We start from the raw sequence: 72,089 nt of genomic DNA, 5'->3' as shown, positions 1-72,089 counted from the left end.
TTACGGGTTTACCTTGTCGGTTTTCGATGAATTTTGCTAGTTTAAACGATTCTCCGGGTCTCGGGTTGCAAACTCAGTATATCTACATATCATATAACATCAAACCAAGCATAAATCATCCATGTAGCAGCCTTGATAATTAGGGTTTCGGTTTTGGGTTCAAACCGAACTTTCTAACCGTAAAAACGTTGTATTCATGTTCTAATCCGCGTTTTTGACCAAAAAAGTATATGTTCCTGGTTTGTAAACATGTTTAACATCAAAACATAATTTTGGATGATTTTTGAGAGTTTTACACCGTTAACTTTGATTTTTACTAGCCAAGACATGTTTTTATGCTATTAAACGAGTATAAACGAATCAAAATCGAGCTTTTATGAGATCATACCTAGGGTTTGCTTGAAGTTCTGTATTGAAGAAGGAAGGATCCAGATTTTTTTGTGTTGTAAATATCTCCTATCTTGTTTATATAAAAAAAATAAACATGGAGGCCTTTGTTCAATTTTGGCGGCCGCAACTTCTAGGGGCCCATTGGGCCTCTTTTTGGCCCAATGGTGCCTCGGTTTTCGTGCCACACGTAAAAGTCAGTCCAAAATTTAGTTCGGGTTCGGTTTTTCGCAAGAAAATTAATTCGGGTGTGAGAAATAGCGCAAAAACGAGTGTTTTTCAGCTTATTTTTGTAAAATAAGAAAAACGTACTGACTCGTTGTAAAATTCCAAAATATTTTCACGGATTGCTTAAAACATGTCATATAAGTGTTTTATAAGTCTTTTTCGGCTTAACGGATGCTACAATGCTTGTTTTGATATTAACGATTGCGTTTAAGCTTATAGCGTATCGATAAACGAAACCTTTTTCGTTTAAAGAGTTTTAAACGTACTAAGGCCTAAATATCGATATGTTAGCCTCTATAACATATATATAACTCGTATATGACCCCTCGGTATGTATACGGGTCATAATTAGTATCGGTCGGTTACTCGTTTAAACACTACGAATTAACCGATCTATCGTTTACTTGTTACGAAATGAATATAGTGTACCTCGTTTTGTTTGCTATCGAACTAAGGCCATATTACTAATATTTTAGCTTGCATAGATTATATATCACTTATGGATGGCACCCTGGGATATCCGGACCATAACCAGACCCGTTTGGTTATTTGTTTGTTCGTTACGCAATAAGCGGTTAAACGCTTATTCGAGTTTGTAAGTACTAAGGTGTACTTGGTTTTGCCACGGACGTCACATTCTCCCCCTGTTAAAAAATTTCGTCCCCGAAATTCAATATGCCATATATGCTCTTTTTGGGGAAAATTTTATAATCATTTGTTTTGGAATTCGTTTTTCTGTTTCCGAACACGTTTGATTCCCCATTGTGGATTCCACTGGATTTTATTCAATAAGATTTTATTGTGTCACAACTGTTTGATTTTCCCCACTCAGCATTTCCATGAGTCTCTTTATAGAATTTAGCTGTATAAAAATTTTCAAATAGTACTAATCCCGCCATGTCAGTAAGGCACTCATTTTGATTCGATATATATATATATATATATATATATAATGGGAATGAGATAATTTTGTTTAATACGTTACGGTTCGAGCTAAGGTATTTTAGAATCAGCCCATCGTTTTCCTCAACCCAACTAACAACTTTCAAAATTTGATAACTTCTCGTATTTCTCAGTATAGCCCTCTTGTTAGCCTTAGGCGGCCTTCGGTTTGTTATTAATATCACGAGTTTTATTTATGGTTATCGAAATCGAATCGGATTTTATTTTGGATGTCGCCAATTTTTCAATTTCAATAAGATGGCGAATTACATTCTTGCTCGTATAATATAGTATATAGGCGTTTACATAATATTACGATGATTGTTAATGTACGAGGATTGACATTACCGGTCTTACTCTCCTCTAAGGTTTGAATAGTTTATTTGATTTGATTGTTTTATAGAGGATTATAGATTGAGCTTAGGCCAATTAGGGATCTAAAATTTCATACCCAGTTCACCAAGAGTAAGGTTTTGTTAAGGCTTTTTCAGTTGGATAGTTGTTACCATTCGGAAGAAAGTATTCGGAGTGGATTAGTCAAGAAACTATCATTTAACTGGCATTGCTTTCTCAGGATGTTTTAGGAATATGTGTTAAGAGATCCATTGTAGTTTGTTTCCCACTTCTAATGGGGTATCTCGAATTGTTGTAGCATCTCCGAGGATCTTTTGTATTCCCCATTAACTTATAATAGTGCACACTTTACAACATATGTGCCTATGATTCCTTCATATCTTTCGCTTGCATCTATATATTATTACTCAGTTTATCCGCACATCTGGCCTGGCTTTTCCTTGTTCATCACTCAGTTTGCTATAAAAGTTTAAAGTTCAAGTTTCGGTTACGGATAGTGTAGATTTCCTCATCCGTGTTTCGTCATTGGGGTACTAGGTTTTGTTCCGTGTACCGGGTCACTTCTTTATCTAGAAGAGGTAGTATAACAGTTTTATTTCTATATATAACCTTCATTTGAACTCAATTAACTAGTCCATACTGACTATTACACAATGACTCCTCACTTTCACCGGGAGTGCATTGATAGGGAATAGCTAGTTATTTAGGTTAAGAGGGTAGTTTTTCGAGTAATATGGTTAGTATTTATAGTCTTACTTTTGGTGGTTTCTATAGTATACAGAATTGTTATTTTACTAGACAGTATATTTTCCAAGGTAATAACTTGTAGGAACGAAACGTCTATCAGTGTCCATAATCAATAAACTAAAGTATATTAGGCATTACTAAGAACGTACCTGTTACTACATTTGTTCTATCCGGTTTATTCACAATACTTGTCCCCTAGTCGAGTTGGACGTCGATGTCGGTCCTTGCCTTTGTCTTTCCATCGCAATTGGGTTCAATCTAGGGCAGTCTTTCTTGATGTGCTCCATACTACCACACTCATAACAGGCATTACGGTTTATTATGGGTTGGTTTTGGTAGACTGGTTGTTGTCGTGTTGGTTGCGGTTGGGGTAGTTGTGAGTCCTGGAGTTGGGTTGATGGATTTATAGTATTCATAACGGTTCTACAATTTCGGGCATAGTGTCCCACCTTCCCACATTTGTGACACACATTGGTCCGACATTCACCAACATGATGATAACCACATTTTCCACATCTAGGCAAAAGTCCGTTATACTTATTTTGCTTCACATCGGAACTGATCATAGCGTAATTTTGTATTGCAAGGCGCGCGCATTTATTCCGTTGTCTTTCTTGTATTCCCGCTCCATAATTGGTTCGTTTTGTACCAGATGATTCCCCGGGCATTCTTAATGAACCACTTCTAATCAAATCAGAAGTTACAATGCCGGCTTGTAACACGGCATTTTCGAAAGTTACAGGGCCAGTTGAATTAACCAAACTCCTGACTTTGGGGCTAAACCCCAAATGTAGCGTTCAGTACGTTTAGATTCTGGGGTAACTAACCATGGGACTAGACGAGCCAGTTCGTTAAAGCGATGGGTATACTCCAAGTGATCTGCACCCTTCATTTCCAGATTCCAGAGTTCTTGCTCTAATTTCTGAATTTCGTTTATCGGACAAAAGCGTGTTATCATAAGATTTTTAAGTTCGGTCCAAGACATACGATTGGTTGCCTCTTGTCCTTGAATTTGCACAACAGTATTCCACCACATTAGCGCGTGGTCTACAAATGTAGAAGTAGCAAATTTGACAATACAAGCTGGTGGACGGTTAGTGATATTAATGATAGATTCAGTCTTTTCGATCCACTTTACCAGTCCATTTGGTCCTTCAGTACCACTAAATTCCATAGGTTTACATAGCATGAAGTTTTTAAGTTGATATCCGTGTTGCGGGGGATTTTGATTGTTATAACTATTGTTCAAGTTCGGTAGGAGATTATCATTATTGAAAGTAATATTGGTATTCAACGGGGGAGTATTAGTTGCGATAGTATCAGTATTTTTCGGGGGAGCATTTGTGGTTGTATTAGTATTTGTCGAGGGATTAGTATTTACAGCCGCGTTAGCGTTCGGCACTTGATTTGTATTCATAGTTGTATGGATACCAGCAGCGAATTGTGCTGCTATTGTCGGAAGTACTGTTTGTAGTTGTCGAGCGATCATTTCGGCTATATCTGCCTCAGACAACATGTTTACTTTCTTCGGGGCCATTCTAATATAAAAACCAGTTATCTCACGATTAACACAATTCACATACGCTAATAATCACAAAAAGGACTTACAATAACAAGTAATCAGGTATTTCAATTAACACGTATGTATCACACAGGTTTGTTCTCGAGTCTGAATACTAAGGATTGTATATAAAATTAGCCTAGCAAACACCAAAGTTTGCATATATATTAAAAGTTGTCATCTCATGACAAGAAATTTTAACCCAATAGGGGTCAATGTTTGTATTAAAAATGCCCAAATCGTCCTCCATATTAGTATAGCGCACCACCATATGCTTGTATGGAGTATCAGAAACTATACACGACAATACCGTACTATCCTTATCTATCAAAGTACGCGTTATAACAATTATAAATAATTCACAACTTGTACGACAATTGTTCCGATATGATCCCATTATTGGGAAGCTGTTTTTGTTCGGTCTCTCCCGTAGGTAGATATTTGCTCGCTACGAGTTTAATCAGTATGTTATAGTGGGAATGCACGTGTATATTTCACCTGACTTCTAAATGTTGTTAACTAATATTGTAACATATATTCTTTCGTCAGGTCATTCTGTATTCGTAGGCATGTCGTACTTAATAAAAGTAGTAGTTTGCTGGTTGGAGGTAATTAGGTTTCATTCCAGTCGGGGCACGTCATCATTTCGTGAGCATGAGGTTTCTCTCCTACAGTAACCAATTGGAATAGGAAAGATATAGGAGAGGTTGGATATTCTTATTCGTAGATGGTTCAAAGAGTTTGCTAGTTAAGGAGGTTCATCAGAGTTAGTTGTACTGGTAAATTGTAAAGGAAATTATTATTAATATTTCTTTTTGAAATATCATTAGTATATTATATGTACTGGTAGTCACGGTCTGTTTATAGAATTGGGGAATCAATAAAGTAGTTATTATATTTATAATTCAATAAGTTGGATTCATCACTAAGTATTTCCCCCGGGATGGTGTTTGTTTTTCAAACAACAGAATCGAAGGATGACCAGAAAATAGTTTAATTTAGTGTCAAAGAAACGAGTACATGAAATAAAGGTTAGACCCAGGCTGAGAGGTATTATATGTGTATATATATATATTCTTGAAATCATTATCTGTAGGACACGCCTCTCGTGATTCATTCCCGGGCCTTGTATATTAGGTTCCTTAGTGGTTTCGTCATATCACCAGATTTAGTTTGAGGTCGGTTAAGCGTTCTCGTATTCTCGTTTACAGGAAACACCGGTTCCTTAGTTGTCATAAGGCTACCCGATCTCGACATCTTTCGGTGCAATCGTTAATCAGAAGAAAACGTTTTTCGGTAGCTTAGATCATCGTAAAGGATATTATTAATTAATACCGAAGTTAAATATTTTATTTGTTACGAACAGGTATAATATAAATTTTGATACGATATAATTTTAATCATAATATAAATTAATATTAATTATGACCGAATATAATATTCGTTACAATAAGATTCAATATCATCGGTAGTATCGTACGCACACGTATCCCTATATCTCATCTCAGATAAGCACGTATGCACATTTCATATATACTTCACGTCACCTTTATGCACGTATGTTGCCATTTTTACCTATTAATATGTTCCGCGACTTCACCCCGAATTCCCTCGTACAAGCAAGTCTGTTATTACGTTCCGGACCATAATAACTCACTTGCCCTACGAGTTCATCCCGGCATTCATCAATATCTATCGTTACTCATTAATAAGTTTCCCAGTGATAATCGAGCCTACGGTTATATTATAGGTATCCTAAGGGATAACCTAATCCTTTATAACCAATGGCTCTGATACCAACTTCTGTCACACCCCGTTAAGCGTATTGCGGAAGCGTAAAACGGAAATGCAACAGATACAACTGGTATCAAATACATTGTTCATAAAGAAACATTACTAACTAGTTTACAATATATTATATTGTTCTAACATCTTTTACAAACTAGGTGATACTATCAAACCGGTTCTTCAATTACTTTACTTCTAACTCAAATGCCCATGACAGCAACCACCAATCAGACACGTAACGCACAGAAAATTACTTCTCATATCTGATTACCTGAAAAGCATGTTAAAATAGGTCAACTACGAATAGTTGGTGAGTTTCATAAGTTTAACGAAATCAGTTCTGCGTACCACACAGTCATAGTTTGTATGTACGCGCGTATGTAAAAATATGGGTTTACGTTTGTATAAATATGTACAGCCATATCCTTGTGTGTGCATATGCACACTTGTAAGTTTATAATATAAATTTGAAATTTCGGTAAAATCGTGGTTGTTTGTTCGTACTACCTGTTTCCAATTTCCGTGTTTAACCAACCACTGTGGCCCCCTTTCCGCCCACAACGGTTCCGTGTTAACATCGACCACTGTGGTCCCCCTTCCACCCACAATGATTCCACGTAAACTCAAACATTATATAGTGTACACGCAAATAATTAGTATATTCTACACATAATATTTCCTACGGCTAATCACGTAGCATGTATATAGACACATATACACATATAGTATTTATCACGTATCACCAAATACGGTAGCTCCCCATCCGCCCACAATACGCATAATCACATTATTCTCTTAACATTCATGTCATAATCAAGTTAGTTCGTTTAATAAGTTGCAGCAGAACTTGGCTCATAGGCCATACTCAACTTTAGTTTATAAGTTGCAGCAGAACTTGGCTCATAGGCCATACTCAACTTTAGTTTAGTAAGTTGCAGCAGAACTTGGCTCAGAGGCCATACTCAACTTTAGTTTATAAGTTGCAGCAGAACTTGGCTCAGAGGCCATACTCAACTTTAGTTTATAAGTTGCAGCAGAACTTGGCTCATAAGCCATACTCAACTTTAGTTTATAAGTTGCAGCAGAACTTGGCTCATAAGCCATACTCAACTTTAGTTTGTTACTATTGTGGCCACCCTTCCGCCCACAATAGCCCCATAAATATCATAGACCACGTTATCCCCATGGCCATTACAGACCATGTTGTTTCCCAAATTAGTTATGTTTAACATTATACAATGTGTTTGTATAAACATGTTGTCACGTGTAATTTCATTATGTTTTGCAATTCGTATTATCTCCACTCAATATACCAGTCAATGATAATAATCATCTTTCATCAGCACGTAGTCAATCATTATGTTTGTAGGGACTTTTCATATATAATTGTTCAGATATTTATTATGTCCCGAATCGTTTTCAGATCGATAACGTGTATAAACATGCTTTCCACCCCAAAAGTTCGTAAAACAGTTTAGAAAGTGGGGGTCGTGAAACTCACCTTATCGTAGTTCGCACAGAAATCACGTGTCAATAAGTCAGATGCCTCGTTTATAGCCTGATTCCTATAAACGGTACCGTATCGTTAATACTAGGACAGTGTTCAAGCTAAGTCGGGTTGTATAGATAATCTGGGTATAGCTGTTTGGTCCAGAACATGACCATAGTCTTAGATTGTGACGTTGTATACTATGAAATGTTTAAAACTGGATTTGGCTCAGTTTCACCGTTTTCCGAGCCTAGCTCAGTTGATCGTTTATACGTTTCGGGATTAGGTAAGATCACATAAACTTAAGTAAATATATTGATTGATAAAATGATTTGATTTATGAAAGAATTTTAAGGTTTCGGTGTCTGGTTTGATCGCAGGGTTCGTTTCCGTTTTCACACGGTTTTAATTATACAAAACGCGCCCAATCCACCCGATTTGTCCGGAATTTTCGTAACAAGTTCGTTTTTATCAATATCATTCAAAAATATGATATTTGACCACTTTTGACATTTTGACATACCAGTCAGTCCGTTAAACACAAAACTGCCGGTTTCGTTAAAACAATTATAATTTAAATCTTTGATTAATCATAACTAAATATGTACTTATATATAAATTATGCAAATTTTTGTAAAAATACATTAAGACATGGAGAATTTTATAAAAATATTTCCAGAAATTTTATGATTAATTATTTATTTATAAAAATTCATTTAATAGGTTATAATCATGTAATAAATGGCCCGTTTATATCAAACGACCTCCGAAAAATCTAATAATTTTTACCAATGGCCTTAATGTTCTTACATAGCCCCTGCAAAATTTCCAGAACCTAACTCTTTTGAAAAAATGCCTTTTTGTGCGTTTTTCGGCTGTTAAAATTCGGTTAAACGATGATTGCACAAACCATACTTAGGCATTTCCAATGATTCCCAAACTTTACCAGTGATCTTACCATCCCATATCAAACTCCAAAACCAAGTTTCAGAATTTTTCAACATGTTTAGCTATTTTTCCCAAATAAACGTTCATAAACGGAAATAAATTCACTAAATATTCTCCGTTTATCGAAAAATTACCAAATTTGAACAGGGACTCATTTATATGATCCCTAATGTCCCTGCAAGTTTTCACAAGCTAAAAACAAGCACGTCACAACCTAATACTAAACAGCCCCTAAGCGAGTGTTACGGGTTTACCTTGTCGGTTTTCGATGAATTTTGCTAGTTTAAACGATTCTCCGGGTCTCGGGTTGCAAACTCAGTATATCTACATATCATATAACATCAAACCAAGCATAAATCATCCATGTAGCAGCCTTGATAATTAGGGTTTCGGTTTTGGGTTCAAACCGAACTTTCTAACCGTAAAAACGTTGTATTCATGTTCTAATCCGCGTTTTTGACCAAAAAAGTATATGTTCCTGGTTTGTAAACATGTTTAACATCAAAACATAATTTTGGATGATTTTTGAGAGTTTTACACCGTTAACTTTGATTTTTACTAGCCAAGACATGTTTTTATGCTATTAAACGAGTATAAACGAATCAAAATCGAGCTTTTATGAGATCATACCTAGGGTTTGCTTGAAGTTCTGTATTGAAGAAGGAAGGATCCAGATTTTTTTGTGTTGTAAATATCTCCTATCTTGTTTATATAAAAAAAATAAACATGGAGGCCTTTGTTCAATTTTGGCGGCCGCAACTTCTAGGGGCCCATTGGGCCTCTTTTTGGCCCAATGGTGCCTCGGTTTTCGTGCCACACGTAAAAGTCAGTCCAAAATTTAGTTCGGGTTCGGTTTTTCGCAAGAAAATTAATTCGGGTGTGAGAAATAGCGCAAAAACGAGTGTTTTTCAGCTTATTTTTGTAAAATAAGAAAAACGTACTGACTCGTTGTAAAATTCCAAAATATTTTCACGGATTGCTTAAAACATGTCATATAAGTGTTTTATAAGTCTTTTTCGGCTTAACGGATGCTACAATGCTTGTTTTGATATTAACGATTGCGTTTAAGCTTATAGCGTATCGATAAACGAAACCTTTTTCGTTTAAAGAGTTTTAAACGTACTAAGGCCTAAATATCGATATGTTAGCCTCTATAACATATATATAACTCGTATATGACCCCTCGGTATGTATACGGGTCATAATTAGTATCGGTCGGTTACTCGTTTAAACACTACGAATTAACCGATCTATCGTTTACTTGTTACGAAATGAATATAGTGTACCTCGTTTTGTTTGCTATCGAACTAAGGCCATATTACTAATATTTTAGCTTGCATAGATTATATATCACTTATGGATGGCACCCTGGGATATCCGGACCATAACCAGACCCGTTTGGTTATTTGTTTGTTCGTTACGCAATAAGCGGTTAAACGCTTATTCGAGTTTGTAAGTACTAAGGTGTACTTGGTTTTGCCACGGACGTCACATTCTCCCCCTGTTAAAAAATTTCGTCCCCGAAATTCAATATGCCATATATGCTCTTTTTGGGGAAAATTTTATAATCATTTGTTTTGGAATTCGTTTTTCTGTTTCCGAACACGTTTGATTCCCCATTGTGGATTCCACTGGATTTTATTCAATAAGATTTTATTGTGTCACAACTGTTTGATTTTCCCCACTCAGCATTTCCATGAGTCTCTTTATAGAATTTAGCTGTATAAAAGTTTTCAAATAGTACTAATCCCGCCATGTCAGTAAGGCACTCATTTTGATTCGATATATATATATATATATATATATAATGGGAATGAGATAATTTTGTTTAATACGTTACGGTTCGAGCTAAGGTATTTTAGAATCAGCCCATCGTTTTCCTCAACCCAACTAACAACTTTCAAAATTTGATAACTTCTCGTATTTCTCAGTATAGCCCTCTTGTTAGCCTTAGGCGGCCTTCGGTTTGTTATTAATATCACGAGTTTTATTTATGGTTATCGAAATCGAATCGGATTTTATTTTGGATGTCGCCAATTTTTCAATTTCAATAAGATGGCGAATTACATTCTTGCTCGTATAATATAGTATATAGGCGTTTACATAATATTACGATGATTGTTAATGTACGAGGATTGACATTACCGGTCTTACTCTCCTCTAAGGTTTGAATAGTTTATTTGATTTGATTGTTTTATAGAGGATTATAGATTGAGCTTAGGCCAATTAGGGATCTAAAATTTCATACCCAGTTCACCAAGAGTAAGGTTTTGTTAAGGCTTTTTCAGTTGGATAGTTGTTACCATTCGGAAGAAAGTATTCGGAGTGGATTAGTCAAGAAACTATCATTTAACTGGCATTGCTTTCTCAGGATGTTTTAGGAATATGTGTTAAGAGATCCATTGTAGTTTGTTTCCCACTTCTAATGGGGTATCTCGAATTGTTGTAGCATCTCCGAGGATCTTTTGTATTCCCCATTAACTTATAATAGTGCACACTTTACAACATATGTGCCTATGATTCCTTCATATCTTTCGCTTGCATCTATATATTATTACTCAGTTTATCCGCACATCTGGCCTGGCTTTTCCTTGTTCATCACTCAGTTTGCTATAAAAGTTTAAAGTTCAAGTTTCGGTTACGGATAGTGTAGATTTCCTCATCCGTGTTTCGTCATTGGGGTACTAGGTTTTGTTCCGTGTACCGGGTCACTTCTTTATCTAGAAGAGGTAGTATAACAGTTTTATTTCTATATATAACCTTCATTTGAACTCAATTAACTAGTCCATACTGACTATTACACAATGACTCCTCACTTTCACCGGGAGTGCATTGATAGGGAATAGCTAGTTATTTAGGTTAAGAGGGTAGTTTTTCGAGTAATATGGTTAGTATTTATAGTCTTACTTTTGGTGGTTTCTATAGTATACAGAATTGTTATTTTACTAGACAGTATATTTTCCAAGGTAATAACTTGTAGGAACGAAACGTCTATCAGTGTCCATAATCAATAAACTAAAGTATATTAGGCATTACTAAGAACGTACCTGTTACTACATTTGTTCTATCCGGTTTATTCACAATACTTGTCCCCTAGTCGAGTTGGACGTCGATGTCGGTCCTTGCCTTTGTCTTTCCATCGCAATTGGGTTCAATCTAGGGCAGTCTTTCTTGATGTGCTCCATACTACCACACTCATAACAGGCATTACGGTTTATTATGGGTTGGTTTTGGTAGACTGGTTGTTGTCGTGTTGGTTGCGGTTGGGGTAGTTGTGAGTCCTGGAGTTGGGTTGATGGATTTATAGTATTCATAACGGTTCTACAATTTCGGGCATAGTGTCCCACCTTCCCACATTTGTGACACACATTGGTCCGACATTCACCAACATGATGATAACCACATTTTCCACATCTAGGCAAAAGTCCGTTATACTTATTTTGCTTCACATCGGAACTGATCATAGCGTAATTTTGTATTGCAAGGCGCGCGCATTTATTCCGTTGTCTTTCTTGTATTCCCGCTCCATAATTGGTTCGTTTTGTACCAGATGATTCCCCGGGCATTCTTAATGAACCACTTCTAATCAAATCAGAAGTTACAATGCCGGCTTGTAACACGGCATTTTCGAAAGTTACAGGGCCAGTTGAATTAACCAAACTCCTGACTTTGGGGCTAAACCCCAAATGTAGCGTTCAGTACGTTTAGATTCTGGGGTAACTAACCATGGGACTAGACGAGCCAGTTCGTTAAAGCGATGGGTATACTCCAAGTGATCTGCACCCTTCATTTCCAGATTCCAGAGTTCTTGCTCTAATTTCTGAATTTCGTTTATCGGACAAAAGCGTGTTATCATAAGATTTTTAAGTTCGGTCCAAGACATACGATTGGTTGCCTCTTGTCCTTGAATTTGCACAACAGTATTCCACCACATTAGCGCGTGGTCTACAAATGTAGAAGTAGCAAATTTGACAATACAAGCTGGTGGACGGTTAGTGATATTAATGATAGATTCAGTCTTTTCGATCCACTTTACCAGTCCATTTGGTCCTTCAGTACCACTAAATTCCATAGGTTTACATAGCATGAAGTTTTTAAGTTGATATCCGTGTTGCGGGGGATTTTGATTGTTATAACTATTGTTCAAGTTCGGTAGGAGATTATCATTATTGAAAGTAATATTGGTATTCAACGGGGGAGTATTAGTTGCGATAGTATCAGTATTTTTCGGGGGAGCATTTGTGGTTGTATTAGTATTTGTCGAGGGATTAGTATTTACAGCCGCGTTAGCGTTCGGCACTTGATTTGTATTCATAGTTGTATGGATACCAGCAGCGAATTGTGCTGCTATTGTCGGAAGTACTGTTTGTAGTTGTCGAGCGATCATTTCGGCTATATCTGCCTCAGACAACATGTTTACTTTCTTCGGGGCCATTCTAATATAAAAACCAGTTATCTCACGATTAACACAATTCACATACGCTAATAATCACAAAAAGGACTTACAATAACAAGTAATCAGGTATTTCAATTAACACGTATGTATCACACAGGTTTGTTCTCGAGTCTGAATACTAAGGATTGTATATAAAATTAGCCTAGCAAACACCAAAGTTTGCATATATATTAAAAGTTGTCATCTCATGACAAGAAATTTTAACCCAATAGGGGTCAATGTTTGTATTAAAAATGCCCAAATCGTCCTCCATATTAGTATAGCGCACCACCATATGCTTGTATGGAGTATCAGAAACTATACACGACAATACCGTACTATCCTTATCTATCAAAGTACGCGTTATAACAATTATAAATAATTCACAACTTGTACGACAATTGTTCCGATATGATCCCATTATTGGGAAGCTGTTTTTGTTCGGTCTCTCCCGTAGGTAGATATTTGCTCGCTACGAGTTTAATCAGTATGTTATAGTGGGAATGCACGTGTATATTTCACCTGACTTCTAAATGTTGTTAACTAATATTGTAACATATATTCTTTCGTCAGGTCATTCTGTATTCGTAGGCATGTCGTACTTAATAAAAGTAGTAGTTTGCTGGTTGGAGGTAATTAGGTTTCATTCCAGTCGGGGCACGTCATCATTTCGTGAGCATGAGGTTTCTCTCCTACAGTAACCAATTGGAATAGGAAAGATATAGGAGAGGTTGGATATTCTTATTCGTAGATGGTTCAAAGAGTTTGCTAGTTAAGGAGGTTCATCAGAGTTAGTTGTACTGGTAAATTGTAAAGGAAATTATTATTAATATTTCTTTTTGAAATATCATTAGTATATTATATGTACTGGTAGTCACGGTCTGTTTATAGAATTGGGGAATCAATAAAGTAGTTATTATATTTATAATTCAATAAGTTGGATTCATCACTAAGTATTTCCCCCGGGATGGTGTTTGTTTTTCAAACAACAGAATCGAAGGATGACCAGAAAATAGTTTAATTTAGTGTCAAAGAAACGAGTACATGAAATAAAGGTTAGACCCAGGCTGAGAGGTATTATATGTGTATATATATATATTCTTGAAATCATTATCTGTAGGACACGCCTCTCGTGATTCATTCCCGGGCCTTGTATATTAGGTTCCTTAGTGGTTTCGTCATATCACCAGATTTAGTTTGAGGTCGGTTAAGCGTTCTCGTATTCTCGTTTACAGGAAACACCGGTTCCTTAGTTGTCATAAGGCTACCCGATCTCGACATCTTTCGGTGCAATCGTTAATCAGAAGAAAACGTTTTTCGGTAGCTTAGATCATCGTAAAGGATATTATTAATTAATACCGAAGTTAAATATTTTATTTGTTACGAACAGGTATAATATAAATTTTGAAACGATATAATTTTAATCATAATATAAATTAATATTAATTATGACCGAATATAATATTCGTTACAATAAGATTCAATATCATCGGTAGTATCGTACGCACACGTATCCCTATATCTCATCTCAGATAAGCACGTATGCACATTTCATATATACTTCACGTCACCTTTATGCACGTATGTTGCCATTTTTACCTATTAATATGTTCCGCGACTTCACCCCGAATTCCCTCGTACAAGCAAGTCTGTTATTACGTTCCGGACCATAATAACTCACTTGCCCTACGAGTTCATCCCGGCATTCATCAATATCTATCGTTACTCATTAATAAGTTTCCCAGTGATAATCGAGCCTACGGTTATATTATAGGTATCCTAAGGGATAACCTAATCCTTTATAACCAATGGCTCTGATACCAACTTCTGTCACACCCCGTTAAGCGTATTGCGGAAGCGTAAAACGGAAATGCAACAGATACAACTGGTATCAAATACATTGTTCATAAAGAAACATTACTAACTAGTTTACAATATATTATATTGTTCTAACATCTTTTACAAACTAGGTGATACTATCAAACCGGTTCTTCAATTACTTTACTTCTAACTCAAATGCCCATGACAGCAACCACCAATCAGACACGTAACGCACAGAAAATTACTTCTCATATCTGATTACCTGAAAAGCATGTTAAAATAGGTCAACTACGAATAGTTGGTGAGTTTCATAAGTTTAACGAAATCAGTTCTGCGTACCACACAGTCATAGTTTGTATGTACGCGCGTATGTAAAAATATGGGTTTACGTTTGTATAAATATGTACAGCCATATCCTTGTGTGTGCATATGCACACTTGTAAGTTTATAATATAAATTTGAAATTTCGGTAAAATCGTGGTTGTTTGTTCGTACTACCTGTTTCCAATTTCCGTGTTTAACCAACCACTGTGGCCCCCTTTCCGCCCACAACGGTTCCGTGTTAACATCGACCACTGTGGTCCCCCTTCCACCCACAATGATTCCACGTAAACTCAAACATTATATAGTGTACACGCAAATAATTAGTATATTCTACACATAATATTTCCTACGGCTAATCACGTAGCATGTATATAGACACATATACACATATAGTATTTATCACGTATCACCAAATACGGTAGCTCCCCATCCGCCCACAATACGCATAATCACATTATTCTCTTAACATTCATGTCATAATCAAGTTAGTTCGTTTAATAAGTTGCAGCAGAACTTGGCTCATAGGCCATACTCAACTTTAGTTTATAAGTTGCAGCAGAACTTGGCTCATAGGCCATACTCAACTTTAGTTTAGTAAGTTGCAGCAGAACTTGGCTCAGAGGCCATACTCAACTTTAGTTTATAAGTTGCAGCAGAACTTGGCTCAGAGGCCATACTCAACTTTAGTTTATAAGTTGCAGCAGAACTTGGCTCATAAGCCATACTCAACTTTAGTTTATAAGTTGCAGCAGAACTTGGCTCATAAGCCATACTCAACTTTAGTTTGTTACTATTGTGGCCACCCTTCCGCCCACAATAGCCCCATAAATATCATAGACCACGTTATCCCCATGGCCATTACAGACCATGTTGTTTCCCAAATTAGTTATGTTTAACATTATACAATGTGTTTGTATAAACATGTTGTCACGTGTAATTTCATTATGTTTTGCAATTCGTATTATCTCCACTCAATATACCAGTCAATGATAATAATCATCTTTCATCAGCACGTAGTCAATCATTATGTTTGTAGGGACTTTTCATATATAATTGTTCAGATATTTATTATGTCCCGAATCGTTTTCAGATCGATAACGTGTATAAACATGCTTTCCACCCCAAAAGTTCGTAAAACAGTTTAGAAAGTGGGGGTCGTGAAACTCACCTTATCGTAGTTCGCACAGAAATCACGTGTCAATAAGTCAGATGCCTCGTTTATAGCCTGATTCCTATAAACGGTACCGTATCGTTAATACTAGGACAGTGTTCAAGCTAAGTCGGGTTGTATAGATAATCTGGGTATAGCTGTTTGGTCCAGAACATGACCATAGTCTTAGATTGTGACGTTGTATACTATGAAATGTTTAAAACTGGATTTGGCTCAGTTTCACCGTTTTCCGAGCCTAGCTCAGTTGATCGTTTATACGTTTCGGGATTAGGTAAGATCACATAAACTTAAGTAAATATATTGATTGATAAAATGATTTGATTTATGAAAGAATTTTAAGGTTTCGGTGTCTGGTTTGATCGCAGGGTTCGTTTCCGTTTTCACACGGTTTTAATTATACAAAACGCGCCCAATCCACCCGATTTGTCCGGAATTTTCGTAACAAGTTCGTTTTTATCAATATCATTCAAAAATATGATATTTGACCACTTTTGACATTTTGACATACCAGTCAGTCCGTTAAACACAAAACTGCCGGTTTCGTTAAAACAATTATAATTTAAATCTTTGATTAATCATAACTAAATATGTACTTATATATAAATTATGCAAATTTTTGTAAAAATACATTAAGACATGGAGAATTTTATAAAAATATTTCCAGAAATTTTATGATTAATTATTTATTTATAAAAATTCATTTAATAGGTTATAATCATGTAATAAATGGCCCGTTTATATCAAACGACCTCCGAAAAATCTAATAATTTTTACCAATGGTTTCCATACGGTTTACTCTCGGATCAATCGAACGAGGAGTAGCGGTGTCTCGGACGCGGACGTCAAGGAAAACGCGTTGACAGAGTATCAACATAAGGTCTCGGGGGCCTTCAACTTCTTTGGCATTTGGAAAGACCTGTTGAGGTTTCACCCAAAATGGGGCCAGGTTTTGGATGCCGAAGCCGAAGTTGGTCCGCGTAAAAAAAAGTCTAAAACATCGTCTTCGGTTGATCCAGACACGCCCCGTTCCGACGCTCGAAACTTCAACTTAAGTGATAATGATGCCGTGAATACTACCGAGATGCCTCGGCCAGGAGGTAGAAGAACCAGGGGCAAGGGAAAGGTGAAAGGGGTCGCTTCGTCGTCGAATCCCGAAATGGATAGTCAATTCAATGAAATGAACACTCGACTCCGAGATTTACACGAACTTGGAACCGAACGACTTAAAGTAAATTTGGACGCCGTCGAACTTCTTAGAAGAAATCAAATGGACAAAGACATCGAGATTTTATCAAGTGAGCTAACCGAAGCCGACCCGAGAGTCCAATCTCTAAAAGTTGCTCGACAAGCGAAAATTTTAGAAAAATATAACATGTAGTTTTATTAGTATTTTTTTTAATTTGATGTATTTTTTTTAGTTTTTATTTGGAAGTTTAATGTATCTTTTAATTTTAAGTTTATTTATTTAAATGATTTATTATTTAAATGATTAGGCGCCACGTGGCGCATAACGTCTGGGGTTGGAGAGTTATGACTACACTCTGTTTTGGTAAAAATCATAACTCTGACTGGGCGCCACGTGACGCATAACGCCTGGGGGTGGAGAGTTATGACCAATGTTTTCAGACCCGGCCCGGACGTCGGCCCGAACGCCTTACCGGGTCAAAGGTCGGACCGACCCGGGAGGGCGGACCGGTGTTTGACCCGGATGACATCATAAATAATATAAATAACATATATTTATATATCTCATAAAAGTGATTAGCCATGTAAAATTTCTAATGCACTAATATGTAAAAGTCTAAGGTTATTTTGCTAATACTATAATATTGAGGATGAATAATGTAATTTGTAGTAAACAAAAGGTGAAAAGGAAAAAAATTAATTTCTTTCCGGTATCTTTCATAAATCGATATATCTCAATATATCTCATATAGGGTTAGTTTGCTTTAAACACGGCCGCCTCCTTCATCTCCCATCTCCTTCATCTTCTTCATCTCTTCATCTTCTTCATTACTTACCTTATGTGATTTGGGACGAGACGACGAAGTTTGTGTGTTTGGTGATTTGGAGCGGCGATGGTGGGTTATGGAGCGGCGGTGGTGGGTCATGAAGTGATTATAGGGTTTAGTTTGTTAGGAGCGGCTGTGTTTGGTGATTATTTTCACATATTCAGAACTGATTAAACAAAAAAAGGAAATTAACAAACCTGCCGGTCCAATCGTCGGGTCACCGGGTCCGGCCCAACCGGCGCCCGCGAGACCCGGCCGGTTCATTAGAAAACGGGTTGTATACTACGACCCGAACCGGTTTTACTCCCGGGTTCCGGTCGGGCCGGTCCGACCGGCCAGGCCGAGTTTCAAAACATTGGTTATGACTACTCATGGTCTTAGTTTGGCTTGGCTTGTTTACAAACCAATCCAAACACGAGCTAAAACTGTCTCAGCATGTGAACGGCCTAACCTTTGCCCGTTTGTGATTCGTTTAATTATCTTTTTAAACACATTTATAAATCGATTATTACCTATCAACTTATTTGATACCTTTAATAAACAGATTAAATAAGTCTTGTTTGAGTTATACTTTTTTAAATATATAGGGGTTAACGTTGATGTTTTTGTTAAAGAAAATATTGGTTATATTTGGGTTGAACAACATACCTGACACGATTTATATTCTCAATCCTAGATAACTATTGTCTTATTGTAGTATTACGTAAGATAGTAACACAAGCAAAGTTCTCGGTCATTATATTTGTTATTTGAAGTCATTTAATAGCATTATTATGTAAGATATCACATATAATTGTCGGCTATATATAGGCCAAGAGGTAATTAAGTAATTTACAATTTCCTATTCCAAAATTTAATGCTCTACAAATATGTAACGAATATTTAGAACTTGTTAGACGTATCTGATTTCAGAATCGAAAAAGCAAGGTAATGCACGTAGAAGTTACTTGTCAAATTCGATTACATTAGCATAAAGTGAGTTTTTAATATGAATTATGTTTATTAATACCAATTATTTTTAGAAAATATTGGTTACGTACTAGTGAGATTGCGAAACTAGGGGTGTCAACCATTCGTTAGCTATTCACGATCGACTTGTTAGAAGTTGAACCGAGTTGAGAAGTGAGCTCAAGTTCGAGTATGAGCCTAACGATAAGTTTGCCTAATAAATGAGTACGAGTTTAAACATCATTCCTCGAGTTTGAGTAGACTTGAGAGCCTGCCATTTATAATTTGTTCCTATATTGTATCGTCGCTGCCATACCAGTTATCTGCTTCTTTCAAAACTACTCATGTGTCCGTCCACCTGCTAACAACATGGTAAGCTCAGTCTTCTTTATTTTCTTTTAAGTGTTTGCTTTCTCAGAGAAAATGACGGAGAATTTCAAAAATATCGAATGTTTTTCTAATCACATTCGTGTTAATTCGTTTCGTTTGTTTGTTCCTTGTTTTTTTTCAATTAGGTTGGATGATTTGGAAGTTCTTCGAGTATTAAAGGAAATTACAAATTTTTGTATTGTTTGAAAAAAGCATAACATAAGGTAATTTTGCTTCCAAATGTTGTGTATGTGGTTTAAATTTATTTATAATTAATTTATTGTATGTAGTCAATTCACACTTATGCTGTATTAGAGATCTCTGATGGGGCAATTTTAATTTAAATAAAATTGTTAGTTGATTTGTTTGGAAACAAATTAAATTGTTTTTTTTAACTTCACCATAGGAGAAATTAACTTTTCTAAAATTCTCTCCTCTACTCATATAAGAACTTATTACTGTAAATTATTTGTTTACATAAAACCGAAATTTGAATATGAATATTAATCTATATCATGGTGTTAATTTGGTGATGTTTCTAATCTTTTTAAAGTAGAAATTTAAGGATTGTGACTCGAAATAGTGTTTTGATGAGTTTGGGCTCAAATCTTATTTCCACTTTTAATGTGGAGATATGTTGTAATGAAAATTATGTAATTGAATTTTGATAGATAATTGAACTGATTGTTATAAGCTTCCAAATTTCAACATATTATGCATTGTGCAGGTTATAACAAGAACAAACCATGGTTAGAGTGTGAGGATCAGTGGGCTTTGTAGGTGCAACCTTTGTTAGAGGCCACTTTTATCCGGTGAGCTTTGTTATTGTTCGAAATTTACACCACACGTCATCATGCTATTCTGATAATATTATTTAATCAGATTTTCAATGTCACTTTTTTTTTCTATTGCAGATTAGGGGTGCATACCCTTGCAGTGCTCTTTGTACAATGTGAATGTTTATTTCTAAAGAGTTTCTGGTGGCCCTAATGGGTATGTTTTTGTTTTATACTTTATCTTCAACTAATTTTGGATAGTTAAAAAAAATGATGAATGCACAATTTGGGATGATTTAACTCGTGCAAAAGTCTTTTTTTTTTTAAGTTGAGCAAGGTATGGTGAGGTTCGATTATCTTGTCCATTTGTCATGTTTTTCAATATTTTGTGCCTATCTTTTTTAAATCTGACTATGTTCGATTACAAATTGCAAACAGATTTATGTGGTATTAATACGTTTTTAAAGGGTATATTTGGAAAAAAAAATAATTTTTTTTATTTAGTTTTGTAAAATTGTTTTAAAACAAGTCCAACTTGGTAATACATGCACTATACACAATTAAAAATTGGTGATCATTTAATATAAAGATATTTATCTATAGTTAAGACTTGAGAGTTAATTAACCCTAAAAGTAAACGGTTAAAGTGTAGTTTGTTGCAAGTATTAGCTATTGTTATGTGTGGGATGTGTTAGTTGATAATAATGAATAATAATTTTAATAATGTCATTTAATATTTGGTTTACTATAGTTTTGTCGAATTAGTTGAAAACAAATGATTCATGCTAGAGCTGACCCGAACAAGGGCTACATTAGATGTTGGATGCGGTGTAGCAAGTTTTGGTGCTTATTTGTTTTCACGAAACGTGCTCATGATATTGGGTCACTAAAATATGTACATAAGAGGAATAGATTATATAAATATTTACGATTATATTAACGTAATAAGAATAGCTGACTGAATTCTTAATTTCATATTTGGTAAGGGTATGTTTTCTCTTATATGAGACAGATAGGCAATGGTCGAAATGTGCTCAGGTTGAGTAACATGTTCAGGCTGAGTAACTGGTTATAACAGTTCAAGTTGAGTAATGGATCAAAACGAGTTGCGTTCAAGTTGAAACGGTTTTATGGCTGATCTGCAAAAACTTTTTGTACATTTTATAAAGTTAATTATGATTTGAAAACAGTATCGTGTATTCATGTTGTCTTTGTTGGAGCATTAGAGGTGAGTTTTGGACTCATGGTATTGATGTTCATGTTGGCTTGATTTGTATGTCTTAATTATGTGTTACTTGATTTGGCCCTTTAATTCTTATCTTGATTTGTAGTGTAACTGATATACTGGAGCAATAAAGAGAGTTAAATATTTCTTATGAAAAAAATATTTTTGTTGTTTTTATAATATTTGAGTGAAAGGCAAATATGTTTATTTCTTCGTTAAGTCCGCTGATTTGGTTAGTTGTTCCCTTTGGTTAATTATGTCGTGGTTCGGTTAAATAAGTGAAGAAACACCAGTCGAACCCCGACAGATTACGAGTAACCTGAGGGTTAGATAGACGTTTCCCACGAGGGGTTAATTCCGGCAAGATGGTTCTTCCGATAACCTGCAAAACAGACACCGTGAGCTCGTCACTAAGAAAGGGGGGGGTTCCTCCTTGTGACCACCCTCCGGCGTGAGAATCAGTCTATATTACTCTTTGAATATAAAAGTATATTATTAATACTAGAGCAGTTATCAGGTAAATTATACAAGATATTAGATGATGAAATGATAATACCATTTGATGTCTTTTATAGCCGAAGGTGGGTTTCCAAGGAGGTTTAGCCGGCCTACTACTCTGCCAACTGTGGCCTACACACGTGCTCTGCTGGTAATTGGTGGATAGGCAGCGGCTGACAGTGACCAGGCGTGCTGTTCACTTTTCCTTTTCCACCAACTACAGGCTAGGCACGTGGTATGGCAGGAGTTGGTGAGCAGGCGGCGGCTATTGGTCACAGTGCTGTGGCGTGTTGTCTGCCATGCTGCTGTCAGTGAGCTGTCGTATCGTTGGTCAGATCTTTTGTCCATACCTCGTCAGGTATCACACAAAAGATCCTCCATTATTATACGGACTGGCTCATTTAGGCGGGAGTTTTCCCCCTCCCGCCTTTATGCGGGAATGCTCCCGGCTTTGCTCATTCCTTCTTCAGGTGACTACTGAATTATTACGAGTCTGAGCCTTATGCGTGTAGCCATGCTGCGCGGGTGGCCAGTCCCTAATGGCGGGTATCCGCACCTGCGGGAACAGGTGGATACTTGGAAACCATAGGGAGGCATTTCCTGCGGGACCAGCTTGCGTACCGCATGTGAGGTCGTCACAACTCTGAGCGTGGTGGGTCCTGCGGGTTTGGTAGGTCGCGGCGCAAACGTCCCTATGGTGAAGTCTGCGGGTTCAACTGCGCAGACGTCCGTTTAAGGAGTCTTGCGTGTTCAACTGCGCAGACGTCTCCTTTTAAGGAAGTCTTGCGGGTCCTAACCACCTCTGCTGGGACCTACCTCTTCAATAAGTTATCTTGGTTAATTGTTCAATACGATCAAGTTGGTTAATTTGGTTAAGTCTGTTTTTAACTATTGATTTCTGAGCAACATTAAATTCTTCAGTTGCTTGATTTGGACCCTACTATGATTTAGACTATTCAATTATATAAATTTGTCAATTAATCACCCTTTTTTAAAATGATTGTTGCTAAAATTTTGAGGGTTTTGCTTATTTTTGCAAACATTTGAGCTTTCTTGATTCTCCATTTGATGTTTTTCATGTTTCTTAAACACAGTAGATCAAATTGACCGGTAAGTGACATACTTGATGAAATAAACTGTTTTAAAAAAAAATTTAATCCTTTTTATATGTTTTCTTTATTTACGTATGTTTATGTTCAGTCGTTTATGTTTGTTTGTTTTGTGTCTGTTCCTTTAGTAATTATATTTATATAAACATAAACATAAAAGGGGCTTTATTGTGTATTTGTAGTTTTTATCGGCTGATGTAGTTGGTTTATTTTAATCAAATATAATTTTTGGAAATATTAAAAAAAATGTTATGTGTATATATTGCATTCTTCTTTTGGGGCAATTATTGGACGTTAAAAAAAGCTATACATATTGATATTCTGTTGTTGGTCCATTTTTTTACGATGTACTTGATGTCGGTTTAACAGTTCTTATTAAATAAATGAAACTAAAAATGTCTTATTTGAAGTCACTTGGTGCTCATATATTGTTTTGAATTGTCTCATTTGACTAAATGCATGTTAAAGAAAGATTCAGATGACTTATATGCTAACATTTCACAAATGCAAAGTCAGAGGAAAGGAAGGCAGACGTGATGTTTTAGTCTTTGGTCAGTAAATATGGTGGTGGCGAGCCATTTTCAGAACCTACTGCAGAAGAGTTTAAAGCTGCAGAAACTCTGAATTTTCTTAGGGAGCGACTAACGGAAAGACGGCATGCCTAATTGTTCATTCTGAATTTGGATTCGTGCCTCAAATAATTGGGTAAGATGGAATGTAGTTTTATGTGTAGTGAGTTTATTTAGCCTTTATCGTTTTGATAGTGTTATTTTTTACACAAAATGAAGGGTTGAATCAATTAGGTAACGGGTCAAATGAGTTTGTGTCAAAACGATTAATTTTTAGTAGTCAGTACGAGTCAAAATGGATTTGTGTCAATACGAGTAATCTTTATTTCGGTGAAATTGGGTTTGTCACAACATGAGGTTTTCTATCAAAACGAATAATTTTTACGAGCCAAAATCATTTTGTGTCAAAACGAGTAATTTTTAGTACGGGCCATTGGTTGACCTGCAAACAACAATTTTACATTTTAGTTGTCCAGTTGATTCTTTTAAGTGAATACACTTTTTTTTGGATATTTTCAGGTAAGGCAAGCCTGAATAAGTGAGTAAGCTACAAGATCTTATTTTAAATATTGACAGAGTATGATTAATGTTGTAAAAAAGAAAAACTGTTTAAAGTTATTATTATTATTAATTATTAAGCTCATAGTTAAGATCTCATAAGTCATAACTAACTATTTAATTCACTGGTTTACACAAATTACTAATTATGATTTTGTTTGAACATTTGCAGACACTTTCATATCATTATGTAAAATTTTTGCCCACATAAACGAAATCTGCATTTTCATAATCATACTCATTTACATTTGAAGGTTATTGTGTAACACCGGATAAATTGGAAGTTGGAACAATGTTATGAAGGTTGCGTGTTTATTTTGGAACAATGTATTTGACATTTTATTTAAAGAAGATTATGTGTTTATTTCGTATCAATGTGTTTGGCCTATTTTAGAAAAATGTTGCATGGTAGTCTCTAAAAACCTGGTCAGGTATAGAATCAGATATTCTAAGACCCTATCTTCGGGTATTGAAAAAACCTTATTTTCAGGGTTTTTTTAGGTATATGTTTAGGTATTCATTAAGTTTTTTTTAAAGGGTTGCACTTTATTGGGGGTATTGTTTAGATATATATTTATAATTTTTTTTGGTCTTGGTAGTCTTTAAAAACCTTATCCTTTGCACCGTTTCCAGTTTTCGGGTATTGTTGGGTATGAGTTTTGGTACTGAAATGCATACCCTAGACGTATCCTACGGGTAGGTATGTGTATGGGTTCGGGTAATAAAATCCCGGGTATAAAAAAACCCGGTTTCTAGTGTTTTTTTTCGGGTTTTTTATGCACCTATAGCTGCACTCCGCTATGGTGGTCACCAACTCACCCCGATAGACTTAAAAACTAACATAAACGAATATTATGATGTAAATCGTTGCCGCCGCAGCATCGTGCGGGTTTCCAACTAGTATGTATATATATATATATATATATATAAAAGAGAAGTGTGAGAATCCATAATTGATTGACATGTTTTAATGGGACCAAAGTGATAATGACATAAAAGTAATAACACATATTTTCTCTCTTAACATGCAAGACACATGTTAATTCTCTCATCGTTTTAAAACGTCTATAATTTTTTCATATGATATTTAATAAAAATGACCATCATAACAAGCGTTTTTTTATCTTTAATATGATTATGACTTTGTTATATAAAAATTAAAAAAAAATTACGTCATTGTGTTATTTCTGCTTGTAATTGTGTCTTTTTTTTGTTATTGTGTGTTTTTTAATCCAAATAACACCGTTGTGTAATCCTAATATGTAAATATAATTGAAAAGATAAACGCGAATTATCAAATACATAAAACATAATGATGATATATATTACGCAAGAACCTTAATGTAAAGCACAATGGTGAATACACATTACACAATGATTGGAAAAGTAAAACACAATGAAAAATACACATTATACAATAACCTAAATGTAATACGTAATGAACGTAATATTCTTTTTCTCAAATTAAGTGAATGTCACATGTTAATACCGAACAAAAGACAATGAACATAATACACAATGACTAAAACACAATGATGAGTAGAAAGACATAATGACGAACAAAAAAATTGGTAAGAAGAAAAACACAATAACGCAATTTTGTTTTAATTTTTATCTTTAATATGAGTACTAATTGAAAAACACAATGACCAACCAATAACACAATATATAAAAGCGTATTAAATTTTTCTTTAATATAACAATATGATACTCATATTAATGATAAAAAGTGTTTGTTATTATGGTGAATTTAGAAAAAAGTTGTCGTATGAAAAAGTTATGAACATTAAATGTTGGGGACATTGACATATGTCTTGCATAGTTGCATGTGGAAGACAAAGTCAACAAATGTGAGTTATTCCTTTTATGCGTTTTTCATTATTATTTTTTTTAGATTAATCACAACCATTTAAATATAAGATCAACGAACTAGATTGGTTTTTTACATTTTTCATTTTTGTGGCCCTTTGTATTTTAAACGTATCCTATTTAGGGGGTGTTTGGGTGAACTTTTAAAATTTGCTTATTTATTTTTTGAAAAATAAAAGATGTTTGCCAAAGCTCCATCAAAGCTTCAAATTGAAGTTATTCAAAAATGCTTTTGCATTTCTAAAAGCAAATAACCAAGTTTTAGAAGCTCACCCAAACACCCCCTTACATAATGATTATTAACATGTATATAAATCTATGATAAATAAGTGTATTATTTTGCAACAAAAAGTTATGGTTATAAACGCCACACCCACAATTTTCAACTAAAAATTTTTTATCACGCGGCGTGTGACATACCAAGATCTAGCCATTTCGGTGTAAGTTACGTTTGCGGAAGCGTAAAACAACTACAAATTATAAATAACTAGTTCACAGTTAAATTCCCAGACACTACAATTCATGTAACCAAAACAAACTTGATTGTTTGATAAAATCCATAGAAGCACAATGCAATTCTAACTCCTGATGTGCACCTTAGTGACCCGAGAAAAACATGCTAAAAGGGTCAATACGACGATCGGTGAGTTCACAGGTTTGTATCTAAAAACAATTCTTTGAATAAGTAGATAATGTAAGCATTATCTATCACTAGTTAAGTACGCTAGTATTCATGACACAATAGTGTAGTGTCCATTGCAACCGAAAACATGTTAGTTTGTGCCTCCTAACAAGTCTTTACCCTGACTTGGAAATGTTTATGTCAATGTTACACCCGTCCGACATCCAGTAAGTTTTAGTGCGGATAAAGTTTGTCAATCCCAATAGTACTACGTAGTATTACCCCCCCCCCCAAATTAACCTTAATTAACGGTCCAATATGTGTAAGAACTTTCAGTTTATAAGTTTACTACGTTTACATGCGATAAATAATCTACAAGATCCAAAAAGGATTATGCATGCTTTCTCCCTCAAAAGGAGTAAGTAAAAGAGAGGCGCCATGAAACTCACCTCGAATGCGTGCTAAAAATAAATTCAACTGCTAGGCAAAACTCCCGTACAAGTACCCTAAAGTATACGTACGCAAGTAATGTGTAGTGATTCCAAGAACCCTTAGTATCCAAACAATCCTTTTGTTTATTAGTGTTTAACCAAAGTTTGAATTTAATTGACTTTGACCAACCTTTTCTTTTTTGACATTGACCAAAGTTTGACTTTCGTTAACATTTAATCAAAAGGTTCAACTTTGTTGACAGTTGACCAAAAAGGTCGACTGAGTTGGCCTTTGAACAAAGTTTGACCGAGTTGACACGATAACCTATTGGTGACTTATAACTAAATATATTAACTTATATTTGACAAGTATCATTTCAATTTATACGTTTAGCAACAATGCACAACATTTATATTACACCATATTACATGTATTAATAATGGTGCAATTATATTACACCATATTACATGTATTAATAATGGTGCAACCAAGTGTTCACCACCACAAGGATTTCAATTAAGACTAAACATTTAGTCAAAACAGCTCTTAAGTGCCAAACCATGTACTAATCATCCAACAAGTCAAGTAGTGCACAAATTATCATAACACTCATCATGAAGCATACTTAACAAATCTGAATTCACAAGGCAGATTTTAACCCTACAAAACCTATTTTTCTAACACATAAAATCACTGATTTTAATTATGAAAAGTTTACGATAGTAAGCTACAAGTCTTAAGTTTACCAAGCTATTTTTTTTTGTTTTTTTCCAATGTACACAAAAATCATAAAACTTCATACAAGATAACAATGTAAATGTAGCTATTTTAGTGCGTAACCTGAAGTATAAATTCGGCTAAAATTCTCTACTTAACCAAATCATGCAAGACCAATTGGGTTAGAATCCTAACTCAATCTATGATCTTACATACATGGAATAAACCCAACTTCCTTTGTCAAACTCAAGGTATGTTTCTTAAACTCAAGAGCATAATACCAACCTTTCACAATAGCCCAGACATGTAAAGTTGTAAAATCATAAAAACTATTAAATCAAAAATCAAAATTTATAATTCTTAGTTTTCTAGATACTAGACTCAATATACTATATCATAGAATCGAGTACCACTCAAAAATACGAAATTAACATCAATTTACATTACCAACAATAAACATTAACGAATTTGATAGCAAACTAAGTTCATTTATAACACATGTAAATCATATTTCTAACATGATTATGGTTCTAGTTCATCAACTAATCATCATATTTTATTATTTCGTTACAGTATACATTGAACCATTTAGTGTTTTTATGTAACATCTCAAACCAAGAATAACAACAATGATGATCAATTCAATATTTCAATTTTAAATTTTGGATTCATTGATTAGACATTATTTGGATACTAATCCATAATCCCAACCTACCAAATATATCAACATAATCATAAAAAAATCACTTGCTAGGTTAATGAAATGTAACTAAACAATCCATTTAACGCATTGATCTTGATCACCAACTAAGAGATGTTTGTGTGTATAATACTTGAGAGAAAAGAAAATACAAAGTGTGTGTGTATGAGTATGAGGTCGGCCAAGAGAGGGAGGGAGAGAGTTTTGCATATCAAAAGTTTTGCAACTCATCTTGTTATTATTTCCCTCATAATGCATACATAATCATTTGCATTTTAATTAATTCATTATTAACTTATAATAACTAGTTATAAATATAATGTGACATGTGTAACAACTCAGTTTTTCCATTTAATATTTTTATCCGTTTACCCGACCTCTTTTGATGTTCGGGAAATTTTAATAAATGAAAATCGTGTTTATCGAGTTATTATTATAATGTTTATTATATTTATTTAATTAATCCATTTTATCTTTGAAATATATACGATTTATACCCTAAACTTAGGTTTTAGCTAATTTTGTATCCACATATCAAGTGCAAGGACCAAACTGTAAATTTATCAAAAGATTATTATAATTATTTCACCCAAGATCCATAACCTGTATTCTATACCCGAACCGTAACCTGTTTATGCTTCCTTGCCCCTTAATCTTCGTCTATAATATGAATTGATCTCACAATATCGTTTATATGATTTATACTAATCATATCCCTCAAATAATTGGAAAAACGAATCACAATTGTGTAAGGCCCCAGTCCGGTGCACTACATTGGCGTTGGATTTACTAAAAAACACAGTTCTCAATATCAGAGTTAATTAAAAGGTTTCACGGAATAGATAAAAGAAAACCATTCATTACATAAGTCTTAAAATTTAAACCATATAAAACATGTCTTAAGTTCAAACATCATAAAATTAAGTCTTCAGATGTCATCTTCTTTATTCTTCTTCCATGTGCCTCTCTTCAAGCTAGCTGTCTCATCCTACTCACCTGCGTGCATAGTGCATACTAAAAGTCAGCTACGCTGAGTGAGTTCCAGTTAATCAAGCAACATACAATACATTCACATACTTGTATGCATACCCGAAGGTATATACATCTTAAATACTTAACCTGTTCACCTTACTTTCATACATGCATTCATGCGTTCATTCTTTCATACTTTCTTTACTTACATGATACATACATAACTATCGTTACCTTTTAAAGAGCCTTTCGCCCTATAACCTCACAGATACTGTAAGGGACTTGTCCCTAACATCACAAATATTATAAGGGTCTAGTCCCCAACATCACAGATATATTTAGGGTCTGGTCCCTATCCTCACATATATTATTAGGGCCTGGTCCCTATCCTCAAAAACATTATTAGGGTCTGGTCCCTTTCTTCCGTGCAACCATGCCATACATTTCTTTATATTTTTATGCATAAACTTTCATACATACTCTCAATACTTTCTATAGCATTCATATATAATTCATACATCATACATATGACAATCACATATCATACACTTTCCACTTAAGGTAAGTGTATTAACTAATCAGATCGAGTATGCACACAGCCCTGAAAACATGACAATGAAATAGGATTAGAAACTCACCTGGATCATGTTTATTTCTGAGTTTATAGTAATGCCCTTCATTAGCTATGCATGACTAACTGTATAATAATTACAAGTATCAATTAACTATCTCTAACTATATCATACTTCTAAATTATTGTAACCCCTCAATGAACGGGGGTCCGGGGGCAGCGCCTCTAGCAGCAGGGTTCTAGGGGCGGCAGCCCCTAGCGGGGTCTAAGGGGCAGAGCGCCTGGCTGGGGTTAAGCTGATTCAAATGAATTCTCAGTTCTCTTCGAATGAACTATTCTATTCGAATGGACCTTCTATTCGAATGGTCAGTTTGATTCGAATGAGCCCTCAGATCAATTTAACATTCCATTCAAATGAGCTCTCTACTCTATTCGAATGGATTATCCATTCGAATCAAACCTCTTATTCAAATGGGTTATCTATTCGAATGGGTTATCCATTCGAATGGGATCTCTATTCGAATGGGTTATCCATTCGAATAGAATGGGTTATCCATTGGAATGGGATCTCTATTCGAATGGGTTATCTATTCGAATGGGATCTCTGTTCGAATGGGTTATCAATTCGAATGGAACCTCTATTCGAATGGGATCTCTATTCGATTCAAAGGTGTTTGCACCTTTTTCCTTCTTTCTTTCCTTTCCAATCGAATACACTCTATTCGAATGCTTGCTTTATTCGAATACACCCACTGTTTGGGCATTAACACCTTTATTCTCATTTTCACTTCATAATCTAACATCCATTCCCATATTTTTGTGTTCTTTTATCTTTTAACACGCTCCTTTCTATTCTAGACCAAGATCTAGCTTACTTATCAATAAAGTTTACACTTTATTGATTCAAACCCGTTTACGCTAGATCTAGGGTTTTTACATGAACCGTTCTTACTCGCGAGTTCATTAAGTCCACTTTTAACATCAATTTTATATTTTTATGGTATAAAAATACTTGATTTGACTTAGTACCCAGTCTTAGGGCAAACCGTTCTTAAAAACACAACCTTTATACGTAAAGCACGTACCTTTTTACATTTTATATATACGGATTAGCTTCAACGTATGCTACGGACTAGTTCTTGCTTGCTTAGCTAAAGATCTATCAAAATCTAAGCTTGGTTTTTGGATCTTGGATCTCGGCCAAATGGTTGAGAGTGTTTGTGTGTGTTTTTGGGTGTGTAAAGAGGCTAGTGGATAAGAATGAGAGATTTTAGGGTTTTAGAGAGGTTTAAGGAGTATTTATACTCTCTCAAGCCCATAGACCTAAGGCCCATGACCATCTCTTATTTCATCTTTCATTAACCAAACCCTCACTCTTTTATGTTATTTAACTTAATTAAATATTAACACACTTTTAAATAAACACAATCCTTTTTATTTATTATTATAAAAAATTAGGATGTTACAAACTGATTATAATTCCTAAAATATGTTAACCGCCTATATTTTTAATCGGGTTTGCCTATTAAGAGTTGATAATAGTCAAATTAAACTGGTGCACTCCATCCATTCAATCCCGCGATCAAAGCCTGCAAACCAATTGAATCAACATCAACTGTTCTTCCTGTTCTTGTTCTTGATCATCGTCTGGCTGTCGTTATCTGTTTCTTGATCACCATCAATACAACACCGTTTAAGGTAATTGTTATATGTATTATGGTCGTTTTTAATCAAGGTATGAGAGCCCCAAATCAATTAAATAAAAAATAAATGAGATTGAGCGAATGATGATTCTAGGGTTAATATAGTATTTGGGTTCTGCATGATACAATACTTTGTTGTTATGTTTAAACCAAGTGGCTCCCTAGCCCAGGTGGCTAGGGGATGTGTATTGATGATTTGCTTGGCTGGGGGCACGGGTTCGAAACCCCCCAACCCGATTCTATTTTTATTTTTGGTAAAAGGAGAATGAAACTAGTATATTTAATCATCTAATTAATATAATAAATGTTATAAATCCTGTAATAAAATTATATTTTTCTTAAAACCGACACATTAACTAGTCTTCTTCCGAACTTTGGTTAAATACCATATATGAATGTGTGTGTGTGTGTGTGTATATATATGTATGTATGTATGTATATAGGGATATTGGTTTTTAATACTCTCAATTTTCGCTCATTGGACAATAACACTCCCAACGTACGATTTGTCTCTCACCACTCCCAACTTGTAACTTGTTTTCTTCTAACACTCCCGAACTTAACGAACCCTAACTTCGTTAATAAACAATTTGAACCCTATCTGCCGGTAATGATAGAGTAGCAATTTGAGGTAATAAACATTGTGTTCTACTTGTTTCTTTATTCCGATCAAAAGCCCTATGATAATGTATTCAAACTGTAAACAAAATAATTGAATTTTAGCAAAGTTTGGTCTAGGGTTTGGTGGTGATGGTGAAGGCAATGGAGGCTGGCGTCGATGGTGGAGGCCGATGTGGTGGTGTAGACGGTGGTGATGGATTGTTGGTGGTATTTGTAGTAGTGTGTATATATGTCTATTTGTGTGTGTGTGTGTGCATGTATTTGTGTACAATATTTGTGTTTTTGTGTTTTTTTAAATAATTTATTTTCCAAATAGCATGCCAAATCAGTGAATACATGCCACGTCAGCAAAAAAACTAACGGAATTAGTGTCCGTTAAGTTCGGGAGTGATGGAAGAAAACAAGTTACAAGTTGGGAGTGGTGAGGGACAAATCGTAAGTTGGGAGTGTTATTGTCCAATGAGTGAAAGTTGAGAGTATTAAAAACCAATAGCCCTATGTATATATTAATGTATAATAGTTATTAATAATTGTTAATGGTTTAAATAATAAGGATTTTAAAAAGGTATTCGTTTTGTTTAATTAATTAGTTAATATTATTGACATGGATGATAAATAAACTTTATTTTACTAAGCTGACAACGTTTAATTGTCGTTTTCGGTATTTTCTTAAAACTATATATGTATACATATATTAGGATAAATAAAGATTTCTAACATATATAAATGTATATAAATATATTAAATGTATTTTTAATTTAAAAGAAATAGTTAAAAACAAATCCCTTTCTATAATCTATCCAAAATTTTATAAATATTTATTTAAGCATTTTGTTAATTAAAATATACTTTTTATTAAAGTAATAATAAATCTTTGTTATATTAAACTTTCGCAAGAACACACCTGATAATCATCAAAATTCCCGAATCTCTATCTAGTTTTTGATTCGTTGTTGAATTCATATTTAATTTCCGTAATTATTGTAATTAGGATTCTCGTCGGTAATTCCTGAAGAGCGTGATTTATCGCTTTCTTATTGAATCTTTCCCGCTTTGCTTAACTTGCTAAGGTGAGTATTTCACTCCCCTATTTTACTCATTTTATATTTTTGGGACATATGCATAACTTAGGTATATTTATATTATTATCATTATCCACATTAGAAACTGTTATCCTTGTGTGTATATCAGTTTATGCCTAACTTGCTATTTGCTTACTTGTTTTATTTTACCGAATTCGGAGAGGTCCATAATTAATAGTATGATTATACGACCGTCGTAGTGACCGGCGTCCATTCGCATGATAATGGTTTCACCGACAACTCATTTTTTGGCAACCAATGCCCGATTCGCATGGCAACGGTTTAGCCATATCTTTATAATTGGTTGAATTGTTTATGTGCTATGGCTTAATTGTTTATCTCACAGGAACAATTTGCGTTTTCTTGATATATTAGTATTGTAGTGTCTTAAACTGGTGTTTTACTCACTCAACTTCATGTTGACAAAATTATTTGTATTTTCAACACAAATGTAGGTCACCGTGTGATTTGATTGATCAAGATCTATTGAAGAAACTTAGAGTTTGTTGTGCTAGAGAAGAGATATCAATATTTAATATGATTTGAACTATCTAATTTCTTATTTGTTTTAATTATTGATGATGTATTTTGTTTGATTGGATTTGGTTTGAATATTTGAATTTAATTAATAGATACTGTCAATTTAATTATTGCATGATAGTACCTGAGAGCTATGAGCAATCAGTTCACGCCCCTGCATTTCCACCTTAGGTTGGGGTGTGACAGATTGGTATCAGAGTCGAAGGTTTAAGATAGGTCGTGAGTGGTGCCTTAGTACCATGCTTAGGAGCCCCATACGTGCTAATCTGTTTGCATTATGTGTTCAAAATTAATTGTTTACAGCTTTCTTAGATAATTATTTAATGATTGTTTACAGTTAGAAATCAAACAAATATTTACTTTTGTGGCACACCCCAGGCCAACAGTCAGGTGGAAAGGGTCACCAAAAGTTTAGTGGAAAGAATCAAGAGTAGGTTGGGCAGACATCGAAACGCCTGGGTGGAAGAGTTACCACACATCTTGTGGGCCCATCGTACCATGCCCAAAACCAGCCATGGGGAAACACCTTTCAGTTTAACGTATGGAACTGAAGCAATGATTTCGGCTGAGATTGGATTGCCGATTGACCAAATGAGGAGGACGGAAGTTGAGAACGAAGAAGACCTCCGTATAAACCTGAATCTAGCCGAGGAAAGAATGGAACTGGCCGCTCGGAAAGAGATAGAATACAAGAAGAAGGTAGAGAAATATTATAATGCTCGGGTCAGAGAGATCAAGTTTCGATTGGGAGATCTGGTCCTCAAGGAAAATGAAGCAAGCAGGCAGGAAGATCAAGGCAAGTTGGGCCCCAAGTGGGAAGGTCCATACCAAATTATTTGGGCTGGAGATAAAGGTTCATACAAACTCGCTTACCCCACGGGGGGAAGGAGGTGCCAAGGACCTGGAATTTCATGCAATTGAGAAAATAATATGCCTAAACCTCTAACTACGGGGAGGCGGTACCGTGAACAAGGAAGGGTTAGTTTTTTGGTAACATCTTGAGAAATTGAGTTACCTCTCCAAGAGGAAAATCGCCTGTTATAAAATGCTCTAAACAGCTTCTTTTTGTTTATCTAATGATGTAACGAGGGTGAATTAATAAAACAAGAAGGATTCAAGTACCTTTTGTTTGTTATGCAAAACATTTTACTCATATACAACTGTACAGTTGGGATATTTAAAAAGCTTTGAGTTACCATACCGCCCTCTCTGAGAGGATAGATAGGACATTCCAAAGGAAAAAAATGTCGCAATTGATTAAAACTCATATTACATCACTTTGCTACAAAAGGCAAAATCACCTATACTTACCCCCTAGCCTCGCTGACGAGAAGGCCCTAAGAGGGGGGGGGGTCATACGCACACCTTTGTGTCACAAAAGGAACACGGAAGGCCTGCCGATAGGCAAAATGGTTAACCAAAAACACGCAAAACTTTCAAACAACCTCCGCGGTTCATACACAACAACAACTACAATACTATAGCAAACCACATGATTAGAGAAAGCAAAGCCCATGAAGGGGCAACACGATTACATAGTCCTTACTGAGTTCACATAAACAACCGATAAAGTACCAAAAACTAACGGTTGGACAAAGTACACAAAACACAATTATTAATGTTCACAAAAGACAGCATAAGATAAATACCCAGCAACCAATGCAGGTTCACGGGTATGGAGACGGTGGATCCACCACCTGGGCCAAGGCTTTTCTACCCTCCACTGATATACCTAGGGTAGTGGGAAGTAGAAGCAAGATGGGTGGAACAACATTATAAGCACAAAACATCGCCTCGGCTTTAGCTTCCGCCGTGTCCGAAAAGGTGGGGATTTCAAGGAAAGGAGTTCCTTTAAGACCATAATCATGACCCGCTTTCAGACCATGTGAAAGTCGGAAGAAAAGACAGCACCGTTCATAGAGTCTCGCGCCTGAAGAACTTCCCGACAAGAGCGATCCCTCTCATAAATCATTTTCAAACCATCGGTTATGATCCGCTCCTTCTCACCTTTCACTTTGTCTAACTCCTAATGAAGTTGGTCAGTCTCCACCCCCAGCTCCTTAATGATTTTGTTCTGTTGTTCCCGGGTAACATGGGTATTCTTGAAAAGCTCCTCATACTTGGCTTGTTCTTGGGCAAGGGAGGCCTCCAGCTGATGTATCTGGACTTGTGAAGGAGAAGATTCCAGCTGCAAGAGTTTAAAAGAGAGGGTCACACAAAAGAAAAAAAAAGAGGGGCATGATAAATAACTTGCCTCAGCTAGCTTTTCTTGAGACGCCTTAAGCGAAGAGCGAAGAACATCCAACTCTTTCAACTGGTCATTAGCAATAGCTAGCTCAGCGGTCAAACGGGAAACATGATCTTTAGAGGATTGCAAACTAGCCTCCAAGCCGGGAAGCTCTAAATTCTTCTCTTCAGCAAAAACAACTTGTCGTCTCATCTCCATGATCTTTTGACTACTTCTTTCCAAAGAGCTTCTCAATTCAACTAGCTCCTCTTGACCATCATGAAAAGAACGGTTCAACTATATCACCGCTTGACGGGTAGCAACCCCTAAAACCAAAGTCCAATACAAGTACATCCCAAATTCACCAATCAAACCGTCAGCCGTCAAGCCTCGAACATGAGCATAGTCAACAGGTGGAACCACCTCAGTTAAGAATTCATGAGCTAATTGTGGAGAATGAACAGAAGCATTCGCCATGATACCCCACCTGGGAATAAAAACACCTGAGGAAGGCGATCCACCTTCAAAAGGAACTGATGATACCTGGGGATGATCTTGAGGTATTTTCGGCTGCTGACCATGGGAATTGGTATCAACATCTTGAGGAGCCACAAACTTAGAAACCACTCCAGTCTCGTTCACTGTGGGAAAGCTCAACTCGGCTTCGACATCAATCACTTCGTGAGAGGTAGCAGGAAAAGAATCCATGGGCATTTTCTGGCTGAGACAAGGTCGTTTAGCATTGTGCAACCGATTTTTCAAAGAAGCAATAAAGATATCGGATGAGGGATCCTTGCGTTTGGCAGGCCTTTGAGCATCAGCATCAGAAGAGAAACCCGGGCACTAGAACCCTGGGACATGGCAGCAAAGGGAGTGGTAGGCTCTGATGCATCACTCTTTTGAATGGGCAGTGTCACAAATTCGGCAGCCTTTAAGGCGCCTTTCTGAAGAAGTTCCTTTAAAATTATCTCTGCATGCAATAAAAATAAGTGGTTAATATCAAAGACATATGGAAACTAGCAAAATAGGGTAAAAGAACCACCAACCTTGGTCATCCACAAATATAGTGGGACGGGTCGACGGGTCCAACCAGATTTTGCTCAATCCGGCCAAATATAACAAGGGTTTAGGATAGGTCGCGGCCTCGGTGGGGTTTTTAATTAAGAGCTGGTACAATTGATGTTGACTGGGAGGTAGAATGGGAACAGGGTCGTGAACCTTAAAAGATGTGGAACGACAACAACGCAGTCCTGGAGCGAAAGAGGAAGAAACGAAGAAAAAACTATCTTTCCAATCGCGAGGATAGAACCCCATTGGCATTTTAGAGTAGCAGGGAAGGTGACCCGCACCCGATCGACGTTCGAATGTAAACCAATCTCCATCTATTTTCAAACGGTAGAACCGCCGGAAAAGAGGAACAGTCGCGGCGCCACCCATCGCCCTACAAGCCACCTCAAAGTGGGTAACCCTTAGAAAACCCAGGGGATCGACTTGGGAAAAACACAACTTGTGGTGTTTTAGCAAAGAGAGTTGAAATTCCGTCAACGGATAACGAACGTTAGCACAATCAAAGTTTCTCGTATACAAGGTTATGAGTCCATCTCAGCGGGCAGCGATATCGCTAAGGTTAGGAAGAGTAGGAGACAAGGAAGGGGGATTTGATATTTTTAACAAAAAGATAACATTCTAGCGTGAGAAACGGTGGAGGCGATAGTGGACAAACCATCACAACTCATGGTGCAAGAATATCAAAGAAAGACCAACATGTTTGTTTGACGGCGAAGAAGGACGGGGGAGGAATACCAAAGGTCGTCGGAAAGATGAAAGGAGAAAAGGTATGTGAAAAAAGGAAATGAGAAGTGAGAGGTGTATAGAAGGTAATTATAACCTTGAAGACTGTGAAAAATATCTACTGCATCCTTTAAATTGCCAGTGGGCCAAAAAATGGGCCTAGGCCCAGAGAGAAAAAGTTAATACTTGGGTTTGGAAGAAAGAAAAGACATAAACGATTGGGCCACTCATAAAAGTGGAAAGCTGAGCGAACGAGTCTATTATCGTCACCATAAATAATAACAATAATCGACCGGGGGACTTGAAGAGGTTACATAGGAAATGGGCCCATAACAACAGCCCAAAGGAGAGGAAAAGCCCAAGCCCAGTGAAGGAAGAGTGGGAAAGCAACATCAGGGGCAGGTCTCGTCAAGACTACATAAAGGTGTTGTGGCCTAGTCCAAGTGGGCGACCCAAGGAAAATGGTCGGCCCAGCTCAGAAGAAGACACGTTGGGTAAAAGAAGGAAAAGGAGAGGCTCGCGGAGAAGACTAGAGACCATGGGGAAATAGTGTGTACTTAGAAATCTCAATATTATATGTTATGTAATTGTCTATTCTATTTCTCCCTGACCTTATAAGGACCTTATAAGAGGGGAGGCTATGTTTGTAAGGAGACACACAACAAACACACAACAAAGATAATATACTTACACTTTCACTTTCATATTCACATTCTTACTCAACTATTGCACCGATCATCCATTCTCAAGTAATCGATCTACCTAAGAATTCATTCCCGGTACCAACACTAGTCATGACAGAAAGAAAAAAAAAAGGACTCCCTTTTGACTTGCAAATCAATTACCTTGAAATCCTTCTTGGAAAACGTGCCACACCAAGAAAAAACAATTTGCAAGGGTTATGAATAGGATTTATAAACCGGAAAAAAGTTCTTCGTCTCAGTGCACTGTGTGTTCAACAAACCTTTGGCTCTGATGTCACTTGTTAGGTATTTAACATAGTCGGTATGCAGCGGAAACACAAACACACACGCACAAACGAAAGCAATAAATAAGACACACGAAATTTTACGTGGTTCGATCAAGGCGACCTACGTCCACGGGCTGCAACTAGGGTATTTTTATTAAGCATGGCACAAAAGATTACAATACATGACTAGGTATATATAGATAACAATTAGGTTTAACAAAGTAGGGACTAAGAAAACTCCAAATGGGCAATCCTCCATAATTATACGGGCCGCCCCCGTTTGTCTTCTAAATGTCAACCAACGAACCCGACCCAAAGGCCTTCACTAATCCTAACATCATCAATGTCACATGGACATGACAAAGCCTGTTGCGCGACGCCATACATTTTTTATGAGGTGCAATTGGTGGCGAGAACCACCCAAATTAACAGCAATGTCAAAGAAAGTGGTGGTTTCAACCCCCTAACAACTAAATGAATTAATTGTGTAAATCAATCAAAAGATTCACCTCACCTCACTTTACCACTTCTTTTTAAATAGTTTAATTAATATTATTTAATGGGATAGTGGCTAGTTATCCACGACGCTTGAACCAATGAGTGATTAGTTGTCCTACGTAGCAGTGATGTGACACGATAAGTTGCACGCATGGCTAAGTTTATCACTTTCAAATTATTTCCATTTCTCAACAAGCTGTGATGATAGAAAATTTTAGTTCCATTTCTTTTTTTAGCCTAACAATGCATGCTATTATATGAAATTCATATTTCGATTTTGTTAGATCTTAAGGCCATGTGTACTGGGCAAAATTGATGGGCGAATTTGGGCGACATTAGGGTGGAACACCGCCCCCTGGGCGAAATTGGGGCGAAATGGGGCGGGGGGGTATTTGTCGACGTTAGAGGAATGATTTAATTATTATATTAATATGTGTGTGTGTGTTATATACATACATATATATATATATATATATATACATACATTATACCCAAAAACAAATTCCTACCATTTTGCTGACTGTGCGTCACATGTCGCAATTCGCCCGACGCATAGCCTAACAAAACTTAATGTTTGACCGGTTCTTTCTACCTTTGTTTTGGCAACTGTATACAAATTAAGGTACACGCAAACTATTTTTGTCATGAAAGTAGAAATAAGTATTCAATTTAGTCATAGAAAGTCAAAGATATTATATGCTAAAATAGACTTTCCAAAATGATAAAATAGTTGCTAGAATTTATGTCGATTTTCAAAGGTTTGTCACTGATATCAGCAGTTGTTTGTGGCTATCTGTGTTTCTTTCTACAACAGGTTAAGTATACTTTTCTAACACTTTTAAACTGACCCTTGACTTTTATCCAGTGTAACTTGACTTTATAGTCAAAGGTGGAAAAATGGAACTTTAATACTGTCATTTGCAGCTTATAAACTGTTTGTTGGAAGTTTTTCAACATTAAAATTTTATATTCTAATCATCCAATGTAAAAATAAAAATAAAAAATAAACTTTTTCTAACAGTAATGATTTTGCTTGATTCATACACATGGTATGGATAGTAGTACAAATCTAATACATTTTTTCATATAGATTATATGTTTATTACTTAACCTTATTTGTATTGTATTATTTAGATCAATCAGTGTATTACACGGGTTCTAAAGCTAGTTAACTAACAAATAATAAATGAGCCAAGCAAGCCCGAACTTGAAAAACAACTTACGAGCCTAGCTCGAGCTTTAGAAAAAGAGCTCGAAACAAGCCAAACCAAGCTTGAGCCAGAGCTCTCATAAGTCAAAACGGACTGAGCTCGGCTAGTTTGCGCGCAAGGACACTTGATGCATCACTGCAAAATCAAAGAAAGAGACAGTCTGCTTCGTTAATATCATGGGATAATCTATGGTATGTCGATTTCAATTTCAAACATCACTTGTGTGTTTACAAAACTTTTATAGTCATGGTCTTGATTATCATGTCCTTAGTCCAGAACAACTTATGTTACACAAGGTTTTAAAATACATTAGATGGTGGAGTGGAGTCTTATTGGGCTTGATTAGATGAAGTAAAGTTGCTGGTTTTGGCCCAAGGCCCATTTGGAGTATGTTGCAGCTGACGGTTTATATTACTGCTGAATATGAGAGTTGTTTTTTATCTAGATATTGTTTCTTTATCTAGATATATGAGAGTTGTTTTTTATCTAGAGAGAATCTCTCTGTATTTCATATCTAGATCTAGGGTTTGTTGTATCATCAATTTCCTTTGTTCTTGAGAGTTGTTAATCTCAGATCATTACAAAGATGATCTGAGTAGTTGGTTTATGATCGGTGATGTAATATCTTCTCTGTTCGATTAAAAAAAGACTTTGTTTCTGGTTCGTGGTTGGTTATTAATAAAATCAAAGTTTAATTTCTGACAATAACACGCCCCGAATGTTAGTTCCATTTGGAAAGGTACATGAACCTTTTCCTTACGGGTATAGAATCACCATCGGGAATGGTCACAGGCAATTCTCGTGATGTTTCGATGTGATGTTTCGATGTCGCCATGAAATAGATCAAAATTATGGGTCATATGTATTTTGCATAATCGAGATCCTAACAACACACTCTCTCTAGTCTCAACTCTATAAATGAAACACCAAACTGCATAAATTTGATTGACTAAAACATTGCATGGAAAAGGCAGAACCAATAAATGCATCAATCTGGTTTTGATTTTAGTGATAAAATGATCTAAGGTTCTCCATTCGTGGGACTCGAACCCACGACCACGTGGTTAAAAGCCGCGCGCTTACTTACAGAAAGATTTCTTTGCGTATGGAAATATAAAACTTAAATTGTTTTAGAATAAGCTAGGTGAGATTCAGTCCATAACAAACTTTAGGAGGTTGCTGGATGGGTATGGCTAAACCGGCTGTATTCTGTGTGTGTGTCAGTTAAACACCCGAATATGGATTTTCACCTGTTTTTAGCCCATCTCTACAGTCTACCACATGTACTATTTGTGAAATATTTTCTATATTAAACTTGAATAGTAAGTGCTTTAATGACATTTATTCGTGTCATATTGTCATAAATAGCGAACATTAAAAACTCGCCGCGGGTTGGTACCGGGTAGAAAGTGTAACAATTATTGGGTAAAGACGATAATGAGCTTTTGTAGCGCTAAATTCATATCATATGTTGTTTGATTAACTAGGAATACCAAAATACACCGTACTTACTAAAGAATATAGGACTTCTGGGTTTCTTGCTGTCACGATTCGATGACATTTGTAGTGCGTCAAACTGTTTTACATTCTCATTTGATCTTATTCGAGGACATAATGTTATTTACTGTTAAAAGAAAATGAATGGAATCTTACCATCATTTTGAAAACCTAGAAAAACAAATTTATAAAAAGTTGTTTAGTCGGTTCTAGTTTAGTAACCAAACATAAACCATCTTTTTGAAATACTAAACTAGAACCGACATGACCTATGTGGTAATATGGTTCGCTTCGATTCTATTTCAGCTGTATCTGCACACCCCCACGTGTCATAAAGCATGCGCATACTCGTATAAATCTCAACTTAACACTTTAATATCATACCAAATTACACCAGGGTACATCTAACCAATAAAACTCCTAAACTGGCAACAATACCTCTATTACACCCATTATTAACATGCATCATGTATATGATATCCATAATCCCCCTTAAGATAATGTGAATATTCACTGAATCACAATTTCTGATAAATAACCCTTCCTGTTAAATCCACCTCTCAAAGACTGCGCCCCACAACATCTGTAACTTATAAAACTTTTGCAACATGCACTTACATGCCTCTTCTTCAAGCCATGATGATGGTGACGGTGGTGATGGTTATGGTTATGATGATGATGATGGTTTTCATGTTTCGTCGTGTCCTCGATCAAGTGACAATGCGGCTTGTTATCGTTGATTGTTTCGTTAACCGAATTCCCCGAACAATGTGACTCCACATCTTTAGTCACATTACAACATTTGGTTTCTTGACATTTGGTCTCTTGTTTTGGTTTACAAGCGGTTTGACACGCATGTTGTGGTTGTACCACATGCTTCACCTCTTGTATCTCCTCCACGTCATCGTCAGCACAACAACCGTGTTTTTGTTTTCCTTCGCTGACATCATGAGTGACGTCAGCGCAACACTCGTCTTTCGTATCTTGTGTGCAGTGATTATCATGACAACAGTCGTCGTTATCATCCGGTTCGGATACATGATTATCATGATCATCGTGATGCGTGCAGCAACTGTCGGTTTCTTCGTTTACTTGTACCAAATGCTTCAACTCTTGTGCATTATCTTCGTGACCATGACCGCAACACCCACCGTGCTTTTGAACCTTCGTACCCGACACGCATTGAGCATGATTATGAGAACCCGAATGCGTTTTCACGGTTCTCAAAGTTACGCCTCGTAACAAAAGCATGCTGTTGAAAATCACTAACAAACATGTCCCGACATCCGCGAGAACTGCGGCCCACACGAGTGGGTGGCCCGCGATAGCTAATGCGATTATGGCAGCTTTCGTGATGATTGCAATAAATATGTTTTCGAATATTTTTCTGCGGGCTTTTCTCGCTAGTTTCACGGCTACCGGGATTTTTCTGATATCGTTTGACATTAAGATTACATGTCCGGTTTCGTTTGCTAGTGCGGATCCAGAAACTCCCATTGAGATCCCAATGTCGGCTGTGGCTAAAGCGGGTGCATCGTTTAGCCCGTCACCGACCATCGCGGTTTTCGATTCTTTTTGAATTTCTTTTATTATTTTTGCCTTGTCTTGTGGTAAAAGGCCTGCATGAATCATATCTAATGCCCCTCCTAACTGCAAAATAAACATGCGAATTAAACAGGTCAGGTCGGGCACGGTGGTTAACGGGTCGAAATATCTAAGGGTTAGTAAAATTACAGTTTAGGTCACTTTGAACCCGGTTTCCTTTTAGCTACTTTTTTATTTACCCGTTCAGACATAAACGGGCCAAAACGCGTTGGTTCATGTTCGTTGATCAGCAACCGCTTGTTGGTACATTTCCAGAAAAATGTTACATAAATACTTAAGTGATTACAAAAGTTATATTTATATTACAATAATAATCTAGTTCTTTTAATAAGTTCATTTATGAATAAACGGGTTGAAATTTTTGTCGAATAACTAACTGACTTTCCTTAGCTCCCGGTAGAGATACTATTTGCCTCAAATAAACCCATTTATAAATAAACAGGTTGAATTTGTATTTATTTTTGTCTATTAACCAACTTTCTTTATCTCTGACGGGTTAAAAGATCTAACCCGTTCGAGATAACATTTAAGTTAAATAAACCCATGTCTATATAAACGGGTTGAAAATTTGTCGAACTAACTGACTTTCCTTATTTCTAACAGGTTAAATTTTATAAATTAACCTGTTAGAGATAATATTTAACTCAAATAAGCCCGTTTAATAATAAACGGGTTGAAATTGCACAACTAATATTGGAAACAAGAATTTTCTATCTATTCACCTGATTTTGTGCATAATCGGCTGCAGCTTCACAATCGCCCGTAAGCATGGCTGTTCGGATCCCCATAGATTTAAGTTCTTCGAGTGCTTCTTTTACTCCAATTCTACATGAATCAGAGAGACTAAATGCCCCAGCAGGTGTGGGCCCCACAAATATGTAACCAGTCGATTTCCCTTTGTTATTTTCACCCCGGTTCATTGGAACTAATAATAGTTCAGTAAACAAGTTAGAAAACATGATGGGAGTAAAAATATGTAATGAGCCGAGCCTAACCCAAGCTCACCTAAGCTCAAGCACGGCTCGTTTAACATGAAGAGCTCATGCTCAACTCGTTTCTAGCTCTATTTTTAAAGCTTGAGCTCGGCTCGAGAGTAGATTTTCAAGCTCGACTGCTCAATCACAGCTCGGTCCTGTCTCGTTTATTATTTACTAAATATTTTATTTTGTGTTCATGTATAATTGTCTTTAGCATAAACACAAATATATAATTGTGTTCATGTATAATTGTCTTTAACATTATATATATATAATTTATTATCTTTAGCATAAAAAATATACAATATAATAGTTATTATGTATACACGTATTTAAAATATTGAATAAAAATTATATATATAACAGGCTCTTTAGGCTCATGAGTCTAGTCGAGCTCAATATCTGAAGCTCAAATTCGATCTAGTTCATGCTTTTGGCAAGCGAATCCTGAGTAATCCATGAGTGGCTCAGCTCGTTTACACCCATGTGAAATGACATCTAAAAATGGTGTTGTGAAATACTTGTAACTATTTTCTATATATATATAGTCCGTTAAATAACGTTAAATAAAAATAATATAAATACGAGGCTCGTTTAGAACTGTGAGTCTAGTTAAACTCGACATGTAAAGCCCAGGATCGAGCTCGTTTTGATAAATGTGCCTGTTAAAGCTCGGCTTGATTCGAGTGGTTGAAATGAGATCTAAAATGATGTTGTGAATAATATTTTACCTTGTGAACATCCTGCTCTAATGGCAATCTTTTGGTTTCCAATATAAATATCTTTCCCGTCTATCTTTCCATAAATTCCTTCCCCAGGAAAATCTTTGAACTCCTCCACGTTGTCGGGTTGCGGTTCGACTGAGTTAGCGCGTGCATAGTCTACAAGTGCTGCAGCCATTGGATGACTAGATTTGCTCTCTAGGCTTGAAACCCTGCAAATAACCCATAAACGAAATTAGGTGTCGGTTTGATACGATCCGTTCGGTTATGTTTATGTTTTTCTTTGTTTTGTTATTTACGTATGCATGATAGAGGACCATTATGGCTTTGTTGGTTATTTGTGGGGTGCCTTTTGTAACTTGAATGTTTGGTTTGGATTTAATTCGGTTTGTGGCTAGTTTCTAATCATTCAGAAATTAAGCTTCCTCGTTTATCTCCTTGTTAGTTTCTTCAACCATATCAAGGGTATCAGAGCCTCTCGATACCTCATCGGAGCTCTGCCGCCGCCGCCATGACAAACACACGTAACAACGAAATCGATAACACCCTTAAGTCTCACGATAAAGCCATCAGTGATATCCAAGCTGCGTTGTCGGCCTTGATGAAACAGCAGGAACAATCATCCAAGCAGCAGGAAGAGATCCTGAAGGCTGTGCGGGACAAGTCGCAATCGTCCGGCAGTTCTTTTGGGTCCTCCGGTCCCGATGCCGATTCCAGGGGTTCCAAACCCTTTCGTATCGGAAAGATCGACTTCCCCAAGTTCTCGGGAGAGGATGTAGAGGGTTGGGTTTACCGTTGCGAGCACTTCTTCGCAATGGACGATACACCCGACGAATCCAAGCTGCGGTGCGCTGCGGTTCACTTGGAGGGAGATGCCCTACAGTGGCACCGGGCCTATATGAAGACCAGAAACGCTACGGTTGCTGAGGTTCCCTGGTCGGAGTACGTTCGTTCCATTTCTGCTCGTTTCTCTGATGCTATGTTCGAAGACCCATTGGAGGAAATGGCCTCGCTACAACAAACGGGTACGTTACAGGAACTGAACACCGCTTTCGATTCGTTGTTGAACAAGTCATTAAGCGAAACCCAAGTCGTTAGTTTGTATATCAAGACCCTCAAGCCGGACATCCGGGGCCGGTAAAAATGTTCAGACCACGTACACTGCATGAAGCGTATGGATTGGCCAAGACACAAGACCTTAATAATGAAACCCTTGAGGAGAAGTTTGCAGGTGGGAAATGGAACGGGGGTAATGCTAAGCCGAACAACACAAAGATTACTCCGCCTACCAATGCAGCTAAACTACCAATTTTACCCACACCCACCCGAACCACTACTGCCACGGCTAAGCCAGGTAACAACCAACGTCGTTTAAGTAGTAAAGAACTGGAACAAAAAAGGGCGAAAGGGGAATGTTTTTGGTGTACGGATAGTTCGTACCGGGTCACAAATGTGCACGGCCGAGGGGCCAAGTTTATGTCATCGAGGTTGACGATGAAGAAGAGGTAGAAACTGAGGTCATCAAAGACGATGAAAAAGAACACCAAATCTCGATCCATGCACTCACTGGAATGTCGTCTTACTCGACTATGAGGGTTCAAGGTTCAATGGGAAATCGTCAGCTGCATATTCTCATCGATTCCGGGTCCACTCACAATTTCATTGACAGTCGGGTTGCCAAGAAACTGCAGTGCGAGGTACGAGACATCACTCCTATTAACGTGGGAGTGGCAGACGGGAAGGAGCTCGAGTGTAAACAGTTTTGCCCCGAGTTTCAATGGGCCATGCAGGGTTATTGGTTCAAAACAGAAGTGTTACTCCTAACGTTGGAAAATTATGATATGATCTTAGGGGTCCAATGGCTCCTGCCGTCACAAGATATCTTGTGGAACTTTCAAAAAATGACCATGTGTTTCGAGTTAGAGGGCAAACAATACGAATTGAAGGGTCTGCAAAATAACAAGGTGGTTGTGTGTTCGCTGGAAAAAATGGATGGGATGTTGAACAAACATGTGAAGGAAGGTAGCTTGCAACTTTTTAGCTTGCAGTTAGCTAATAGGGGAGCCGAGACCTCGTACCAGTCCAAGGTCCTTTGTGACCCTAATGTACCTGCCGAGAGCCTACCGTGGAAACAACTTATACATGAATTCGCTGAAGTGTTCCAAATACCGAAGGGCCTGCCCCCGCCTCGACCGTTTGATCATCGGATCGTACTCCAAGCGGGAACGTCACCAATAAGCCAGCGTCCTTACAGGTACCCACCGGTGGGACGTCATCGAAAAACGACCCAAGAACTGTTGGATGCGGGGGTTATCCAGAATAGCCAAAGCTCTTTCGCAGCCCCAGTGGTATTGGTCAAAAAAAAGATGGCCAATGGCGTATGTGCATGGACTATCGCCGTCTCAATGAGGTAACTGTTAAAGATAAGTTTCCTATTCCATTGATCGAAGAATTATTAGATGAGTTGGGGGGTGCTACACTGTTTTCGAAGCTAGACTTACGTTCCGGATATCATCAGGTGCGCATGGCACCCGAAGACGTGCACAAAACCGCGTTCCGTACCCACGAAGGGCACTACGAATTCCTAGTTATGCCGTTCGGTCTCACGAACGCCCCAGCGACGTTCCAAGCACTTATGAATCACGTGTTTCGTTCCATGTTACGGAAAGGAGTCTTGGTGTTTTTCGATGACATATTGGTCTACAGTCGGAATGAACAACAACACGTGCAACATTTGAAACAAGTTTTATCCATCATGAGGGAAAATAAGTTATTCGCAAAGGAGTCCAAGTGTGTGTTCGGGGGCCGAGCGGTAGAGTATTTGGGCCATATAATATCATGTGAAGGTGTGAAAACGGACCCGATGAAGATTGAGGCAGTCCAACAGTGGCCCGTACCGAAAACACTTAAGCAACTAAGAGGTTTTTTTTTGGCTAGCGGGGTATTACCGACACTTTATACGATCCTTCGGTATGATTGCAAAACATCTCACGAACTTACTCAAGAAGGACGCCTTTAAATGGAGTAGTGATGCCCAAGACGCATTCGAACGCCTTAAATCGGCCCTGTCATCGGCCCCGGTTTTGACTCTACCGGACCCTAAGAAACAATTCGTAATAGAGACAGATGCATCGGCGGGGGGTATTGGGGCGGTTCTCATGCAAGAAAATACCCGGTTTCGTTTTTAAGTCGAGCCCTATCACCCAAACAAGATGCTTTGTCGGTCTACGAAAAGGAGCTGTTAGCAATCATGGTGGCTGTAAAACAATGGCACTATTACCTCATTACCGGGCCTTTCATTATCCGTACCAACCAACGGAGCCTAAAGCATCTTTTGACTCAAAAAGTCACTACACCGCTGCAACATAAATGGTTAGCAAGGTCAATGGGTTATGATTTTTGCATCGAGTATAAACAAGGTCGGGAGAACGTCGCGGCTGATGCCCTATCTCGAGTTCAAGGCGGTACTCTTTTCGAGATGGCCATCTCCCAACTTGAACCATTATTGCTACAAAGAATATTGGAAAGTCAAAGGGGAGATATTGAAGTGCAAAGTGTTGTGCAGAAGCTTAAAAATGGGGAACATGTGCCACGGTTTAAATGGAACGGGAAGTGGTTAACAAAAGAGGACCGGATGGTGATTGGGGCTGACACGAAATTAAGGGAGGAGGTGTACGGCTGTGTCACGAGACGGCCATGGGAGGTCACTCGGGGGTGCGAGCTACAACCCAACGGGTCAAGGGTATGTTCTTTTGGAAGGGGATATCGAAGGTGATTCGCCGGTTGTTACGTGCATGTGATGTGTGCATGAGAGCCAAACACGAAAATGTTGCCTACCCGGGTTTGTTACAGCCGCTACCGATTCCTGACACGATCTTTACGGATATTTCTATGGATTTCATAGGTGGATTACCGAAGGTTAAAGGGAAAGATACAATATTCGTGGTGGTTGACCGACTCACGAAATACAGCCATTTCATGACATTAGGGCATCCGTTCTTGGCTAAAGAAGTGGCTCAAGTATTTCTTGATAACGTATTTAAACTCCACGGGTGTCCTAAGTCAATCGTATCAGACCGTGATCCGATATTTTTGAGTGCTTTTTGGACAGAATTTTTGAACCTACAAGGGATAGAAGCAAACTTGTCCACCGCATACCATCCACAATCGGACGGGCAGACGGAGGTAGTTAATCGTTGCTTGGAGGGTTATTTGAGATGCATGGTAATGGAGAGGCCACACACTTGGGTTAAATGGGTGTCCCTAGCTGAATGGTGGTACAACACCACGTTCCATTCGTCGTTGGAAAAAACTCCTTTTGAGGCTTTGTATGGGTATCGTCCTCCCTTACACATACCATATATTCCTCGTGACACGAATGATAGGGATGTAGACGAGATGATGCAAGATCGAGAGACCGCGATAAGGTTGGTGAAACAGTCCTTACTTTAAGCTCAAAACCGTATGAGGCAGCAAGCGGATAAACATAGATCGGAACGGGTTTTTGAACCGGGTATACTTAAAGTTGCAGCCATACATGCAGAATTCATTAAGAGTCAACAAGCATTCAAAGCTCACTCCCAAGTATTTCGGGCCCTTTATGTTTACAGAGAAGGTGGGGAATGTCGCGTATCGTTTAGACTTACCTGAAGAGGCACAAATTCACCCGGTTTTCCATGTATCATTGTTGAAAGAAGCGGCTGGACCACCAACTAAAATTGTGCCGCTCCCTACCGAAGCTCGGTTTTCCCTTCAACCTCAGGCGGTGCTGGAGCGGAAGTTGGTAAAGCGAAGGAATCGGGCAGAGATGAAGGTTCTTGTTCAGTGGAAAGGGCAAGGAAAGCAAGAGGCTACGTGGGAATTCTTGGATGAGTTAACGCTACGGTTTCCAGATTTTTCATAACTCACTTCTTGAGGTCAAAAAGTGCTAAGGGGGAAGTCTTGATACGATCCGTTCGGTTATGTTTATGTTTTTCTTTGTTTTGTTATTTACGTATGCATGATAGAGGACCAGTATGGCTTTGTTGGTTATTTGTGGGGTGTCTTTTGTAACTTGAATGTTTGGTTTGGATTTAATTCGGTTTGTGGCTAGTTTCCGATCATTTAGAAATTAAGCTTCCTCATTTATCTCCTTGTTAGTTTCTTCAACCATATCACGGTTTTGACCCGTTTACCTACAAAATGGGTCAATACCTTGATTTGGTGATGAAAGTGGATTTAAAAGAAACATGTAAAACAGTTTGAAAGTGGCATGAAGTAGACTGTTAATGCATAAATCCTTATAAATTATTTATAAAACAAGACATTATTATTGAAAGACAGAATTACAAATTTTGTCCTTTAAAAAAAGCCAAATTACGGTTCGTGTCCTTTTTTTAGTTTCCTTGCAGGCGATGTCCTTTAAACATTTTTTTCCTACACGTTATGTCCTTTACGCTAACTGGGTTAGAAAAACTCAGTTAAATACCCTCACATGAGGCGCATATGAGGGCATTTTTGTCTTTTCGTCTGTACTGCAAATTTATAACTTACAAAATCCCAAAACCTACCACCAACCCCAAAACCTGCAAATCCATTATCATCCCAAATTCAAATCAAACCAAAACCTGGCCGTACACCTCGGCCAAACTATCGAACTCGTCGGCGTTATATTCTCCGACGAGATTTGGTTCAAACTCGTAGGAATCGTAACGGCCGATCTGGGTTTCAACGGGATCCACATTACACTCCCCATCCGCCGTCCTCATCGTCTTCCCCGGGATTGAAGGTTGAAATTACACTCCAGGATCCACATTACACTCCGGCGGCGCCGCCTTTATGCCGGTACACGTAACCCTAATCGGGACCTTCTTACTCTTGAACGCTAAAACCGTCCCGTCGCGACGTCCACGCCGTTGGAATCGAACGATACGGTGACCGGATCGTAGGAGAACGGGTCTTCTTGTTAGGGTTTCGAGCGGTGATAGTGAAATTGAATTTGGTGTTGAGTTTTTTGGATGGAGATAAGCTAAATTGTGACACGTGGAGTGACAATACATGGTTGAGGACGGTAGACGTGGTTGAGGACGTTGCGGCGGCGATGAGTAGTAGGATAATGACAGTGAAGGTGATCCAGAGACAGCATGAGCAGCAGATGGAACGATTGCGGCGGGGTTGAGGACGGTAGACGGGACGAGAGTGGTTGTAGAGTTGGGCTTTGGTGGCCGGAATGATGGTGGTTACTGGAGGTTGAACGGTGATGTGAAGGTGGGTTTGGTGGTGGTGGATGGCTTCTGGAAGAAAGATAGTCTTATACAAAATTTTTGCAGGTGTAGACGAAAAGACCAATATGCCCTCACATGCGTCTCATGTGAGGGTATTTAACTGAGTTTTTCTAACCCAGTTAGCGTAAAGGACATAACGTGTAGGAAAAAAATGTTTAAAGGACACCGCCTGCAAGGAAACTAAAAAAAGGACACGAACCGTAATTTGGCTTTTTTTAAAGGACAAAATTTGTAATTGGGCCTTATTGAAATGATACTAACTGAGTAACTAACTTCTAGAAATCATAGTTAACATAATATAATTTTGAAAAAACAACCGTACAGAAAGTTACACTGCATACCTCAAACATGTTAAGACCGAAACCTAATCGAACCCAATGTGAAAACCAAAAACCGATTTTTTGTTTTTCGGTACAGTTTAAGCCCTAAACCAACCCATGCATACCTCTAATAAACATATAACAAGTTTATGAATAATTTACCAATATAGCAATTTGTGATTGTCAACGAGCGGATGGAAGCTAGAAACCGAGAACTCTCCTTTAGTGATAGTGCCCGTTTTGTCAAAACAAATAAACTTAACCTTAGAAAGTGTCTCTAGGTATTCAGCCCCTTTAACTAGAAGTCCTGATGTAGCGGCTTTTGACAATGCACAAAATGCTGCCACGGGTGTAGACAAAATTAGCGCGCATGGACACGCGCTTACCAAAACCACCAATGCCAAGTGGAACCATTTTTGAACATCATGAACTCGTAAAGCAGCCGGTACGCCAGCTAAGCATATGGCTACTCTACACACAGCTGCAAAACTCAAGTGACATCAGCATTATTAGCTGCTTTATATTAGAAATATATTTAAAATAATATAATAATATTAATATTGAAATAATATAGTTTTCATAATGTTATTTGCCACAGTAAGAAGATTAAAAACTTTGAACAAGAAGCATTTCTGGTCGAGAGGACTGTAAACGAGCCGAGCCAAGCCCAGACTCGTTTAAGATACTAGAACTCGAGCTTGAGCTTGCTTGTTTCGAGCTCTAGTTCTAAAGCTCGAGCTTGGCCGTGAGTAGTTTTTCGGGTCGTTTATTTTTTATTAATTAACTTATATGTTATCTATAAGTATTTCATATATCTACTTTAATTATAACTTTTATATATAACATTGCTCATAGTTAGTTTCATCATAATTTTATAAATGTAATAGTAATGATAACTACATAAAAATGGATTATTGGATTTAAATAATCCCACCTTTAATGGATTGGCCAGTAATAATCCCACCTCCGGTGTTTCCCGCTGGCAGTCCCACCTTTTCAAGGTTTTTGTGTTTTATGATCCCCCGTTAAAAATAATTAACGGGGTTAAGTTTTTGCTGATGTGGCTAGTGACTTGGCATTTTCATTATCCTACATGGCTTTTACCTTTTTTTTTCCTAACTGAACCCTAATTATTTTTAAAAACCGTAAATACTTGTTAACTCATCCTCTTCAACAACATCAGCCGCAGGAGCAAACCCACGAATCAAATCCCATCTCGAACCCAAATCATCCACCTGCGGACGAGCTAGCACCGGAGGCGGCCGTACTCCCTTAATCCCACTCTTCCCCTCATCCAAAACCCTGCTGACGTCAATCAAAGACTCAATAATATTCTCCGGCGTAGCAGACTCCTCATCCAAAACCCTAATTTTCTCCGGCGTAACAGATTTACGGGCTTCCCACTCGGCCACCGGAATTGCAAAGTCTTCAGGCCCTGAGAGACCTAACGACCGGCAAATAGACTCCACCTCGCCGTCGGCGCCTTCAATCCGGTGACTCATTTGATCGGGGAACGAATGGGTTCGGTGAGCTGATAGTGACGACGAAGAGAATGACGATGACGTGGAGGTTGATTGATTAACAAATTCTCCTTGGGATTTTGACGATTGTGTTCTTCAAATTAGGGTTCAGTTAGGAAATGAATGGGGTTGATTGATTAAGCATCGTGGGTTCAGTATTCATCAAGTATTTACGATTTTTAAAAATAAGAGAAAGGCTGAGGATTCCACGTATGTAGATAATGAAAAATGCCAAGTCAATAGCCACATCAGTAAAAACTTAACCCCGTTAATTATTTTTAACGGGGGATCATAAAACAAAAAACCTTGAAAAGGTGGCACTGCCAGCGGGGAAATACCGGAGGTGGGATTATTATTGGCCAATTCATTAAAGGTGGGATTATTTAAATCCAATAATCCTATAAATATATATTAGATATACTAAAGAAAAATTATATAAAAATAGGCTCATTTAGGCTTGCGAGCAGCTAGAGCCTAAGTTCTTTATTAAAAAAACTCATTTTAGGTTGCAGCTCGTATAAGCTCGGCTCGATTCGAGCATTTAGCGAACTGATTTCAAGTAATATTTATTTTTTACATTAAAATGTTATATATATGTTATATATATATATATAAAGAAATTAAACCTTACCGGGGGTGTAATAGTTGGCGATTTTGTCAACATATCGCTGAGTTTTTGATTTACTATTTTGAGCTTCTTCAACGAGTTTTGCCATCTTTGCCACCACACAAGCATCAGCTAGAGCAGAAGTTTTCACACTAATATAACCTGAAAAAAAAACATTGTGTCAAACTTTGACTTATTATGTCAAATGACAATTGAAGATTAAAATGTACCATTTAAGTTGACCGTGCCGGCCCAAACAATGGAATCCACTTGTTTGGACACGGGAAACGATTCACCGGTTAACGCCTTCTCGTCAACTTCGCAGTTTCCTTCAACGACTACCCCGTCAATGGGGATCATGGTCCCAGCTTTCACCGCAAGTCGGGTGTTGACCATAACATCCTTAGTGTTGACTTCTTCGCCAGTGTCAGCGAGCACAGCCTTTTGAGGGGCTATGCTCATTAACGATGACATCACCGCGGTTGCCTTGTGGCTGGCCCTCGTCTCAAGCCATTCTGAGATGGTCAGCAGAAACACAATCGTCCCCGCTTCCCAGTAGTCCTTAAGAATTATGGACCCAGCAACTGCAAAACATTTTTAGACTTCTTTAAAACAGACCATGTTGACCAGAACTAGTTTCGACCCGTCACATGATCCGACCTGACGTTAGGGTTGACGTCTTTGACACGGAAAAAAAATATGGGTCTTGTTTGACTTTAGTATAAACATTAACAATTTTTGAATTGTTATATCAATATTATAACTGTTATCATTTATTATAGTCAGATTGTGTACCTGCTATGATCATGAGAACATTGATGTCGATTCGAAGGTTACGTAGTGAAGCAACAGCTTTCAAAATCAGCGGTACAATCCCGACAGCGACAGCTCCAAGAGCCACCCATTTAAATGGCGAATAAACATATTGCAAAAATGACAGCAAAAGCAAGACGCCACACAGTATGGCATAAGGGCTCGGCCACTTGTTTCGGTAGCTTTGATCGCCTTTCATCCTCACATTTGCTTCTAATCTCGCCTGGTTTAGCTCCTTAACTGATTGTTTAAAAAATAAAATTAAAATTAATAATACTAGTATTTGATGCATATATGAATTAAGAAAAACATGTCACTAAAAGTTGTATCTAAATTGAAGAAAAAAAAACTTAAAAAGTAAACAAGCATAAATAACTAAGCCTGTCAGTTGTCACCACTAATTTAAGATTCAGTTAGGAACAAAATTAACACATTTGTTTTTCATATTTATGAGGGCATTTTCGTCTTTTCACAGCTAATTAACGAGAATAAGCTAGAGTGTTGATACCAAACTTTAGGCCCCCGCCCATTTGATTGTCAGTCCCACATTTGTGTTTATCAACTCACGAATAAATATATAAATATATACACACACATACTATTTTTGGGGATTAATTGATTTTATATGAGTTTAAACGGTTTGAATTCGTAGGTTAGAAGCCAAACACGACACTGAGATTCATGAATCTGAACACAACATGGTATTCACGGGTTGACACGAACACGGCATTTTTAACTCGATTTTAAATAAATCATCTTAGTACTCTAAAACTACAACCTTATAGCAAAAAAAAACAAAAATAAAACGCATGCTAAACAATTACTGTGTAAATTGTGAAAGTTAATATCAATTTCTCTTATAGTGTTAAAATTGTTGGCAATTTTGAATGATCTTCCTTGAAGTGCAAGGCATGGCACAAGTTATATATATGGATCCTAATACTTCCTAATACATGTTGGTTTAGGCTGTTAGGTTTATTTACCTGTTGTTTAGGAATCCTAGTTAGACTCAAACGTGTTTAGGTTTGGTCCATATAAACTGTGTAGGGTTTCATTATTGTAATTGAGTTTTGAGTGAGTTTCTCAATAAAGATGTTTGGGTGTTTAGCCAAATACGTGTTCCATTCATCAATACCTGGTACCAGGGGCGAAGCTATGTAGGGACCAGGGGTGGGCCCGGCCACTGCCGTTTTCACCGTTAGCATGGTAAATTTTGCGATTTTTCTCGAAATTTTTTATAGGTATTAAGCGCGGTCACCCCTGATGTATTTTTCCAAAATACTACCGGTCACTACTGATTTTTTTTAAATATAATACCCCATCGTTTGGTTATTTTTATCTAAAACCTCGCAATATTTATAAACAAAAGTTACAAAATAGTAGTCGAATAGTAAAAGATTTGGTTTTATAAATATTATAGGCCTTTGCAATTCTTCTTCTAGGTATTCACCCTTAGGGATGAGATCGGTACCATACCGGTGCCGGTACCGATACCAAATATTCGGTTCGATACCGGTATTGAAGGTAAAATTTGAGATATATACCGGTACCAAAACTCAAAACTTTGGTATCTATTCGGCACCGACGGTACGAAATCTGTACCGATTTCGGTACCGGTACCCGGTATCAATACCGAATCTGCTTATCACTACTCACCTTTCCTCTCGCATAATCATGAATATTTTAGGTCTTTGTTGGTTAAAAAATTATTTATTTTTTTATTGTAAGAACAATTGTTTGAATAAATGAAGAAAATTAGATATATGAATGTCATATTGTTTGATCCGAGCCGACCCGAATCACCGACACGAACCGAATCGTCGACCCGAAAATTTTTAAGTCCGTGACTTCGGTCACCCCCGTGACTAAACCCAAGCTTCGCCACTGCTGGTACCAATTCTCTTTAAAAACTTTGGCATAAAGTAGCCAATTGTTTTAAGTTATAACATAAAAAACAATGAAAAAGAACTAAAAATAAAAAAAGTTAAACGGGCCAACTTATGAACTCATCAGTTCTTTCCAAACCGAACCCGTTTAAACTAGACCTATTGCTTTGAGTTTCGTTTTGTGTTTTTGTTCATCATGAGTTTCGTTTGGTGTTTTTGTTCATCATGAATTCGTGTAGAAAAATAAATTTAAATTAAAAAAAAAACACATTTTCTTTGATAGTGAAACTGGTTGATCCTCTGTATCAAGTAACCAAGGTTGAAAAGTTATATTTGTCATCTTAGAATGTGTAAACGTCAATAATAAAATAATTATCAATTTGTTTTTTAGTAATCGTCGCCGTACAATTGTATTACAGTTTTAGTAAACACACAAAATCAGGTTAATTTTATATACACAAAAATAAGGTCAACTAAACATGACATGTAATGAAAGGTGCACAATTAAATAATTAATTACTACTTAACTCAGATTATAGTGTTCGGTTCAGCCGGTTTTGATGCTAATTTTAGGCCAAATTAGTATTCACAATTTAGAAAAAAAAAAGACAAACCGAACCGGCCTTGGTTGGGTCGGCCAAACCCGTGGCTTTTCACGGTTCATTTTAGATAGTTTTAGACAAAAAAAAAATCAAAAGTATTATTTAGTAATAAATTTTTAAAAATAAGTACTGATGTCAATATAAATAACTTTCTATTAAAAGAAATTATAATAAATGTCAAAACGATCGGTTGCAAACCATCCTAACTGACTGATTGGCTTTGGCGGCCCCAATTCGCTTCGGTTTTGACGGTTTAGTTGGTTTAAACGGCTTATGAAAATTCTTAATAAATAAAAGTGTTAAAAACAATTCTTCATTTTTTAAACTAATTTTATAAAAGTAAAGATTTATATATATATATATATATATATAGATATAGATAAGTATAAATAATTGTTTATAAATAAATGAACCAAGAAACGTTACGTTTCTTCCAACAACTTCATTTTCCATGGAAAAAGTAAAACAACCACAAACATGAATATATAATTTTATTTTGTTCGGAAACCTCATTTAAATTTAATATTATTTAGGCTTAAAATACTACCACAATGAATATTTATAGAAGGAAAGAAGGTTTTATCATCAGTTACGAAAACTAACCAAACTTTAAAACATTAATTATTATTGTTTTAAAAAGAAACAAAACATTGGCAGACCATGCCTCCGGGTTTCACTCTTTTCGGAAACCTGTATCTTTATTTTATTATAACAAAATTATATTTTTTTTAACGACCAACTAAGTAATGTCGGGTACTCTGTACGCGGCCCCTACTAAAGGTAGCCCGATTCAGCCACTAGTCCGGACGGACGGAGCCCTTAGCGTCCACCTATTGAGGGATTCACCGGATAAAACCCGACCCCCACGCCCGCCAAACGGCACGACAGCGAAGAGCCGGTGAAACCGGGTGAGATTAGGACTCAAACCCTGGCAAGCCAGGGTCATCCCTTATATCTCTCATATAAATTGGTGGTAGTGAGAGGTTTGAACCCCATACCTCTCACTAGTAAAGTGACTGCTCTACCATTAAGGTAGAACCAATTTATATAACAAAATTATATAATTTAATTTTATGTAATTTTATTACCTTTTTCCTTCTTTTTATTTACTTTATTGCTTCTTTATTTAATTTTACCTTTTTAGCTTATAATCTTTTATTTCACTTTTTAGACAACTTTTTACAATCTTTATCTTTATTTTTAGAAAAAAAATTTACAAGGAGTTATAAACAGATCGTTATATAATAGCGTCATAAGAATTTAAATACATATATTAGATAATTATATCAAACAATATTATATTATTGTAGTAGATCCTTAAAAATAAAGATTTTAAAGGAAAATGATATCATACATATAATAAGTTAGCATGTTAAAATATTATGGGACCAGATGACTAAAATCAAGGCAGGTCAGGAATTTTATGAGTCAAACTCTAATATGGTTCACAATTCGACTTATAATTCGGCTTTTAGGACGGTTTCAATGGCTTAGCTCACGGTTTAACTCATAAAATTTTGTATGCTTTTTTTAAAGCTGAACCACTAACACAATCAATCATAAATTTCAGTGGATTCCATTCATTTAACAGTTCATAATATAAATATAAAATAACAATATAACCACTGTGCAACTACAAGATACTTTATCTTTACGTGATATCCCAGCCATTCACGCTTTTTTCATTTGGTCGGTCATAACTCACATCTTCCCACCGAATAAAAGTTAAGATACATCAATTTTATGCAATTATTATTCATATATGATTTTATTATATTAATTAATATATTAAATGGGGTGTGTTTATATAAACCGAAAAAACCAAACCAAAACAAAACCGACGTTATCGTATGTAACAAAATCGAAAAAAAAAAAACGAACCGAATTTTTCAAGCTCAAATAAAAAAACTGAAAAAAAAACCCAAAGTTTCATTTTAAAAATCCAAACACCAAACTTTTGTTTTGGCCTAGAACCGACCCAAACCGGACTATGCACGTCCCCTTAATATTAATTCTCTATATTAATCCAGTTTCGAAACAGATTCATACACAAAAGAATATTAAAAAAGAAAGTACAACTATACCGATTTGAGATTGAGATATGACACCAACATCGTGAACAACAATAACAGTTCTGGTCGGGACGACAACGGAGACATGATGAACACCTTCTAGAGGTTTGAGGATCTTTTCAATCAATGGCACCTCGGAGGAACAACATAATCCGAGTACATCGAAATAGGATTTCTCCAAGTCCTTTGAGGAATCTGGTTTCATGTTTTTTTTTTCTGAATTTGGTTTGATGAAGAAAGTGAAATTAGAAGAAGGGAGTAATTATAATAAGTGCGGTGGGAGTAGATGGTGTGTATTTAAATAACATCATGTGTGGAATTCATAATAATAAGGAAAATTGGTTTTAAATACTCCCAATTATAATGTGTTGGCAAATAACGAGCCTAACTTTACATTTGGCCGGTGATAGTCCCAACTAATTACCTATTTGTTTTTAACAGTCCGCGACTAACGGATTCATAACTCCGTTAGTATTATGTTGGGTTGGCATCCAGCTGTTAAAAACCATCTGACGTGGAACGATTACGTGGCTGTGATCTCTTTATAAACATCAGGTGACGTAGTTGACCAAAATCATAACTCTAAAATACCCAATTAAGCAAACTGAAGAACCCTAAAACACCAAAATGATGGAATTGAGCTCCCAATCGTCTTCTTCATCTCGTTGGAAGAAAACCCCTAAAAGGTTCTGCGACTAACGAATGACTAAAATTCAGGTCAATTTTAGTTCTAGGTTTCCAATGGTGGGTTTTTTCATTAGAAGTCTAGAAACGGGCTCCAATTTGAATCCATAATTCGTGTTAGTTGATTACAGATTGCAATTAAAATCTTAGGGCTTTTATTTGGTTGATAAAAATGAGTTGAATGATATATTTATTACCTCGAATGGTGTTCGAATTGATATCCCGAAGAGCCTTGCCGGAATTCAAACAACCAATCGGAAAAACGATTTTGGATTTTTTGGATTCAAACTACCCATTGGTGGTGGTGGTGATTCGTTTATTCGCCGGAAAAACGTGGGTGCGGGTAGGTATATGCAGTGGGAGGGAGGAGCCAGAAAAACGTGATGTAGTGGTGATTTGTTTTCCAGCGATTGTTGCAGGTGATGGCGATGGTGGTGCCTGCTAATGGCGATGGTGGTGGCTGCTAGAGAATTAAACAGGGAGGAGGAAGACAAGTAGACAACACATGTATACATATATATATATATATATATATATATGTATATATTACTTATTATGTATTATATATTACTTTGATTGTCACATAAGCTGCCACATATGCAATATTTGACAACCAGGTGTGCCAACTCAGCAACCGACTAACGGAGTTAGTCATCGTTAGTCGAGGACCGTTAAAAACAAACAGGTCTTTAATTGGGACCGCCACCCGCCAAGTGCAAAGTTGGACCCGTTATTTGTCAACACATGATAGTTGGGAGTATTTAAAACCAATTTTCCTAATATTATTATTATTATTATTATTCTGTTTTATAAATACTTAGGATGCGAGCATGATCAAAAAAATATTTATTAATAAATATGTGATTTTAGACTATGAGTTGTTGGTGGAGTAGTAAATGAGAGATTTGATGTTTGAGGTGATATACGTATGATTTCTACTCACAACATTTAGTTTAGCGGTACCAGGGTGATGATGGGAAAATAGGAGTGTAGGTGATGTTCGCTCGTTGGATTCTTGAACATGACGAGATTTATCTTATCGCAATGTCGTGTCTTCGGGCGAGTGTTCACGTGCGCTGGTCTTTGGTGAGGGTTTTCCATGGATCGAACTGCGAGTATATCCCAATATGATGAATTTAGCCAGTACACTGTTTGAAGGATTAGTTGATCGTTCAAAAATTATATGTGATTTTAAATTTTTAATAGGAGGATTGGATTGATATGTTTAAATTGTTTAATTAAATGTATCTACCATCTATTAGTACTGTTTAAATAGATCGACTGGTTTATGAACCAGGTTGGCTCAGTTTGAATCGTTAACGAATCAAGTTAGCTCACCTCAACTCAAATTTTATTTTTGATTTTATTATATGTATATATAATTGTTTGAGTGGTGAATGTTGTTTAGCTAGTTTACTCGTTACCTTGTAAAAGTTATAGGTTTATATATTTTAAAATATGCCATAATTTAGGCGAATGTCAAGCCTATAGATATTCAAACAATTTATGACTCCAAACGTTTTGAAAAAAGATTCAAAAAAGCTCACTCAAAATCAAATCATATACAATGTGAGATGGATTAGAACATCCGTAGCGGCACGTTATGCCTCGCGTTTTATGGTATAACGCCGGGGGTACACCGCCCCCCAGCGTTTTGGCTTTTTCTTTTTGAACGTTTTGATGATAACGCAGAAATCGACAAAAAATCAAAAAAATTAGCCGTTGCATCATGCCGTTGGGGCTTAAAAAAATTATATTAATTAAATTTATACTATAAAACCAAACCAAACTCATATTTTTTTAACACATTCCTCTATTCCTTTCACTTCTATATATTTTTTAGTCAAATATTTCTACCAAAATGTTTCCGAACAACAACCAAAATATTATCGGTTTCGGTCAATATGCCCGTCAAGGCAACCAAAATCCACAACCGAACCAATCTACCACCCCGACGCCAACCGTACCCGTCCCGCATATGATTGACCCGCAAATGGTCGCGTACATTGCATTTTTACAAAACTCTATGCCAAATACGGTGCCCGGTTTCCAAAACCCAACGACAAACATTTTTACCGTATCGGGTTCCCAACGCGTCCCGGAGACCGAACCCGAGGTCGAGTTCGTGCCGGAGACACAACCCCTCCCGGAGACCGTAGGCGGTTCGAGCCAACGCGGGCGTCCGAAAAAACAGGCAAAGAAGTCAGCCGGCGAACCTCTGGCTAAAAAGACGGTGTTACCGTGGATTATCGACGAGTGCGTACTATGTGCTCGTGCTTGGTGCGCGATATCAGAAGATGCCAAGTGTGGTATGTTTTTAAAGTACATATATATTTTTTTAAATTTCTTAAAACAATCATTGAACGTGTAATGTTTTTAATTTTTTTAGCGAACTATCAAAAAACGGGGGTATTTTGGCACAAAATTAAAGAGTTGTTCCACGACCTTGGCGGGGACTCGCGTAGAGAAAAAGATTCCATACTGTCGAAATGGGGCGACATAAACACCAAATGCATGGGTTTCCATACGGTTTACTCCCGGATCAATCGAACGAGGAGTAGCGGTGTCTCGGACGCGGACGTCAAGGAAAACGCGTTGACAGAGTATCAACATAAGGTCTCGGGGGCCTTCAACTTCTTTGGCATTTGGAAAGACCTGTTGAGGTTTCACCCAAAATGGGGCCAGGTTTTGGATGCCGAAGCCGAAGTTGGTCCGCGTAAAAAAAAGTCTAAAACATCGTCTTCGGTTGATCCAGACACGCCCCGTTCCGACGCTCGAAACTTCAACTTAAGTGATAATGATGCCGTGAATACTACCGAGATGCCTCGGCCAGGAGGTAGAAGAACCAGGGGCAAGGGAAAGGTGAAAGGGGTCGCTTCGTCGTCGAATCCCGAAATGGATAGTCAATTCAATGAAATGAACACTCGACTCCGAGATTTACATGAACTTGGAACCGAACGACTTAAAGTAAATTTGGACGCCGTCGAACTTCTTAGAAGAAATCAAATGGACAAAGACATCGAGATTTTATCAAGTGAGCTAACCGAAGCCGACCCGAGAGTCCAATCTCTAAAAGTTGCTCGACAAGCGAAAATTTTAGAAAAATATAACATGTAGTTTTATTAGTATTTTTTTTAATTTGATGTATTTTTTTTAGTTTTTATTTGGAAGTTTAATGTATCTTTTAATTTTAAGTTTATTTATTTAAATGATTTATTATTTAAATGATTAGACGCCACGTGGCGCATAACGTCTGGGGTTGGAGAGTTATGACTACACTCTGTTTTGGTAAAAATCATAACTCTGACTGGGCGCCACGTGACGCATAACGCCTGGGGGTGGAGAGTTATGACCAATGTTTTCAGACCCGGCCCGGACGTCGGCCCGAACGCCTTACCGGGTCAAAGGTCGGACCGACCCGGGATGGCGGACCGGTGTTTGACCCGGATGACATCATAAATAATATAAATAACATATATTTATATATCTCATAAAAGTGATTAGCCATGTAAAATTTCTAATGCACTAATATGTAAAAGTCTAAGGTTATTTTGCTAATACTATAATATTGAGGATGAATAATGTAATTTGTAGTAAACAAAAGGTGAAAAGGAAAAAAATTAATTTCTTTCCGGTATCTTTCATAAATCGATATATCTCAATATATCTCATATAGGGTTAGTTTGCTTTAAACACGGCCGCCTCCTTCATCTCCCATCTCCTTCATCTTCTACATCTCTTCATCTTCTTCATTACTTACCTTATGTGATTTGGGACGAGACGACGAAGTTTGTGTGTTTGGTGATTTGGAGCGGCGATGGTGGGTTATGGAGCGGCGGTGGTGGGTCATGAAGTGATTATAGGGTTTAGTTTGTTAGGAGCGGCTGTGTTTGGTGATTATTTTCACATATTCAGAACTGATTAAACAAAAAAAGGAAATTAACAAACCTGCCGGTCCAATCGTCGGGTCACCGGGTCCGGCCCAACCGGCGCCCGCGAGACCCGGCCGGTTCATTAGAAAACGGGTTGTATACTACGACCCGAACCGGTTTTACTCCCGGGTTCCGGTCGGGCCGGTCCGACCGGCCAGGCCGAGTTTCAAAACATTGGTTATGACTACTCATGGTCTTAGTTTGGCTTGGCTTGTTTACAAACCAATCCAAACACGAGCTAAAACTGTCTCAGCATGTGAACGGCCTAACCTTTGCCCGTTTGTGATTCGTTTAATTATCTTTTTAAACACATTTATAAATCGATTATTACCTATCAACTTATTTGATACCTTTAATAAACAGATTAAATAAGTCTTGTTTGAGTTATACTTTTTTAAATATATAGGGGTTAACGTTGATGTTTTTGTTAAAGAAAATATTGGTTATATTTGGGTTGAACAACATACCTGACACGATTTATATTCTAAATCCTAGATAACTATTGTCTTATTGTAGTATTACGTAAGATAGTAACACAAGCAAAGTTCTCGGTCATTATATTTGTTATTTGAAGTCATTTAATAGCATTATTATGTAAGATATCACATATAATTGTCGGCTATATATAGGCCAAGAGGTAATTAAGTAATTTACAATTTCCTATTCCAAAATTTAATGCTCTACAAATATGTAACGAATATTTAGAACTTGTTAGACGTATCTGATTTCAGAATCGAAAAAGCAAGGTAATGCACGTAGAAGTTACTTGTCAAATTCGATTACATTAGCATAAAGTGAGTTTTTAATATGAATTATGTTTATTAATACCAATTATTTTTAGAAAATATTGGTTACGTACTAGTGAGATTGCGAAACTAGGGGTGTCAACCATTCGTTAGCTATTCACGATCGACTTGTTAGAAGTTGAACCGAGTTGAGAAGTGAGCTCAAGTTCGAGTATGAGCCTAACGATAAGTTTGCCTAATAAATGAGTACGAGTTTAAACATCATTCCTCGAGTTTGAGTAGACTTGAGAGCCTGCCATTTATAATTTGTTCCTATATTGTATCGTCGCTGCCATACCAGTTATCTGCTTCTTTCAAAACTACTCATGTGTCCGTCCACCTGCTAACAACATGGTAAGCTCAGTCTTCTTTATTTTCTTTTAAGTGTTTGCTTTCTCAGAGAAAATGACGGAGAATTTCAAAAATATCGAATGTTTTTCTAATCACATTCGTGTTAATTCGTTTCGTTTGTTTGTTCCTTGTTTTTTTTCAATTAGGTTGGATGATTTGGAAGTTCTTCGAGTATTAAAGGAAATTACAAATTTTTGTATTGTTTGAAAAAAGCATAACATAAGGTAATTTTGCTTCCAAATGTTGTGTATGTGGTTTAAATTTATTTATAATTAATTTATTGTATGTAGTCAATTCACACTTATGCTGTATTAGAGATCTCTGATGGGGCAATTTTAATTTAAATAAAATTGTTAGTTGATTTGTTTGGAAACAAATTAAATTGTTTTTTTTAACTTCACCATAGGAGAAATTAACTTTTCTAAAATTCTCTCCTCTACTCATATAAGAACTTATTACTGTAAATTATTTGTTTACATAAAACCGAAATTTGAATATGAATATTAATCTATATCATGGTGTTAATTTGGTGATGTTTCTAATCTTTTTAAAGTAGAAATTTAAGGATTGTGACTCGAAATAGTGTTTTGATGAGTTTGGGCTCAAATCTTATTTCCACTTTTAATGTGGAGATATGTTGTAATGAAAATTATGTAATTGAATTTTGATAGATAATTGAACTGATTGTTATAAGCTTCCAAATTTCAACATATTATGCATTGTGCAGGTTATAACAAGAACAAACCATGGTTAGAGTGTGAGGATCAGTGGGCTTTGTAGGTGCAACCTTTGTTAGAGGCCACTTTTATCCGGTGAGCTTTGTTATTGTTCGAAATTTACACCACACGTCATCATGCTATTCTGATAATATTATTTAATCAGATTTTCAATGTCACTTTTTTTTTCTATTGCAGATTAGGGGTGCATACCCTTGCAGTGCTCTTTGTACAATGTGAATGTTTATTTCTAAAGAGTTTGAGTCTGGTGGCCCTAATGGGTATGTTTTTGTTTTATACTTTATCTTCAACTAATTTTGGATAGTTAAAAAAAATGATGAATGCACAATTTGGGATGATTTAACTCGTGCAAAAGTTTTTTTTTTTTAAGTTGAGCAAGGTATGGTGAGGTTCGATTATCTTGTCCATTTGTCATGTTTTTCAATATTTTGTGCCTATCTTTTTTAAATCTGACTATGTTCGATTACAAATTGCAAACAGATTTATGTGGTATTAATACGTGTTTAAAGGGTATATTTGGAAAAAAAATAAATTTTTTTATTTAGTTTTGTAAAATTGTTTTAAAACAAGTCCAACTTGGTAATACATGCACTATACACAATTAAAAATTGGTGATCATTTAATATAAAGATATTTATCTATAGTTAAGACTTGAGAGTTAATTAACCCTAAAAGTAAACGGTTAAAGTGTAGTTTGTTGCAAGTATTAGCTATTGTTATGTGTGGGATGTGTTAGTTGATAATAATGAATAATAATTTTAATAATGTCATTTAATATTTGGTTTACTATAGTTTTGTCGAATTAGTTGAAAACAAATGATTCATGCTAGAGCTGACCCGAACAAGGGCTACATTAGATGTTGGATGCGGTGTAGCAAGTTTTGGTGCTTATTTGTTTTCACGAAACGTGCTCATGATATTGGGTCACTAAAATATGTACATAAGAGGAATAGATTATATAAATATTTACGATTATATTAACGTAATAAGAATAGCTGACTGAATTCTTAATTTCATATTTGGTAAGGGTATGTTTTCTCTTATATGAGACAGATAGGCAATGGTCGAAATGTGCTCAGGTTGAGTAACATGTTCAGGCTGAGTAACTGGTTATAACAGTTCAAGTTGAGTAATGGATCAAAACGAGTTGCGTTCAAGTTGAAACGGTTTTATGGCTGATCTGCAAAAACTTTTTGTACATTTTATAAAGTTAATTATGATTTGAAAACAGTATCGTGTATTCATGTTGTCTTTGTTGGAGCATTAGAGGAGAGTTTTGGACTCATGGTATTGATGTTCATGTTGGCTTGATTTGTATGTCTTAATTATGTGTTACTTGATTTGGCCCTTTAATTCTTATCTTGATTTGTAGTGTAACTGATATACTGGAGCAATAAAGAGAGTTAAATATTTCTTATGAAAAAAATATTTTTGTTGTTTTTATAATATTTGAGTGAAAGGCAAATATGTTTATTTCTTCGTTAAGTCCGCTGATTTGGTTAGTTGTTCCCTTTGGTTAATTCTGTCGTGGTTCGGTTAAATAAGTTATCTTGGTTAATTGTTCAATACGATCAAGTTGGTTAATTTGGTTAAGTCTGTTTTTAACTATTGATTTCTGAGCAACATTAAATTCTTCAGTTGCTTGATTTGGACCCTACTATGATTTAGACTATTCAATTATATAAATTTGTCAATTAATCACCCTTTTTTAAAATGATTGTTGCTAAAATTTTGAGGGTTTTGCTTATTTTTGCAAACATTTGAGCTTTCTTGATTCTCCATTTGATGTTTTTCATGTTTCTTAAACACAGTAGATCAAATTGACCGGTAAGTGACATACTTGATGAAATAAACTGTTTTAAAAAAAAATTTAATCCTTTTTATATGTTTTCTTTATTTACGTATGTTTATGTTCAGTCGTTTATGTTTGTTTGTTTTGTGTCTGTTCCTTTAGTAATTATATTTATATAAACATAAACATAAAAGGGGCTTTATTGTGTATTTGTAGTTTTTATCGGCTGATGTAGTTGGTTTATTTTAATCAAATATAATTTTTGGAAATATTAAAAAAAATGTTATGTGTATATATTGCATTCTTCTTTTGGGGCAATTATTGGACGTTAAAAAAAGCTATACATATTGATATTCTGTTGTTGGTCCATTTTTTTACGATGTACTTGATGTCGGTTTAACAGTTCTTATTAAATAAATGAAACTAAAAATGTCTTATTTGAAGTCACTTGGTGCTCATATATTGTTTTGAATTGTCTCATTTGACTAAATGCATGTTAAAGAAAGATTCAGATGACTTATATGCTAACATTTCACAAATGCAAAGTCAGAGGAAAGGAAGGCAGACGTGATGTTTTAGTCTTTGGTCAGTAAATATGGTGGTGGCGAGCCATTTTCAGAACCTACTGCAGAAGAGTTTAAAGCTGCAGAAACTCTGAATTTTCTTAGGGAGCGACTAACGGAAAGACGGCATGCCTAATTGTTCATTCTGAATTTGGATTCGTGCCTCAAATAATTGGGTAAGATGGAATGTAGTTTTATGTGTAGTGAGTTTATTTAGCCTTTATCGTTTTGATAGTGTTATTTTTTACACAAAATGAAGGGTTGAATCAATTAGGTAACGGGTCAAATGAGTTTGTGTCAAAACGATTAATTTTTAGTAGTCAGTACGAGTCAAAATGGATTTGTGTCAATACGAGTAATCTTTATTTCGGTGAAATTGGGTTTGTCACAACATGAGGTTTTCTATCAAAACGAATAATTTTTACGAGCCAAAATCATTTTGTGTCAAAACGAGTAATTTTTAGTACGGGCCATTGGTTGACCTGCAAACAACAATTTTACATTTTAGTTGTCCAGTTGATTCTTTTAAGTGAATACACTTTTTTTTGGATATTTTCAGGTAAGGCAAGCCTGAATAAGTGAGTAAGCTACAAGATCTTATTTTAAATATTGACAGAGTATGATTAATGTTGTAAAAAAGAAAAACTGTTTAAAATTATTATTATTATTAATTATTAAGCTCATAGTTAAGATCTCATAAGTCATAACTAACTATTTAATTCACTGGTTTACACAAATTACTAATTATGATTTTGTTTGAACATTTGCAGACACTTTCATATCATTATGTAAAATTTTTGCCCACATAAACGAAATCTGCATTTTCATAATCATACTCATTTACATTTGAAGGTTATTGTGTAACACCGGATAAATTGGAAGTTGGAACAATGTTATGAAGGTTGCGTGTTTATTTTGGAACAATGTATTTGACATTTTATTTAAAGAAGATTATGTGTTTATTTCGTATCAATGTGTTTGGCCTATTTTAGAAAAATGTTGCATGGTAGTCTCTAAAAACCTGGTCAGGTATAGAATCAGATATTCTAAGACCCTATCTTCGGGTATTGAAAAAACCTTATTTTCGGGGTTTTTTTTAGGTATATGTTTAGGTATTCATTAAGTTTTTTTTAAAGGGTTGCACTTTATTGGGGGTATTGTTTAGATATATATTTATAATTTTTTTTGGTCTTGGTAGTCTTTAAAAACCTTATCCTTTGCACCGTTTCCAGTTTTCGGGTATTGTTGGGTATGGGTTTTGGTACTGAAATGCATACCCTAGACGTATCCTACGGGTAGGTATGAGTATGGGTTCGGGTAATAAAATCCCGGGTATAAAAAAACCCGGTTTCTAGTGTTTTTTTTCGGGTTTTTTATGCACCTATAGCTGCACTCCGCTATGGTGGTCACCAACTCACCCCGATAGACTTAAAAACTAACATAAACGAATATTATGATGTAAATCGTTGCCGCCGCAGCATCGTGCGGGTTTCCAACTAGTATGTATATATATATATATATATATATATATATATATATATATAAAGAGAAGTGTGAGAATCCATAATTGATTGACATGTTTTAATGGGACCAAAGTGATAATGACATAAAAGTAATAACACATATTTTCTCTCTTAACATGCAAGACACATGTTAATTCTCTCATCGTTTTAAAACGTCTATAATTTTTTCATATGATATTTAATAAAAATGACCATCATAACAAGCGTTTTTTTATCTTTAATATGATTATGACTTTGTTATATAAAAATTAAAAAAAAATTACGTCATTGTGTTATTTCTGCTTGTAATTGTGTCTTTTTTTTGTTATTGTGTGTTTTTTAATCCAAATAACACCGTTGTGTAATCCTAATATGTAAATATAATTGAAAGATAAACGCGAATTATCAAATACATAAAACATAATGATGATATATATTACGCAAGAACCTTAATGTAAAGCACAATGGTGAATACACATTACACAATGATTGGAAAAGTAAAACACAATGAAAAATACACATTATACAATAACCTAAATGTAATACGTAATGAACGTAATATTCTTTTTCTCAAATTAAGTGAATGTCACATGTTAATACCGAACAAAAGACAATGAACATAATACACAATGACTAAAACACAATGATGAGTAGAAAGACATAATGACGAACAAAAAAATTGGTAAGAAGAAAAACACAATAACGCAATTTTGTTTTAATTTTTATCTTTAATATGAGTACTAATTGAAAAACACAATGACCAATCAATAACACAATATATAAAAGCGTATTAAATTTTTCTTTAATATAACAATATGATACTCATATTAATGATAAAAAGTGTTTGTTATTATGGTGAATTTAGAAAAAAGTTGTCGTATGAAAAAGTTATGAACATTAAATGTTGGGGACATTGACATATGTCTTGCATAGTTGCATGTGGAAGACAAAGTCAACAAATGTGAGTTATTCCTTTTATGCATTTTTCATTATTATTTTTTTTAGATTAATCACAACCATTTAAATATAAGATCAACGAACTAGATTGGTTTTTTACATTTTTCATTTTTGTGGCCCTTTGTATTTTAAACGTATCCTATTTAGGGGGTGTTTGGGTGAACTTTTAAAATTTGCTTATTTATTTTTTGAAAAATAAAAGATGTTTGCCAAAGCTCCATCAAAGCTTCAAATTGAAGTTATTCAAAAATGCTTTTGCATTTCTAAAAGCAAATAACCAAGTTTTAGAAGCTCACCCAAACACCCCCTTACATAATGATTATTAACATGTATATAAATCTATGATAAATAAGTGTATTATTTTGCAACAAAAAGTTATGGTTATAAACGCCACACCCACAATTTTCAACTAAAAATTTTTTATCACGCGGCGTGTGACATACCAAGATCTAGCCATTTCGGTGTAAGTTACGTTTGCGGAAGCGTAAAACAACTACAAATTATAAATAACTAGTTCACAGTTAAATTCCCAGACACTACAATTCATGTAACCAAAACAAACTTGATTGTTTGATAAAATCCATAGAAGCACAATGCAATTCTAACTCCTGATGTGCACCTTAGTGACCCGAGAAAAACATGCTAAAAGGGTCAATACGACGATCGGTGAGTTCACAGGTTTGTATCTAAAAACAATTCTTTGAATAAGTAGATAATGTAAGCATTATCTATCACTAGTTAAGTACGCTAGTATTCATGACACAATAGTGTAGTGTCCATTGCAACCGAAAACATGTTAGTTTGTGCCTCCTAACAAGTCTTTACCCTGACTTGGAAATGTTTATGTCAATGTTACACCCGTCCGACATCCAGTAAGTTTTAGTGCGGATAAAGTTTGTCAATCCCAATAGTACTACGTAGTATTACCCCCCCCCCCCAATTAACCTTAATTAACGGTCCAATATGTGTAAGAACTTTCAGTTTATAAGTTTACTACGTTTACATGCGATAAATAATCTACAAGATCCAAAAAGGATTATGCATGCTTTCTCCCTCAAAAGGAGTAAGTAAAAGAGAGGCGCCATGAAACTCACCTCGAATGCGTGCTAAAAATAAA

The 72,089-nt window shown here is 36.4% G+C and overlaps 2 protein-coding genes across 2 annotated transcripts; one reads left to right on the top strand and one right to left on the bottom strand.

The window, feature by feature from the left end:
- The first annotated feature begins 34,586 nt into the window (after nt 1–34,586).
- On the top strand, nt 34,587–35,009 carry LOC143570730 (uncharacterized). The gene has a single exon (XM_077056306.1). It carries the CDS (start codon nt 34,587–34,589, stop codon nt 35,007–35,009), a length of 423 nt encoding a protein of 140 aa, XP_076912421.1.
- Nucleotides 35,010–42,622: 7,613 nt separating this feature from the next.
- On the bottom strand, nt 42,623–59,926 carry LOC143570739 (putative inactive cadmium/zinc-transporting ATPase HMA3). Its single transcript, XM_077056313.1, has 8 exons — nt 59,682–59,926; nt 55,092–55,349; nt 54,527–54,880; nt 54,321–54,458; nt 52,332–52,650; nt 45,596–45,798; nt 44,610–44,812; nt 42,623–43,932 (listed from the first exon to the last, which is right to left on the bottom strand). Exons 1-8 carry the CDS (start codon nt 59,872–59,874, stop codon nt 42,793–42,795), a joined length of 2,808 nt encoding a protein of 935 aa, XP_076912428.1. The 5' UTR covers nt 59,875–59,926; the 3' UTR covers nt 42,623–42,792.
- Between the last annotated feature and the right edge of the window lie 12,163 nt (nt 59,927–72,089).

This window comes from Bidens hawaiensis, unplaced genomic scaffold, assembly GCF_021521415.1.
Source record: "Bidens hawaiensis isolate Kalapana, Puna unplaced genomic scaffold, B.hawaiensis_p1.1 tig00025022_1, whole genome shotgun sequence".
NCBI lineage: Eukaryota > Viridiplantae > Streptophyta > Magnoliopsida > Asterales > Asteraceae > Bidens > Bidens hawaiensis.
This window is presented reverse-complemented; position numbering and strand designations above follow the sequence as displayed.

What these genes read in the sequence shown, in the direction of transcription:
- LOC143570730 (XM_077056306.1), top strand. Translation starts at nt 34,587, where the DNA reads ATGCCCAAAACCAGCCATGGGGAAACACCTTTCAGTTTAACGTATGGA.
- LOC143570739 (XM_077056313.1), bottom strand. Translation starts at nt 59,874, where the DNA reads ATGAAACCAGATTCCTCAAAGGACTTGGAGAAATCCTATTTCGATGTA. An exon ending in CATATCTCAATCTCAAATCG is followed by an intron (nt 55,350 to 59,681) that starts GTATAGTTGTAC and finishes TTAAACAATCAG; the next exon opens with TTAAGGAGCTAAACCAGGCG. An exon ending in TGTTCTCATGATCATAGCAG is followed by an intron (nt 54,881 to 55,091) that starts GTACACAATCTG and finishes AATGTTTTGCAG; the next exon opens with TTGCTGGGTCCATAATTCTT.